The sequence below is a fragment of the Apium graveolens genome, chromosome 1 (genome assembly GCF_009905375.1).
Source record: "Apium graveolens cultivar Ventura chromosome 1, ASM990537v1, whole genome shotgun sequence".
Lineage (NCBI taxonomy): Eukaryota > Viridiplantae > Streptophyta > Magnoliopsida > Apiales > Apiaceae > Apium > Apium graveolens.
Genome location: NC_133647.1, coordinates 98,220,249 through 98,292,337, shown reverse-complemented (window position 1 = coordinate 98,292,337; position 72,089 = coordinate 98,220,249). Strand labels below are relative to the sequence as shown.

Here is a 72,089-nt window from a genome sequence, read left to right as displayed (position 1 = left end):
CAAGAAACAAAAGTCAATTTCCACATCAACTGCAGAAGCTGAATACATTGCTGCAGGAAGCTGTTGTGCACAGATTCTTTGGATGAAGAATCAGTTACTGGATTATGGGTTAACATATTCTAAAATCCCTATTTACTGTGATAATCAAAGTGCTATTGCTATGACAGGTAATCCAGTTCAACACTCAATGACAAAGTACATCAGCATAAGGTACCACTTCATAAGGGAACATGTGGATGAAGGTACAGTGGAATTGCATTTTGTTCCAACAGATTAACAACTAGCAGATATCTTCACAAAACCACAATGTGTAGCTACTTTTACAAGATTGGTAAATGAACTTGGAATGGTTTCAGGTTCTTTCTCTAAATTTGCTTAGCTTATGTTCTGATACATCAGACTTTATGATCAGTATTTACAGATATTACTATCTTTGTGTATTATGTGCTTAAATTGAAATTTTCTAAGTGCTGATTATTGTCTGATGTGAATTTCAAAACTCTGATAGTGATATGAATGTTTCTGTGACTATTCAATCCAATGAGGATCATTGTGCTAGATGTTGACCTAGTAGTATTTAATAAACTCATAATCCCATGTTTAAAGTAATTGTTTATGTGGAAATATTTTAACACAAGCAAATTCTGATATTGAGCTTGGTTAAAGTTTACTTTGTGTATCTGATTACTAAGTCAAAAACTAGAATAATGCTTCTTATCTGTTAAGTTCTGATGTTAGTAAATCTGATGGATGTACTAAGTGCTGATAAGCCTCACTTATCAAAAGAAAAGGAAAAAAAAAGAAATATCAGGTACTCCTTTGAGATCTAGAGAAAAGTATATGTGGAAAGGAAGACCCAAGTGCATTGCTAGTATTAAGTAATATGCATTAGAAAAGCAAAATAAAATTTTCTTGGTGACTTTTCACATTCTCTGATTACTGGAGAAATACTCTGATAATAGCATAAATTCTGATAAGCAGTTGTGACTCACTCACACTGAGAAGCCACTGTAAAAAGGAATTTCAAAAGATGCATAAAATGAGCACAAAACAGTTGAGGTGGACTCATACATGAACTCATTCTATAGTAGACTTCAGAATAATGACAAATTTTAAGCAAAGTTCTTAGTTATGCCTTATTTCTAAGATGTACTGAAGTGAATCAGACTTTACTATTTGTTTGATATTTAGCTTAATGCACACACATACACTCCATATGAATGATGAATATTACTGTGGTGATAAATGTTGTTTTAGATGAACAGTTTAAGTGTCAGTTGCATAAATTCTGAGGACAAGTTCTGATGGAAGTTCTGATGATTAAGTTCTGATGTACTCATATCACTATTTGTGTGAAGAATAACAGGAATAAACATTCACTTTTCGAGTAAAGGAGCCATATTCTGATGACTTTTAAATCCTGATAAGAATCAAGTTTTGATGCTGACGTGGCAGTATTTATTTACTTGGTTTATTTTTGGTCATTACTTGAACGGTCATATTTTTACAGAATATTGGTTTATGTGGGATAAAGCAGTAATAATCATTTGTTTAGTGGGAACAATTTTTTTAAAAAAACTGAACGTGCAATATAATTATTACTTATTACCGTGCCCATTAACTTTTGCCTTAACTGTTGCATGCCTCACAGGTGTAAAGGTCTGTTCCACTTCTTATTAACTGCTGTCACGTGGGGTGTTTAAGTAAAAGAGATAAAAGATTTTCAAATCTTTTATTTTCATTTTTATTCTACTCTCTCTCTTTTCTTATTATCTCTCACATTTTCTGACGGTTTTCTTTACAGACATTTTCTCAAACACCTTATAGGCACTCTAACTTCTCACTTATTTCTGATGACGCCCAAGGATTTAATTGTTGATGGAGCCAAGTTTGTCCCAAATATTTATGCTGCAATCCTGACCAAGGCTGAAGCTCCATCATATTTGCACTTTGTGCAAGATTTATTAGCTCATAGTGAGATTGGGTATGCTTTGACCCAACCTCAAACTATTTCCAGCCAACAAGTGCTGACATTTTGGAGAACTGAGTTTTTTGATGATGGTGGTGCTACTGGTACTCTAAGCATCATTTTCACATCAGGAGATGTCGAGCATGTGGTTACTCCTGGAGCTGTTCATAAAGCTCTCCACTTACCTGAAGGTTGCACATTCTCATCAGTGGAGGATCCTGTCTTACAGCAGCTCATGGCCAGTTTGGGCTATGAGAAAAGTTTGGGAAAACTGGGTCAACTAAAAAGAGCAAATATCAGAAAGGAATGGAGCTTTTTCTTTGATTGTATCACTAAGGCATTCGCTAATAAGTGCTCCAACTTTGATGCTATTCCCATCATGAGTCAACAAATCGGGTATGCCCTTATTCATCAAACTCATTTTGATTTTGCAAGTGCTGTGATAGGTTTCATAGGGGATAGGATGACAGAGGATAGAAATGTAGTATACTTTGCTAGATTCTGTCAGCTTATATATACATTTTGTTGTGTTGATGAACCCTAACCTACAAGTGATTTAATTCCACCCTTTAAGCTTGCAAAAAGGGCCTTTAATGATTTGTTAAATGATGACATTAAGAAACAAGTACAGAGACCCTTACAGATTCCTCAGTTAGTAAAACAGATTCTGGTAAATGCTGATCCACAAACATACACATCTGTTTACCCTGATGTTCAACCCACCAACACATCACAGCCAACTCTACAGCCATCAGAACATACCACAACTACACAAACACCTCAAACTTCTCAACCTCAACCTACTCAACCCTCCATCAGGACATATTTCAAACCATCACAGTCATCTCAACCTCAACCTTCAGCACATCCTGTGAAGCCTTCATCTTCAAAACCCAAGAGGACTAATATTTTTGTTCCTACTGGAAAAATTCTTGCTGAGCACCTTGCCAAAGCTGATGACATGCTGATAAATGGTGATTTCAAGGCACAACTGAGAGTTACTGCAATGAGTACTAGGCACCTTCAAGGTCAACACTCAATAACTCATGACAAGGTGAATAAAATTCAAGAATCCTTGATCCAGCAAGATATGAATATAAAATTGGAAAAGAACAGATTTTTCAAGCCAGCCTTTGACAGAATTGGGTATATTGGAAAAACTCAGGAGAAGCAACAAGCTCAGATTGATGAAATTCTAAAGAATCAAGCTTCTCATCAAACTCAACTCAATGAGATCCAATCCTCAGTGGAATTGCTTGTCTTTCTTCTTTTACCTGCTGATGCCAAAAAGGGGGAGAAAGTAATTAAGTCCAAATACAAATCTACTCAATCACTGAAAGGAAAGGATGATGAAAATGATGACCAGGGAAACTCTGGAATGGGTAGAGGTCATGGTCAAGGCAAAGGTGGCAAAGGTTCTTCATCAAAGACAACTGAAATTTCTACACAAAGAACAAGTTTTGATACTGGGAGAAGAATAAGTTCTGATACTAGTAAAAGGATAAGTTCTACTGAACATCTGGAACTTGATGAAGAAATTTGAAGGAGATTATTTCTTAAAGAAAATCCTGGAATGGACTTTGAAAGTCTAAAGGAAGAGGAAGCTAGATTAAAGCAGAAAAAGTCAACTCAAAATCTAAAGCTTCTGTTGTTGAAAAGAAACTTCCAAAACTTAAGGGTATTGTGATTAAGGAAAGGACAAATTCTGAGGCAACCAAAGCCAAATCACAAGTGGAGGTAGATCCAAGATCCAAGGGCAAAGAAAAAGTTGATGAACCTGTAAAGGTATATGTGCCAGTCATGGATGAAGAAATAATTGATGAAGAAGATGCTAGTCTTACTCTGATGAAAAAGAAGATTTCTCAAACAACCTCTGACATGGCTCAAGTTGTTTAGAGTCAAGATGTAGTAAGTTCTGATATGACAGTGAAGCAAGCAACCTCTGACATAGCTCAAGTTGGCTTGATATCAGAAGATAAGGAAAATGAAACCTCTGACATTGCTCATGTTAAACCTTCAAAGATGCTACTACCAAGATTCACCAAAGCTCAATAGACTCAACCTTTAAAGACTATATCAAGTGGTTTTGAAGCAAGAGTTGTTATAGGAAAGGAAGCAAGAGACAAATCTGGATTGGGTAATTCAAAAGAGAAGAGAGTAAGCAATACTACCAATGATCCAACTTTCTTAAGTGAACCAGGTGTAGGAGCAACTCCTGAGAGATTGAATCAACTTGAATCTGTACAAATGGTTTACCATTCTATTTTGAAAGAACATATCATGTTATATTTTATGACATATGGGAGGGTATTCCAGATCAGGAAGAATGCTATTCCACTAAAGTATTTTGAAAAATTGGAACATGTTCTATATCTACTTCAAGTGAAAAACAGATCAACAGATGGTGCTGCAGATTATTTAAGATCAAATATTCAAAGACAGAAGAAGCTTTACTCTGTAAAGTCTGACAGCCCATACTGTCCCAAGTACAGATCTCATAGTGGAGAAATTGTTGAAATGAAGCCTAATACTGCTAAAATCATCACTACATTTTATGGTATTAAGGGACTTGAATTCAATCTTGAGTCTGACAAAGCCTAATCAGACTAGATCAGGATATAGGGAAAGCTAAAATAAATGATCTCAGGGCTGCTATCTTTCAAACTGGTGAAGATACAGTTGAATTCAAGAATGCTAAAAGGAGGATGGTCAATGAACTTGAATATGCTGAGAGATGTTTGTTGAAGAACTATCTCAGGACAACTCTTGACATCAAAGAGATCAGAAATTGAAGCCAAAGATCTACAACTGCTTAAAGTTTGAAGTGTATGCAGACTGAAGCTATTATCAGACCTTGAGGATGGTAAAGCTATAAGGACTGTAAGTTGTAGTTATCTAGTCAAATTCTCATGCATTTGTACTTAATATTTTTGACATCATCAAATATCTGTTAAACTTGTATATTATGCTAATTTACAAGTTGGGGGAGATTGTTAGATATATTTGTGATGTCATGTCTAATATGATTTTTGTTTAGTTTTCAGATCTTACTTAACAGGATAAATCAGTACTTAGCTGGAAATCAGTACTTATACTGAAGTCAGGACTTAAGATATCAGAACTTAAGTTGTCAGAACTTAAGTTATCAGGAGATATTTATCAGGAGATAATATTAGGACTTAAGGAGATGTTCAGATAAGGAAGGCGGCTGATTGAAAGGAAAGAAGATCAAGACAAACGTAAGAAGAAATATGCATGGAGAAGAATTCTATAAGGAATAGAATACTTGGAAGAAAAGATAACTGATTGATATATATTAGGAAGCAGGATTGTATTCGATATCAATTAGAAGATTATCTTGTAACTGTGTAGTATATAAACACAGACATAGGGTTTACACTATATGTGTTATCATAATCGAGTTTATTAATTATTGTAACCCTAGCAGCTCTCGTGATAATTTGTTCATCACTGAGAGAGGACAGTTCTTTGTAACAGAGTTTATTGTGTTGAATAAAATCTATTTTCTATTACTTAAGTTCTTATATTCGATTTGATTGTAGTAAACACTGTATTCAACCCCCTTCTACAGTGTGTGTGACCTAACATGATGATTTGAAGATCAAGGGTAATCCCACATGGAGGCCATCCAAGGAAGCAATACAAGAAAGAAGACATGTAATAATTAACTTATATTTATTTTTCATCTCAGATTGACCTAGATCTTTCTCATTATCTTGATGAAGATCACATAGGATGAAGCAATAACCAACCATATTTATTTATTGCACTTTATATATATATGCACATATGATGAATGTATGTGTATAGTAGTTTATAAAGATGCATGCTTAATTAGATTAAGGATGTATGTATTATATACGACTCCCATGCCATGCTTGCTAAACAAGATAAAATCTGTAATGATTCAAATTTTTAAAATTAACAAACGATTATAAGATTCTCGTGTTTATGAAACACGGAATAAAATACAAATTTTCTTTGTTTTTGACATGGGGCGATTTTGTCAAAAGCGAGTTCATTGAACTTGTAAGGTTGTGGGTTTAAAGCGAGACCGTTGTGACTCCCCCACTACCTGGAAATTAAACCATTGACGAATATTGATTTGAAGTATTTTATTCAAGGAAAAATTAGGAATCTCTTTATGATGGGATCATGATCGTTTTAAAATTAACAAAACCCTAAAGTTTATATTAAGTTGATCAGATGCCTTCCAATGAGTCCAGTGCGTTAACCCCTGGATCGACCAGAAGTGGGTTCACCAAAGCGAAGTACTCCTATCTATCATGGGAGATGTGTTGAAGCTTATTGATACTTTTTGACTATTGGGTTTGACTTAACTAAGTTATCACAATAGGATTGTGAACTTAGAGGCATAGAGTTTGGCGATATTTATTAGATAAATATGAACAAATGTTGTTCCACCAAGCTATCCAAGAGTTATATAGTTGATATAATTGACAAATGTTGTCTACCTAAATAATCATGTTTTAGGACGAAACCAAAGCTGACCTAGCGCGTGGTGAAATATGGATCTTGGCTCACTAGAAAGGATATAAAGATATTTTATCCGAATTAATAGTTAGGGATATTGATTTGATAAAAATAGTGGAAGATATATATTGTGAATATATATATAATTAATCACTTGAACATAATTTAATGATCATCTGTAGACTAAGTCATTTTATGCACTTTAATATTGTAGATATCAAATGACAAATAACAAAAATAACTTCTCTATGTAATAGTCCTTGAGAAGGACAATCTGCATGAAATAATTTACTCGATTGACATGAGAACTTGAGAATTATCCTCAGATTCAAGGATGTCACTCAAACCCCTCTCTTATTTCTTCTAGCTGAGAATGAAACATGTGCAGAATAAAATGCTTACCAGAAGCAAATTAATTATGCAACTGATATTTCATGTCTCATGCTTGTAATTATGAGTGCTGAGCTTTAGAAGCAACTAGAGCATAATGATGCTTATGATATGATTGAGCACCTTCAAAAGATGTTTGAAGGATAGGCTCGTCAGAAAGATTTGACAAAAATAAGGCACCATACTTTTGCATTAATGGGAGAATCATATCCGGTTGGACCACATGTTCTAAAGGTGATAGGCATATGTACCTTGATATTTTGGGTTTCAAAAATGGTATAGAGACTCAGCTTAATTTGATCAAACGATCTTTGAACAACTTCTATTCTCAGTTTGTTAAGAACAAAAGGAATGAGATAAACAGAACACTCACTGAGTTGTTAAACATGTTTAGAACTTCTGGAAATAACACGATAAAGGCATGAATTACATCCATAGTGATGATGTACACATGGAATGCAAATGGGAAAGGAAAGTGGACAGGCAAGGTGAAGATTTGATCTTATTCGGTGCCAAACCAAAGTCCAATCCCAAAGGGCTTTTTAAGCCTAATAGTGGTGTTGCTAAAGGAGATGATTGTCATTTATGTGGAAATAACTGGATGAATGTGAAAGAGATGTGTCCTAAGTCCAATCATGTATGATGATTTAGGAATAACTTTTATGTAATCTGTTTTGATTTCATTGATATTAATAAAAAACTTGTTTTGGTTTTATTACGGGCTTTATCTATTTAAGTGTTTAAATAAGATATACCATAGTTTAGAGTAAAGCTTTTTATGGATTATGATGAGATCATAATAATGAGACCTAAAAGATGATAACTTTAAACTTAAATATTTCCTGGTCGTAGGATTACTAACTGGTAATTAGTAATCCACAAAGATCGGTACATACTATGCTTGCTTCATTATGAAGGATGTCTGTTCTCATAGACATTTGTGTGGTGCCACTATAGCTAGTATGTAGGTGCTTATTATAGAATAAGTTCACTGAACATGACTCACACAGCTGAACAACTGATGGATTTCACTCATGTGTCAGCAGTTGTTCACATAGTGATAGTTGCACACGTATCCTTAGACTTGAGGTCATCATAGTCATCTTGTGTACACTGAACTATGTTTTGGTTTAGTTCTTAGTCTCCAGGGACAATTATAAGGGCTCTACTGGGTATAGGAATTTGTACACGAAGATAATGCATGATCAATAAAGGATCTACCCCTTCCAGTGAAGGAAGAGAATGTTCAATGCTGATCCACTTATGCTAGTTCAGGAATCTCTGGCCAGAGTGAATGAAATTAGAAAGGAGTTTCTAATTTACATTAAATAGAACTAAGCATAGTGAATGGGAAAGCAAATGATTAAATAAGATAGGCTTGACACAAGTTCCATGCCTTGTATTTAATCGTGACATTGCAGGGTAGAAGGAATTGATTGTACGGTAACTACTCACTAAATAAGTTTTTGGTATTCTAAGCAGTGAATTCGTATTATCCGGATAGTAGCGATATGCTGAGAAGTATCCCTCACGATGTAGAATAAATATGATTAATTTATTAATTAATCATATTTAATGAATTAGAGAATTTACATAAATAATGATAAAATAGTTTTATTATTATTTATTTCTACTACCGGCTTAATATTGAACCTACATGGTCACACCATAAAAGAGAATGATTTAATGATGGAGGAATTAATTAATAATGGCTGGTAATTATTTATTTGTGAAATAAATAATTAATTAGCAGATTTAATAATTGATTAAATGAGATTTAATTAATTATAAATTAATTAAGAAAAGTTCTTAATATTATTAATTAAGAATTTAATTTTAGAAATTAAATCAAGTGAGAGAATTATTTTTCTAAAGTGTTTAGAAAAGGGATTAATGATTAAAAGGTGTTTTAATTATTAGTTAATTGGTTAATAAGAATAATCAATTAAAGGGTTAATAATAATAATATTTTATGGAAAATTTTCAGCTAAATATTTTGCCTATAAATATACTCTTATAAACCCTATTTGCCTCAACCCAAATAATTAACCCTAATTCTAGAGTAGAACAAGAGGGAGGCAACTAATTCTCTCAACCTCTTCCTCCTCCATCACATTGTACTCTTGGTGGATACCGGTGAAGTGCTTCACACTTGAGGAGCAGCTGCTAGGGATTTCCGTTCATCGTTCTTGGATCGCTATTAAAGACCTCCATCTTTCCATTAACGTAAACCTTCTTAAGGTAAACATACTGAACTACGAATTAAAAATTATTTTTCGCATGGATCCTGCGGAGGGTTTCGGTTTTTTTAAGATTTAAATTTATGTTTTCGTTGCGTTTATGTGCTAAAAACCCTTCAGAATGGAAGTTAAATTATCGAGCTTATTTGGAAGATCTAAAGAAGAAGACTAGCAATGGTCAAACTTCAGGTATAGGGTTAGAATTGGACCAAAAGTTGTTGCTCTAGTTGAAGGAACTCGATACCTAATGTTGCCCATAAGGCGAGATTGAGAACTTGATAAATTGTTATTACGTGCCTTCCTTTAGCGGATACATTAAGTCAATTTCTTGTCAGGACAAGAAAGGTTTTCATTTTAATTAAATAAACAATAGTTGGTTATTCTATTTCAATGATAAAACTTATAATGTTGCACAATTAGTTAACAATTTATATGTTCTAAGTTGACTCAAATCAAACATTACCTCTAGCATTGTCGTTAAGCCATATTAATGAGAAACGCATTTCTTAGTTACATATAGATGAACTTGGGTAAGTTTGATTTTGAATCATACGAAAGATGCGAACTTTGTCTCATTGGCAAAATAACTAAAGCTTCTTTTACCTGATCAGGTGAAAGGGCCACCGAACGATTATGACTTATACATAATGATGTATGTGATCGAATGCGTATGATGGCAAGGGGTGGCTTATACTACTTCATAACATTTACTGATGATTTCAATAGATATTGATATGTATTTCTTATGAAGAATAAATCTGATTCTTTTGAAATGTTCAAAGAATATAAGGCTAAAGTAGAAAAGCAAATAGAGGAAAGTATAAAAGTTCTACGATCAAATCGTGGAGGAGAATACTTAAGCCTCAATTTCAGTAGATATTGATATGTATTTCTTATGAAGAATAAATCTGATTCTTTTGAAATGTTCAAAGAATATAAGGTTAAAGTAAAAAAGCAAACAGAGGAAAATATAAAAGTTCTACGATCAGATCGTGGAGGAGAATACTTAAGCCTCAAGTTGCGTTGATGTACTAAAAACCCTTCAATGGCATCAGAGCAGCTTGCGAAAAGTTTTTAATTCGTTTATGTGTTTAACTGTTTTCGATATATGAGCATGTATGTGATTCGCCATGATTTGATGTTGATATAATATGCTTATATATGTATGGTTTTGAATATATGATATACATGTGAGTTGTATAATCATAAGATGATTATGTAATCTGTATATATACTGATATATACATGATTTATATTTATTCTAATTATGAGAATTATATTAGATACGAATTCTGAATTGGCTGCTGCAGATTTGCTGAAATCTGGGTCTAGTATCCGATTTACGCAAACGAATACCCTATTCCATAGGTAAACGAGCGTATGAACAAAACTGATAGTTTAAGCTATCAACGACTTGTCTGTAAGGCGTTTGACGTCGTTTACTGCCCGTAAACAGTGATTCTTGTTTTTCTGATTTGATTCTGATTTTTATGATTTTTGTCATATTTTTTTTTATGATTAGATCATGGATAATATGATATGTTAAGATCAGATTATGTGTTTTAACATGCTTTTATGTGTTGTATGAGCATAGTGGATGGTTATGGCCTTTCGACCTTAGTGTAATGGTTTTGGTTTTGGTTTAAATACGACTTGCATGTCGTCAATCTTTGTAATCATAAATCTCGAATATAACTCGAGTTATTCTTGTAAGTTCATTAGATTAGTTTTACTTTCAATCTATGTAATGTAATTGAAGACTCAAGAAGGTTATCCAATGGAGGTGATACAAAAAAGAAGACGAGGCATACAAGAAGTCTAAACAAAGAAGAAGACTTATGTAATAAGTAGTTGTATTTATTTCCATCACCATATTAGATTGACCTTGATCTTTATCATGAGCTTGATAAAGATCACATAGGATGGGGCCATAACCAAACACATTTACTTTATTGCACTTTACATTTACTTGTTTATTTAATTTTAAATATGAGATATATGCCTATGTTTACCATGCGATGATAGATTTAGGTGAACTTAAATCAATATAAGGCGTGCTCTAGAAAATCTAGAATAGGAATCATTTCTTGCCTTAACAATAATATTATGAATACAATCATGAGATTCTTGTGTTTATGAAACACATAATTAAATATGAATTTTCAATATTGAGAGAAAGGATGATTCTGTCAAAAGCAGATTTCTATCTGTAAGAAAGGGGTATTAAGTGACGCCTCTTGACAATGCTCCCCCCGATCTGGGAATCATCTGATTATCGATTATTGATTTGAAATATTTAATTTAAAAGGAAGAATCTCTTTATAATATGATTATGATTGTAATATATTATAATCCCTCTAAAATTAAATAATATCAAGTAGTAATTGGCCAATGACACAACGGGCTTGTGTTGGTCATAGCCTTCCAACATGGTAGAAATTGGTTCTTATTTTTAAATCATTGTCGTTTCGTGCTACAGCCGAGGGCTTTGATTTTGAAATAAGAAATACTTGTCTATTATATAGAGATGTGTACATTGAATTAGAATCTAAAGGTCATTACGTGCTACAGCCGTGGGCCGTTGGAGACTGATTCAATTGTACGAAATGTTGGGTAAGACTTGACTTATAATATTGAGTTTGTCGTGCTACAACCGTGACTCAATTATTCAAGAGGCTAAAGTTTTATTAGGGAATAACATAAGATGTAATTGACAAGAGTTGTCTGCCTATTGAACATGACATGACGTTTCGTGCTACAGCCGAGGTTGTGTGATGGAATGTAGGATCCCTATTCCCACTAGCATTATGAATGCTTAATTTTCACTTAGGGGTTGTATAAATTAGATAAACTAGTGGGAGCCACTTATGAATAAATACCCGATTCATATAGTGTCTTGAAATGAAATTGAATATTTGCTAAGTGTTGTTATGTGTTCATCATTTACAGATTTACTATATTCGTTATGTCTTCTGCACTATCACTCCAGAGTATACTAGATGCTCACAAGTTGACTGGTCCTAATTTTGCTGACTGGCTTCAAAACTTGAGAATTTTTCTCAGGGTTGAGAAGCTGGAATATGTGCTTGACTCACCTAAGCCTACTGAACCTGCTAACGATGCACATAATGATGAATATGTTGTGTATCGTAAGTGGATAGATGATGCAAATGTTGCTCAATGCATCATGCTAGCTTCCATGAACATTGAGCTACAGAAGTAACATGAGCATATGGATGCTCACACTATCCTTATGCATCTACAAGAGTTGTATGATGTGGCAGGGAGGACAGCTCGATATGAGATATCGAAGGAACTGTTCGGTTGTAGGATGTCTGAGGGATCATCTGTGAATGACCATGTACTTAAGATGATCAATTTGATTGAACGTCTTGGACAACTTGGTTTTGCCATGGATGGGGAGCTGAGCCAAGATTTGGTCTTGAAATCACTTCCGTGTTCGTTCTCGCAGTTTGTTGTGAACTTTCACATGAATAAGCTGGATGTTAGCCTACCTGAACTCCACAACATGTTGAAGACTGCGGAATCGAATTTTCCCCCTAAGAAGAGTTCTGTTCTTCTAATTGGTGAAGGTTCCAATCCTAAGAAAAGGAAGAAGAACCCTTCCAAGAAGAAGAAAGTAGGTGAGAAAAAGCCGGTTCCACCAAAACTTGAAGACCCCAAGAGTAAAGCTGTTTGCTTTCACTGTAACAAGGTGGGGCACTGGAAGAGGAACTGCAAGGTTTACCTTGCAGAATTGAAGAAGAAGAAGGGTAGTGAGACTACCGCTTCTGATTCAGGTATGGTAATGATCGAAGTTAATATGTCACTAAGTCAAATTTCTACTTGGGTATAAGATACCGCCTGTGGTTCTCATATTTGCAATTCATTGCAGGGACTAAGGAGAAGTAGGACTCTTGAAGAAGAGGAGGTGATTCTACGGATGGGAAATGGAGCAAGAGTTGCTGCTAAAGCTGTAGGATCATTTCATTTACATATGCCTACGGGCAAGACTATTATTCTAAATAATTGTTATTTTGTTCCCTCGATTGTGAGGAATATTATTTCTATTCCATGTTAGACTTGGCTGGATTTTCGTTTGTTATTCAGAATAATAAATGTTCAATTCTTAGAGATAACGTTCTTTATGGAAGTGGTATTTTAAACAATGGTCTGTATGTATGTGACGTAGAGCATAATTTACTATAAATTGAACATACGAATAAAAGGAAAAAGGATGATGAAAATCTCACTTTCTTGTGGCCCCGCGGACTTGGTCATATTAGTGAAAATAGAATGCGGACATTGCATAAGAAAGGGTTACTTGACCCCTTTGATTTTGAATCATATCCTACATGCGAGTCTTGTCTATTGGGTAAAATGACCAAATCTCCATTTAGTGGACATGGAGAGAGGGCTGCAGATTTGCTAGGATTGGTACACACAGATGTATGTGGACCAATGTCTACGCAAGCCATGGGTGGAATTTCATACTTCATTGCTTTCATAGATGATCGATCTAGATTCAGATATGTGTATTTGATGACACACAAGTCTGAAGCCTTTGAAAAGTTCAAAGAATATAAATATGAAGTGGAGAAACAAACCAAACATAGTATTATAACTCTTCGATCAGATCGAGGTGGTGAATACTTGAATGGAGAGTTTCTAGCTTATCTCAAAGAATATGGTATAGTCTCCCAGTGGACTCCTCCATATACTCCACAGTTGAATGGGGTATCTGAAAGGAGAAATCGAACTTTGTTAGATATGGTTCGGTCCATGATGAGCTATGCGAATCTTCCAGTATTCCTGTGGGGTTATGTATTGGAAACCTCTGCATATTTACTGAATAAGGTGCCTTCCAAATCTGTTCCTCAAACTCAATATGAGATATGGAAAGAAAGGAAACCGAGTCTTAAACACGTCAAGATTTGAGGATGTCCAGCTTATGTCAAGAAAGTTGACCCAGATAAGCTGGAATCTCGATCTGTAAAATGTAATTTTGTGGGATATCCTAAAGAGACTTTAGGGTATTACTTTTACACCGATCATCGGGTATTTGTCTCCAGACATGCTACCTTCTTGGAAAAGCAGTTTATCCTTGAAGGAAACAGAGGGAGCAAAATTGAACTTGATGAAGTTCAAGAAGCAAAAACTACTACGGATCAAGTGGAAACACCTATTCAGACTGAACAACCTTCTGTGGAACAGCCCATTCGTAGGTCAGGGAGAGTGTCTTGCCAACCTGAGAGGTATTATGGCCTTGTCATTGAGAATGACAATGAGTTGTCAATCATTGATGATGACGACGCTGTGACATATAATGAGGCTATGAGTAGTGTTGACTCAGAGAAATGGCATAGTGCCATGAAATCCGAAATGGAATCTATGTATACCAACCAAGTATGGACTCTGGTTGAGGCGCCTGAAGGTGTTAAGCCTATTGGGTGCAAGTGGGTATACAAAAGAAAGATTGGACCAGATGGGCAGGTGGAGACCTATAAGGCCAGGCTCGTGGCAAAAGGATTCAGACAAAAGCAAGGAATTGACTTTGATGAAACTTTTTTGCCTGTAGCCCTGTTAAAATCAATTCGGATTTTGCTTGCGATTGCTGCTTACTACGACTATGAGACCTGGCAAATGGACGTGAAAACGGCCTTCCTCAATGGGAAACTTGAAGAGGAAGTGTATATGACACAGCCAGAGGGTTTTCTTTCCAAGGGAAATGAACACCTAGTGTGTAAGCTGCTGCGAACCATATATAGTTTAAAGCAAGTTTCTCGTAGATGGAACATCCGTTTTGATGAGACAATCAAAGAGTTTGGTTTTATCAAAAACATAGATGAACCATGTGTCTACAAAAAGGTTAGTGGGAGCGCGGTAATATTTCTTGTATTGTATTGAAAGATGAGACGTCAAGAGAGTTGACACGCATAACAATGTAGCAGACCCACTCACAATGCCACTTTCTCAAAGTCACTTTGATCGTCATAAAGACAAGATGGGTATTAGATAACAGAGTGATTGGCTTTAGTACAAGTGGGAGATTGAAAGAGATGTGTCCTAAGTCCAATCATGTATGATGATTTAGAAATAACTTTTATGTAATCTGTTTTGATTTAATTGATATTAATAAAAGACTTGTTTTGGTTTTATTGCGGGCTTTATCTATTTAAGTGTTTAAATAAGATATACCATAGTTTAGAGTAAAGATTTTTATGGATTATGATGAGATCATAATAATGAGACCTAGAAGATGATAACTCTAAACTTAAATATTTCCTGGTCGTAGGATTACTAACTGGTAATTAGTAATCCGCAAAGATCGGTGCATACTATGCTTGCTTCATTATGAAGGATGTCTGTTCTCATAGACATTTGTGTGGTGACACTATAGCTAGTATGTAGGTGCTTATTATAGAATAAGTTCACTGAACATGACTCACAAGCTGAACAACTGATGGAGTTCACTCACGTGTCAGCAGTTGTTCACATAGTGATAGTTGTACAAGTATCCTTAGACTTGAGGTCATCATAGTCATCTTGTGTACACTGAACTATGCTTTGGTTTAGTTCTTAGTCTTCAGGGACAATTATAAGGGCTCTACTGGGTATAAGAATTTGTACACGAAGATAGTGTATGATCAATAAAGGATCTACCCCTTCCAGTGAAGGAAGAGAATGTTCAATGCTGATCCACTTATGCTAGTTCAGGAATCTTTGGCCAGAGTGAATGAAATTAGAAATGAGTTTCTAATTTACATTAAATAGAACTAAGCATAGTGAATGGGAAAACAAATGATTAAATAAGATAGGCTTGACACAAGTTCCATGCCTTGTATTTAATCGTGACATTGCAGGGTAGAAGGAATTGATTGTACGGTAACTACTCACTAAATAGGTTCTTGGTATTCTAAGCAGTGAATTCGTATTATCCGGATAGTCGCGATATGCTGAGAAGTATCCCTCACGATGTAGAATAAATATGATTAATTTATTAATTAATCATATTTAATGAATTAGAGAATTTATATAAATAATGATAAAATAGTTTTATTATTATTTATTACTACTACCGGCTTAATATTGAACCTACACGGTCACACCATAAAAGAGAATAATTTAATGGTGGAGGAATTAATTAATAATGGCTGATCATTATCTATTTGTGAAATAAATAATTAATTAGCAGCTTTAATAATTGATTAAATGAGATTTAATTAATTATAAATTAATTAAGAAAAGTTCTTAATATTATTAATTAAGAATTTAATTTTAGAAATTAAATCAAGTGAGAGAATTATTTTTCTAAAGTGTTTAGAAAAGGGATTAATGATTAAAAGGTGTTTTAATTATTAGTTAATTGGTTAATAAGAATAATCAATTAAAGGGTTAATAATAATAATATTTTATGGAAAATTTTCAGCTGAAAATTTTGCCTATAAATATACTATTATAAACTCTATTTGCCTCAACCCAAAAATTAACCCTAATTCTAGAGTAGAACATGAGGGAGGCAACTAATTCTCTCAACCTCTTCCTCCTCCATCACATTGTACTCTTGGTGGATACCGGTGGAGTGCTTCACACTTGAGGAGCAGCTGCTAGGGATTTCCGTTCATCATTCTTGGATCACTATTAAAGACCTCCATCTTTCCATTAACATAAAGTTTCTTAAGGTAAACATACTGAACTACGAATTAAATATTATTTTTCGCATGGATCTTGCGAAAAATTTTAGGGAAAATTTTCAGCTGAAAATTTTGCCTATAAATATACTATTATAAACCCTATTTGCCTCAACCCAAATAATTAACCCTAATTCTAGAGTAGAACAAGAGGGAGGCAACTAATTCTCTCAACCTCTTCCTCCTCCATCACATTGTACTCTTGGTGGATACCGGTGGAGTGCTTCACACTTGAGGAGCAGCTGCTAGGGATTTCCGTTCATCATTCTTGGATCGCTATTAAAGACCTCCATATTTCCATTAACGTAAAGTTTCTTAAGGTAAACATACTAAACTACGAATTAAATATTATTTTTCGCATGGATCCTGCGGAGGGTTTTGGTTTTTTTTTTAAGATTTAAATTTACATTTTCGTTGCGTTTATGTGCTAAAAACCCTTAAGAATGAAAGTTAAATTATCGAGCTTATTTGGAAGATCTAAAGAAGAAGACTAGCAATGGTCAAACTTCAGGTATAGGGTTAGAATTGGACCAAAAGTTGTTGCTCTAGTTGAAGGAACTTGATACCTAATGTTGCGCATAAGGCGAGATTGAGAACTTGATAAATTGTTATTACGTGCCTTCCTTTAGCGGATACATTAAGTCAATTTCTTGTCAGGACAAGAAAGGTTTTTATTTTAATTAAATAAACAATAGTTGGTTATTCTATTTCAATGATAAAACTTATAATGTTGCACAATTAATTAAAAATTTATATGTTCTAAGTTGACTCAAATCAAACATTACCTCTAGCATTGTCGTTAAGCCATATTAATGAGAAACGCATTTCTTAGTTACATATAGATGAATACTTGGGTAAGTTTGATTTTGAATCATACGAAAGATGCGAACTTTGTCTCATTGGCAAAATGACTAAAGCTTCTTTTACCTGATCAGGTGAAAGGGCCACCGAACGATTATGACTTATACATAATGATGTATGTGATTGAATGCGTATGATGGAAAGGGGTGGCTTATACTACTTCATAACATTTACTGATGATTTCAGTAGTTATTGATATATATTTCTTATGAAGAATAAATCTGATTCTTTTGGAATGTTCAAAGAATATAAGGCTAAAGTAGAAAAGCAAACAGAGGAAAGTATAAAAGTTTTACGATCAGATCGTGGAGGAGAATACTTAAGCCTCAATTTCAAGAGCTTTTTGAAGGAGTGTGATAGTATATCAAAACTTACTCCTTCTGGAACACCTCAAAGGAATAGAGATTCTGAGAGGAGAAATCGTACCTTGTTGGACATAGTGCGATCGATGATGAGTCAAGCGGATCTTCCATTCAGTTTCTAGGGTTATGCTCTAGAAACGGCTGCATATACACTTAACCAAGTTTCGACTAAAGCGGTTCAAAATACTCCGTATGAGATATAGAGTGATAAATGTCAAAGCATGTAATTTATGAAAATCTTGGGACGTGAAGCGTTTGTAAAATGTTTAGCCTTTGACAAGCTTGGACCAAAATTAGATAGATGCTATTTTGTGGGATACCCAAGTGAGACTAGGGTATAGTTTTTATAATCCTTCCAAGAATAAAGTGTTTGTTGCTCAGGCCGCTGTATTTCTTGTGGGAGAACTACTTTCTAAGAAAATCAGTGGGAAGATAATACATCTCGATGAAGATCGAGAACCACATGATAACATTGAACCAGAGTTGGAATAAGATCAGGATGTACATCAAAATGTTAAAAGTAATCATGTCCAAGAAACACAGGTTATTCGTAGATCTAGTAGGATTCACCATGAGCCCGAGAGAAATTATGAATTTCTTTTGACTCAAGATGGTGATGTGATGCTTACGGATAATGATAAGCCTCTCACCTACCAAGATGCTATGAACAGTTCAGACTCCAAGAGATGGCTAGAGACCATGAAATCCGAGATGGAATCCATGTATCAAAATAAAGTACTGATTTTAGTTGATCCACTCGAAGGGGTAAAACTTATAGGGTGCAAGTGGGTTTTCAAGATGAAAACTGATATGGATGGTAAAGTACAGACTTATAAGACACGACTAGTGGAAAAAGTTTCAAAGAAATTCATGGTATAAACAATGATGAGACTTTTTCATCGGTTACTTTGGTCAAGTCCATCAGGATTTTGTTAGCAATAGTTGCTTACTTTGACTATGAGATTTGGAAAATGGATGTCAAAACTGCTTTCTTATATGGGAGCCTTAAAGATGATGTATATATGATACAACCTGAGGGTTTTGTCGATCCAAAGTTTGCTAAGATAGTTTGTAAGTTTCTTCTATCTATTTATAGATTGAAGCAAGACTCAAGGAGAATGAATATTCATTTTGATGAAACGGTCAAAGAGTTTGGCTTTATTCAAAATGAAGATGAACTATATGTTTGCAAGAAGGTTAGTGGGAATCATGTGACATTCCTAGTATTATATGTAGATGACATATAACAAATAAGAAATGCCATACCTTCTCTACAGGCTGTTAAGACTTGATTGAGAAAATAGTTTCTCGGTGAAAGACTTAGGCGATGCTACCTATATATTAGGGATCAAGATCTATAGAGATAGATTGAAAAGATTAATCGACCTAGTCGGAGTACATACATTGATAAAGTATTACATCATTTTATGATGCAAGAGACAAATAAAGGATATGTTTCGATGTCTTATGGGATAGTGATCTCAAAAGATAATTGCCCCCTGAATTATTAGATGATAAGGGCCGTTTGAGAAAGTTCCAGATACGTCAGCAATTGGATCCATATTGTGTACAATGATATATATTTATCCTGATATTTCGTATGCTTTGAGCATGACGATCAGATACCAGACTAATCCAGGTGAGGGTCACTTGATAGTTTTCAAGAATATTCTTAAGTACTGAAAGAGGACTAAAGATTTATTTTTGGTGTATGGAGAAGATAGGGAATTGGTTGTAAAGGGTTACACTGATATTAGTTTCTGAACCTAATTTTTGGACAAACAAGGATGATTACGATTTTATATCTGTTTTGTGTTTTGTCTAAATATAATTGATGTTAGCTTGAATAGTTCACAGCAAGAACATTGATGATTCTATGGAAGCCGAATATATTGATATTTTTTGAAACAACCATGGAGACTATTTAGGCATGTTCTTAGGCAATATCGCCTTATTAATGAGATTAATGATTAAGGAGATATAAATGTAAAGTGCATAGTAATGATAGTGTTGCAGACCCACTGACTAAGGCTTTGTCGCAGCAGAAGCACGATGGTCATACTAGTTCCATGAGTATTAGATACATGAGTGATTGGCTCTAGTATAAGTGGGAGATTGTTAGTGTTTGTGCCCTAGAGACAACACTATGATGTTTTAGTTTAAGATATTAGGATTATTAATGTTTATGTTCTATCGATTATTCCCTTTATAATTTATTAATTCTTAATTTACTACGATATAAATCTTAGATTAATAAATATCCTTGGAATATGATATGCAATTCTATATCTTAAGTACGTGACTTAGAAATGAGATTATGATAATAGTATCAATATTCCTAAAGGTCCCTAGTCGAGTATTATTATTAAGGGACAATAATAATGCATTGAGACTAGTGTGTTTGTTGACTGATGATCACCTCTCATTGATCATAGGTATAGTGATACTAAAGTCAAAGACACAGGCAGATGTATATGTACATGGTGTTGGGCAGACCTGATGTGAGATTCTACATGTCTGTTGTGTCATAAGTAATTCTCACAGTGATAATGATGTAATGGTCCTTAGACCTGAAGTCATTATATTTCTATACGAGAATTAATATACATTGATTCCATTAAAAGTTATCCTTGACCGGGTAATGATAAAAGTGGACATTGGGTATATTATGAATCGTATGAAAAATATGAATGATCTAGATGAGATTTAACCCTCCTATTTTAGGAGTGATATTATTGGCCTCTTGTGTGAGCTAGACTACAAAATGCGTGGCCACGCTCAAATATTGCTTTGATATAATAGTCTACTCATTGATCAAGGAAACCTGGATTAAACATTGATGAGGATAACACATTACATGCCTCTAGTTTAATCTATAATATGTGGTTAAAAAGATTATATTATATTGTACATTATTCACAAAAGGTTTAATCGATCACCGGTTCAATTATTATTATTTAGGTAGCAATGATGTATTACTAGATGCCGCTCATTGTTTACGATTTTAAATTAGATTTAAAATTCGTTGTCAACGTAATAATAACCTATAAGGTCACACACTAAGAATGCTTGAAGGATTATTTAATTTCAATTGGAATTAAATTTTATTAAAGTAATTCGAATTATTTATAATATTAATTAAGTATGACTTAATTAATTAGATAAATATTGATATTCGAATTTACTAATATTAATTATGAAATTTATTTGTTAAATAATTAAGTGAGACTTAAATATAATACAAATAGGAATTTCGAAATAATAATAACTCCTAATTAGTTAAGAGTTATAATTTATTTTTCTACTCTCTATATAATATCTCTTGTGTGGCTGATTTTGAAAAAAAAAAGACTTTTACTAAAACCCTAGCCACCAAGGGAGAAAATGGAGAGAGCAATAAGAAACGAGTTTGTGCTAGTACACATTCAATCCTTGAGTTCAAGCATTCGTGTGGATACCGATAGAGCAGATCGCAAGAGCGGGATTCGTGGTGATTGAACAAGCTTTGGATCTCCATTAGTCAACCAATTGGTAAAACTTCTTAAGATACACAATCTGATCTACGAATTAAATATACGTTTTTCGCATGGATCCTGCGGTGGGTTTCGAAACATCTGATTTTTTTACATTTTTAATTACTGTTTCCGTTGCGTTTATGTGCTCGAAACCTAACAATAACCACGAGTTATTTTTAATGACTGACTTCATACACTTCTGCACCTTTGTCTATATATCGAGTGTGAATAGGCGATTCTTTGACATCTCCACATTCGCGATTAATTTTCGAACATGATTTCTGATGGTAAGAGAATTATCCTGCTCTGAATATTATATCCTTTCTCCACAAGTTGGCCAAGATTGATGATATTACTTTTCAAAGCAAGTATATAATAAACATCATTTATATACTTTTTCTCACCATTCTTTAATACAATTGTAATTGTACCTTTTCCTTTGACCGGAATTTTTGAAGAATCACTGAAAGTGACTTCCGTTGTGACAGTCTCGTTTATCTCCGTAAATAAATCTTTGTGGTCGGACATGTGATTGCTCGCATCGGAATCAAGATACCAAATATTCTTCTTACCTTCCTCGTCTCCTTTGTAAGTGAGGAACATAGCAGAACCAACATCTTTTTCTTTTTTTGCTGCTGCAAAATGACTCCTTTCTTCCACTTTTGGTGCTCTACACTCGTAACTGAAGTGATCAAATTTATTACAATTATAACATTGAAATTGAGATTTGTCACCTCATTGAAATCCACCTCTTCCTCGGCCTCTAAAATTTTGACCACGACAAGATGGTTGATAACCTTCAGAATTCTGGCCTATGTTGAAAGACTGCCTTCCACGTCCTCGTCCACCTCGGTAGCCACCTCCAAAGCCACCTCTGCCACGTACAGGACTGCTACTGCCAGAACTATCACCAATGGACACCTTACTTTACAATGCCTTTTCCAAGTGGCTTGCATCATCATACTGGTTCATTCGCTGCTCATGTGCTTGAAGTGAACCAACCAGCTCGTCAATCAAAATTGTTGACAAATCTTTTGACTCCTCAATAGAAGTAACCACGTAATCAAATTTTCTGGTCAGTGGATGGAGGAGTTTTTTCATGACCAGTACATCGTCGAGACTTTCACCATTTTTTTTCATCTTATTTGTCACGGCTTTCAAACGCGTAACAAATTCACCAATATTTTCTGAATTTTTCATCTTTAAATTTTCGAGCTCCCCGCGTAGCACCTGGAGCTGCACCTTTTTAACTTTTTCGACTCCTTGAAAAGATTTTTGCAAAATCTCCCACGCACTCTTTGATGTTTTTTCTCCGAAATATTTTCAAAGGTTGAGTCGTCAACACCTTGAATAATTGTATATAACGCCTTTTTATCTTTTTTCTGGGTCTCTTTCAAAATCATCTTCTCTGCATTTGTAAGGGCCGCTTCATCTACGAGCTCGTCATAACTAGTTTCAACAATTTTTCAATTGTCGTATTAACCGAGTAACACCTTCATTTGAATACTCCAGTTCCCGTATTTTATTGCCGTCAACTTTGGAATTTACAGTTGTATCATGCTCACCATTTTTCAGAAACGTGACCTTGACTCTGATAACACTTGTTGGAAACATAATTGGCTTCTATATACTTTAAAAGACAAAGTTGATGTGTGCTATATAACCAACTTTTAACCAACTTTTGTTTGATTAAATAAACAAACAAACAACTGAATATTTATTATAACACAGGAAGCTAAGCTTTTTATTACACAGGTTACAACCTTTTTTTTCACTCACATATATAGAGCTTCAGCTCTCTGTATTCTCTCTACCAGATTTTTTTCACCTTCTTTTTTCCTACAGCAAACAAACCCCTTATTTATAGGCTACAAAATACAAGTACACATCATGGCTTACATCGGAGAATAGTTATTACCATAGATTTTTACCAGCCTGCAATTCTGACTAGCTTAAAATGCAGCCTACCATATTTTACTCATCTATATAATTACTGCCAGCCTTCAAACTTATCTTGACATCCCAGCCTTATAATCTTGAATAGCTGTTATTGACATGCTCCATGTTTCAAGGGAGATTTTCACATCTCTTGTATGAATTCTTGATCATGCAGGTTGCACACCATATTTCCTGAAATGTACATTGTTGTGTGTTCATGTGATTTTTTCTGTTTACATTTATATGCCACCTTTTCTTATCACTTTATATAATCCAGTAACTTTGAAGTAATCACAGCTTTCTTTGACCGCATATATATATCAGCTACTTCTATTTTCTTCCTTATTGTTATCTGTGCAAATTATTCATAACAATTAATAACCTTTAGTAATAAGCGAAACCTCCTTTCAAGTGGTACTTGGTTTCATTTATTTTTGGTACCACCACATTTTGGTTTCACTTTTCATGATTCATGTTATAACTCTAACTCTAATTGTATTATTATTATCCTTTTTGATTCCTATATGACTTATAATTCTATATATATATATGTATATCTATATATATTATTTTTACCCGTTTTTCTTTATTAATAAATTTTTTAAGTGATACTTTGTTTTCACTTATTTTTTGGTTCTATCACCTTTTGTTTTTTTTGTTTTTATGATTCATGGTGTAACTCTAGGTGTAATATTTTTATCCTTTTTGATTCCTATATGACTTATAATTCTATATGTATTATTTTTACCCATTTTTCTTTATTAATAAACGAAACATATTCACTTATTTTTTAGTTTCACCACCTTTTGATTTCACATTTTATAATTCCAAGTGTATTATTTTTATACCTTTTTATTCGTATATGACTTATAATTGTATATGTATTATTTTTACTCATTTTTAAATTTTTTATAAGCCATAATTTTTTATTATTTTTATAGGTTTGAATCCTATTTTTAATTATATTTTAAAATAAATAAGTTCATAAATTGGCTCAACTAAATAGGTTCTGAGAAATATAAACCACGATCAAGTAAATAGGCCATGTGTTTAAATTGAAATTTTTTAATTTAGAATTTTTTAATATGTTGGTAGAATTCCATTTTAATAAAATGGTATGAATATTATATAAAATTGTATTTTGGTTTCACCACTAGAAAATAATAAAATTGTTCAAACCGTAATATGATTACAATTCTATTTTCGTAGAACCTTAAATTATTTCTTGACAAGGTACTTGGTTTCATCTTAGTACGATTACACCGTATTTTAGTTTCACCCATATAGCTCTCTTTCATGTAGAGTTCTATGTTGTTTTTTAACAAAATATAGATTGGGATTATATTATAATTACGATATTTCTATTTTTCATATAATTTTTTTTTATTTTTTATTAAAATAATAAAATGGAATCCTTTAAATAGTGTTAATATTAATTAATAAGGAAATCATCTTTTAAGGGATACTTTGGTTTCACCTCTTTTCGGTTTTACGAACTTTTGGTTTCACCCTTTTTTAAATCTTGTTATAGCTCTAAATATACCATTTTTATTCTTTTTTATTCATATATGACTTATAATTCCATATGTAATACTTTACCCGTTTTTTTGATTCTTATATACCACATATTTATATTGTTTTTATATAAACAAAATCGTATATACATTGTAATTTTTAGATTCATACCTACATAATGTTATTTTAGCACCAATTGCAAATTTATACATACATAATGAATATTTTATCAGAAAAAATTATGCAATCACAAACTATATAAAAATACAAATTCAGCTAACAATAAGAAATTTAATATGCAATTACTTAGTGATGCTGATTTAATTTTTTGTTAAATAATCCATCAATCGTGTCGCGACTAAAGTTTTGATGTAAAATATTAGTTATGTCTTTTTTTTGAATTAATGAAAACTACATATAATTTAAAAATGAAAATTGCAATAATCGTACAATTTTATTTATTATATATTTTAATAAAAAAATTAAAATAAATTTTTATAATCATTATTAAATATTAATATTTTGATCTCGGCCCGTGCTTGACACGGGTTATCTACTAGTTATTATTAACCCAGTTATTATTAATCTCGAAGGGTTTGAATTCTACCAGTTACTTCGTTACTTTTAAACATAACAGTTGTACAGTCAGTTGGTACGTGTATAGATTTTAAAATGAGAAGGTACAGTTTCTTTTTATCAGATTGTGCAGGTTTTCTACTTTGATGGTACAGGTTTAAAATTTAAAGGTAGATGGTACAGGTTTACTAATCAGATTATTGAGGGTTTGCAATCAAAACATTTAGTTCAAATATAATTAAATAAACTAGTTTGGAATTCAATTAAACATTTAATATTGCTGAAAATGCTGTAATATAAATGATATATAGGTTACTCGTAACAACGTGCTAGAAGACTTGATTAAAAGTATCAATATATAGGTATTGAATATTTTAGGGTTTGGGTAACAATGTGCCACAGACACATTGTTACCAGTAACCTATGTATCATTTACATTACAGCATTTCCAACTACAATATCCTGGACTGGTCCAAATAATGTAATAGATACCATATATTAGCATGTTGGGAAGCATTAACCGAACTTACATGTCACAGGCACAAGGCTTTAAGGAATGTAGCAATCCTTTTGTGACACTACAAGAAAAAGAAGTAAAAGCGATCGACTATAAATTATATCGAAATTGGTGGCTTTTAAGGTCAATTTTACCTGTCCTTAAAACATAATTAAAAGCGACCGCTCTCGGTGAAATTTAATGAGCGGTCGCTTTTGTTCGGTGGAATTTGAAAGCGGTGGCTTTTAGCCGGTGACTTTTATCAACAAAAGCAACAACCAATATTTAGCGGTCGATTTTATATTTTGAAGAATAGGCGGGAAAATTGCCGCCAGAACAAAGTCTAATTCTGGAAAACAAAAGCAACCGATCGGTCGCTTTTAAATTATTTATCAAAAAAATATTAAATAAGGCCACAACGGTCATTTTAATAAAAACGACCGTTGTTGGTTGAATTTATAAAAACGACCGATTTTCGTGGCTTTTATAAAAACGACCGCCTGCGGTGGAATTTATTCTTTCAGAATTTACAGCCCCTGCCTTATCCTTTCTTCTTCGTTTCTGTCCATACTTTCCTCTTCTTTCTATTTTATAAGTTTAATTACTTTTATTAGCTGATACTTTTAAGCAAACTATGTAGCAGTTAACTTAAACTTGATGTAGCAGCTGCTCTTTGGTACTTATTTGATAGTTTTTAATGGATTTGTGGGGAATGTAATTATGTCTTTTCATTTTTGGTTGTTCATTTTTTCTGTTTTGACGCAAGTTATTAAATGTGAATGGTTAGTTAAATTGATAAATGAATGATACAGGTTTCAATTTTAAAGAATTAAGAATATATGGCTCCAGGCCATTTTTGTGTTTGAAATTGACCATATAAAATCCACCGTCTTCAGTGACTTTAATAAGTAAGCGGGAAATTTAAAATTCAGTGAAAATCAAGAAGCGGGAAGTTTAAATTTTCACCAAAATGTTAAAGGAGCTGTGTGAAACTTTGACTTGAATTAAAAGCAACCGTCAAAACGGTCGCTTTTATATAAATTCCACCGCGAAAAACAATTTCGACCAGGTTAAAAGCCACCGATAGAAGGCGGTCAATTTTGTACTAAATTCCACCGATTTCAGTCGTTTATAGGTAAAAGCAACCGATTTTAAACCGCTTTTAGCCTTTTTTCTTGTAGTGTGATAAAGAAAATGAAATATACAACTTGAATGCAAATTCATATCATTCTATATCTCAAGAGCAATTGCTCATTATAGTTTCACTTTTTCTTCGCTTGGCAACCTTTTTTAGCAGATGGTGTAACACTGCTAACTTGTCTGGCATTATCTGTTGAAGGACAAAGTGTATCACTTCAAAGTGACTACATTTTAAAAGTAATACTCTGTTGATTTAATTTCCCTTGATTGTGCGAGTTGCATTGACTAGTTCTATTGATGATAAACCCTGTATTCACATGGGTCTACAGATTATTAGCCTTGACTTATGTTCTGATATACTAGTCGGAGATGAGATGCCATGAGAAGAGGCATATCAGGCCGGCAGAAGAAAAGATTGACTACAGTTAGTTTGAATGCATGTCTTCAGAATTAAAAGACGGAACTACCTTGGTGTACGCAATGCCTTCCAACGTCATGAATTAGTTCAGTCCATGCTACTTCATAGATGACCCGTGATCAATAACATAAATGATAACCTGTAGGGGAGATGATTGTTGGCCCCACAAAATCTCTATTTATGGATGAAATATCGAATGGCTTAGACAGCTCCACCGCATACCAGATAATTTCATGTCTCCAGCAAATGGCTCACATCACAGAAGCAACGATAACTGTGTCCCTTCTTCAGCCAGCACCAGAAGCCTTTGATATGTTCGATGACATTTTATACTGATGGAAGAAGGAAAAATTGTGTATCATGGATCACGTAGTCATTTTCTAAATTTTTTTGAGGAATGTGGGTTTAGGTGCCCTGAAAGGAAAGGAGTAGCTGACTTTCTGCAGGAGGTAACTTCAACTGGTCTATAGTTCACTATTTTCTTGTACTATGTTAATTGTGGAATTAATCGCACTTTTTACCATTTTCAAGGTTATTTCTATCAAAGATCAAACACAGTACTGGAACAGATCTGAACAAACTCACCATTATGTGTCTGTCGATGCATTTTCTAGAATGTTTAGAGATTCTACTTTTAGTAAGAAGCTTGGCGAGGAGTTATCTGAGGAATTTATCAAGTCAGAGAATCATAACAAATCTCTTTCATGCAATGTGTACTCTCTGTCAAAATGGACTCTATTTAAAGCCTGCATGTCAGATGAAGAGGAATACGTTCATATACAAAATTCAAAATTTTCCAGGTTATTTTCCTTAAGTTCTATTTTAGAGAGTTGAATTACAAAAGAAAATAAGTATAGAGAGGTTATGATAAATTGGAGAAAATGTCCAACATATCTTTTTGCAGCTTTTTAATAATTGCATCTATTACAATGACTGTATTTTTGCAAACTCGGATGGAAACCAGTATTTAGGTTCCTTAGACTTATACTCCTCTCTCATTATTCTATTACGGATGTCCAGAATTGTCGATGACTGTAGCACGACTTTCATTTTTTTACAAACAGAGAGATTTATGTTTCCACCCGGCTTGGCTTGTAATCAATACTACTGCTCTTGTATTGCATGGGTGCCTCGTAATCACTACTCTTTTATTGCACCTTCACCTTCTTCCTCATCATCATCAGCTTGTGCATGTATGTTACTGAGAGAGATAGATAATTTAATTTATATTTAGAGAACGAGGGAGGGGCTGCATCAATGGAAGGGGCTGCGTGTGTGTAATGGCCCTCAGTATCCTAATCCAGGGATAAAAATCCTAAATCTCACAAAAAATATGGCCATTTTTATTATTCCAAAATGATTTCTTATATATGTCTTTAACAAATGTAATTATAATTTACGTTTTGATTAATTTTCAAATATATTGAAAATATATTTTTTTTGTCTAAAAATACATATTAATGATGCATTTATCCCATAAACGCCATTTCTGAATATATGTACACTAGTTTAAACGTAAAATAAAATACTGGAAAATCAATATCTTAATTTTCTTACAAACAGAGAGATTTTTGCCTCTTCCAAGTTCCGGTAACTAAATTTTCTCTTAATTTTGTATGTTTTCCCGACAGTTACTTCTATTCTTTGTTATGCACTGTGTTAAAATATATATGTATATTTATTATTATATTATATATATTAAGGTATTTTCGCTATTTAATCTATATTAATTTTTTATATAAGTTTAGACATATATTATAAATTATGTGTTGATTGTAATAAAATTTTACGTTCGTATTATATCTCTAAAATTAACATGGTATCAGAGTTAGGTTTCGAGTCATCGTGAAAGTTTAGTTGAATTATTAAATAGATAGATTTACGTTATAACAACAAAAGTTTCTTGAAAATTTGCAGAAAATTTTCTGCCCAGATCAGCCAACTTGTTTTTACGCTTCTTGGAGTTTCAACTGTTGGATCATCCTGAAATTTTAACCACGTCTTCTTTGCCTCAGTATCTAAAATTTGAACGGTGGAGATTGTATGTGAAACCCCATAAATCAATTTTTTGATGGTTCCAACAGTTTCAGCAATATATCGACATGTATGTCTCATCATCAAGAGGTCTTTTGTTAACTTGTACTTCAAGTTTATTTTCTTCTATATGTATTATGGATTCAGGTGCATCTCATCACATGTCTCCTTATTGGTCATCTTTCGTTTCATTTTTTGATGATATATCTTTATCCATCATTTCGTTTTTTGATGATATATCTTTATCCATCATAACTGCTGATTACACTCTTATGTCGTTACAAGTTGTTGGGTCTGTAGTTACCCCAACGATATCTCTTTTTGATGTTTATTATATTCCGGATCTCAAGTTAAATCTTGTTTCAGTTAGTCAATTATGTGAATCTAGTTACTTGGTTTCTTTTTGTTCTACTACTTATTATGTTATGGATTCTAGATCTCAAAAGGTAATTGGGAAAGGCCGTAAGCAGGCCAACAACAAATATTTAAATTAAATAAATAGGGTGGGAGGACTCTGTTAGGGTTTATACTGAAATATTCGTTTGAAGTATATACTTTAATAATAATTATTTGAGAATCTTGAATGCATGTTTTCACATTATCTATATATTATATATTGTAGACAATCTAGTATCAAATGTGATAGCGGAAGATTAGATTGTCAAACTCCTTATATAATATAATAAAGGTTCACAGTCTAAGTGGTATTAGACAAACCACTAGAACGGCTGAAGTATTATTTAGAAATAGTTTATCTTGACTACTGAATAATACTTGTATACTTTGTTGTTAGATATATTTGAGATGTCATGTCTAAAATGATTTGTATTTAGTTTTCAGAACTTAACAACTTGACAAATCAGGACTTACTGGAATCAGGACTTACTGGAAGTCGGAACATAATATCAGAACTTAAGGTCATATCAGAACTTAAGTACGGGAGGAATTACAGTTAAGGAAGGAAGCTGATTTAAAGTAGAAGATCGAGACTAAAACAAAATAAGATATGCATGGAAAGAATTAGAAGACTGGAAGACTTGTATAAGATATCTGATTGATATATTTTAGGAGATAAAATTATATTCCATATCAATTAGAAGTTATCTTGTAACTGTGTAGTATATAAACACAGACATAGGTTTATATTATATGTGTTATCATTATCGAGATACATTATTCATTGTAACCTAGCAGCTCTTAGTGATATTTGTTCATCACTGAGAGAGAACAGTTCCATTGTAATAGAGTTTATTATATTGAATATATCTGTTTACTGTTACTTGTGTTCAAGATCGATTTGATTGTAATAACACTGTATTCAACCCTCTTCTACAGTGTTGTGTGACCTAACAATTGGTATTAGAGCTTATCTGTTAACACACATACAGTAAAGATCCAAACAATCATGTCTGAAGAAGCACAAACTCCAATCAAGCCCACCAAAACTGAAGAAACTAAAAATACTCAAATCCACAGTCGATATGAGACTATTAGGGTTCCCATACTGAGAGCTTCCGAGTATCCCATATGGAAAGTAAAGATGACTATGTTTCTGGAAGCTACAGATCCAGAATACCTTGATAGGATTAATAAAGGACCATATAAGCCTACCAAGCTCTCTGTTGCAGTTGCAGATCAACCAGCAAAGTCCATACCAAAGGAGAAAGGTGATTACACAGCTGAAGACATCTCATCTATTGCTAAGGATGCAAGGGTAAGGCATTTGCTGCATAGTGCCATTGATAATGTCATGTCAAATAGGGTAATTAATTGCAAGAGTGCAAAAGAGATATGGGATACTTTGGAGACAAGAGGCCAGGGAACTGATGCAATTAAAAAGAACAGGAGGACTATACTCACTCAAGAGTATGAGCACTTTGACTCAAAAGCTGGTGAGTCATTAACTGAATTATATGACAGGTTTGTCAAACTCTTGAATGATCTGTCACTGGTGGACAAGGAATATGATCTTGAAGACTCAAATCTGAAATTCCTTTTTAACTCTTCCTGAAAATTGGGATTTGAAGTCTACTACCATAAGAGATAACTATGCTCTTGATGAAACTACTCTTCATGAAATTTATGGTATGCTCAAGACTTATGAACTTGAGATGGATCAAAGGAGAAAGAGATATGGGAGAAAGTCAAGGATAGTTGCTCTTAAGACTGAGGAGGAATCTCCTAAAATTGCTGTCTCAAAGAAGGGCAAAGAAAAAGCTCTCATCATAAAGACTGATTCAGAGTCATCATATTCTGATGATGATGATTCAGAAACTGAAAGCTTACTTGAAATGGATGATGATGCAGAGATGATGAAATTGTGTGCTCTTATGGTGAAGGGTATGACAAAGATAGCCTACAGGAAATTTAGAAAGGGAAAGAAGTTTTCCAGGAAAGGTTTAAGTGCTGATAAGAAAGGGTTCAGAAAGTCTGAAGGCAAAAGTACAAAGTCTGACAGAGGAGATAACTCAAATGTCAAATGCTACAATTATGGTGAAAGAGGCCACATATCTCTTGACTGCAAGAAAGGAAAGAGTGACAAAGGCAAGGAACTTGTCAGAAAGAAGAAAAGCTGGACAGACTCTTCAGATTCTGAAGATGAGGTGAACTATGCCTTGATGGCAAATGCTGATGGCAGCCCTGCAACTGCTGAATTGAAGGTACCTCAAACAACTTATGCTTTTCATACTGATAATATTACTGAGTTGAGATTATATCTTAAAACCATGTTTATTAGTTACAGAGATCAAACTTTAACATGTGAAAGATTAACTTCTGAAAATCTTGCTTATAAGAAAAGGAATGACTATTTAGAAAAAGAGTTAGTTATGTTCCACCAAACTCAGAAGGAAAGAGATGATGCTTTTTATGTTAGAGATGAAGTGCTAAAATGAATGAATCTCTGAAAACTGAGTTAGGTAAGGAAAGAGAGATTATCAGGACTTGGACTAACTCTGGTAGAACAACTCAGAATTTATTAAGTAGTGGAAACTGGAAAGAGGGCTTAGGTTATGGAGATGATAAAAGTGAAAAAGGAACTGAACAAATTGAGCCAATTGTTGTTAAATAGACTGCTAAGCCAAAGGTGAATCCTGTTAAGTTTGTAGTTAAAATTGTAAGGTCTGATTCTGAAAAGATGAAAGAGTCTGTAGTAGAAGTTAAGGAAAAGTCAACTTCTGACAAATTAGAACAGGATAAATGTTAGGGCGAAAACACGCACTAATATTCACGCAAGTATACGCGTTCGCAAGTAATATAGAATACTTTCTAGTTCGTTCCCTCAGAGACTCAGACTAAACTATTGTCTAATTAAACTCACTCACCAATGTATGATTACTTCTCAATGTTAAGATAATAACACTTAAAATTGTTGATTAAATATTAACTATAATTAACTACTTAATTAACCACTTAACTATCACTTCAAATTATCAATAATAAAACACTCATGAGATCACAACTTCATTATTACTTCCTTCTATAGCCATTGTTATTACCTTTAGCATGTGACAGTGATGACATTAATCGAATAACACGAAACTGATAAAAGCGAACTTTCATTGTACTAATACCATTCTACCAAGCATCCACAATTAAGATAGAAGTTGAATAGTCATCAATTATGTTGAGTTCCTATATGTCTACAGAAATTGACAACACAACGATTTAAGCACAAATTATTCCCTTTGATTACATAGGGCAAATAAAACTGTTAGAGTTACCCACTAATCATGCACAACGTACATGAACCTATGCTAGCATGGCAAGTTCTAAATCTCAAGATCCACCGTCGCTTCACAAAAGATTAACACCCTATCTTATATGTTCGCGACGCACATAAGACGAATACGCACAACCAATACTAGATATCATGCAATCATCACACACTAAAGTATTAAACAATTAACTAAAAAATTCCATAATAAATCCGTTGTAACCCCATGATCACGATTAGCCCATAATAGAACTCATCGCCATCATGGGTTCATATGAAATCATGATAAACAAACACAAGAAAATAATAACTAAACTAATTATATTTAAACAGAGTACGTCACAAGAGTAAATAAGTCAAAGCAAGAAAACTAGCATCCAACGTTACAACGAAACAAGAATCACAAGAATATATGCTTCCTTTTCGTTGCGGTGTGCTAAATCGGTCTTCTTCCTTATCTCCTTCGCTCCTTGCGTAAAATACAATCTAAAACATAATCTCCTTAATACTCTCCATGAAAACGTCTCAAATCTACCTATATAATAGTCCCATAAAACTCAAATTACATAGAAGTTGGAAGCCACACAGAAGTAGAAGTCTAAAATAATTCAGCTTTTTCCCCGACCTTGCGCGGCCGCTCAGCATTTCTGCGCGGGCGCGCAGGCTGCTGCGCGGCCGCTCAGCATTGCTGCGCGAGCGCGCAGGACCCTACTGGAAAAATTCCAAGCTTGCTCCGTTTCTTCGCCGTAATCTGCCCATTCCTTTCCTCTCGCAATGGTGAACACATGCCAAGGCTTATTCTTGATGATTCCTCCCCCGAAATGCAACTAATACCCTGAAATGCATAAACACTAGAAAAACGCATCAAATACACAAAATACTTGATTTCAAGACACAAATTTAAGCCATTTTAAGCCGTTCTAAGTGGTATAAAATGCCACTTATCACACCCCCAAACTTAAATCGATGCTTGTCCTCAAGCGTCACAGACTCAAAACAAATAAAAATATGCATGAATGCAATCTATATGAAAATGCAACGATCCCCCTTACTACAATTAACCAACCAAATTGTCACATCTCAAAGAATGCAGTTAGACATCTAAAGGTCAATAAACTCATGCAACCGGACAAACAGCCAGAAACGTGGTGTGTGCAAATGCTTAACAGATATGCTTCGAAACTAGACCAATTACTATGACTAGACTATCCTCAAGGCAATCCTACGATTATACAAAGAATAAAAATTCTAGGCACAAAGTGATATACAACACTACAAGAACTCTGGAGCTTACTACGGAATTGTGCTTTTTATTTACAACTCAAATGCTTATTTGACCGTGCAATGAGTGAGGTCCACAAAAGACTTATACAATGGTATCCATGTAACGAGCGTTAGGTTAGCGGATCCCAGACTCTAAAAGCCTTAGGTCACTAGGCACAAAGTCCCCTAAGAACTTAATAACTCGAATACCAAAGAACCCACTCTTGATCAATTATGCAATTTTTTTTTGTTTTGTTTCATAACTTCTGAGCAAGTGCGTTTCGCTCCATCTTACTCAACTCTAGACTACTCGCAACATAAGCGAGCCGGCTACTAGCCATTTGACGCCTAACCACAACTAGCAACAACTTCCATATTTTTTTTTCTCCAAAAGAATTTTCTTTTTCATGTTTTTATCACTAAGAACCTATAATCGAATTCTAAGCATAATAAATAGATTGACCTTGAAAATAACCATATCATAACAACAATCTAGCCCTTACGCATTCTTTAAGACTCAGTGGATTTACAATTGTTTCTAGCATGCATATCAACCTACACAACTTAATATCACTTTAATGCTATCACTACACTCGCATCAATATCACAATTCAGTCGATAAATCATTGTAAAAGGGATCATAGTAAATGCATGAGCTACATGACATTCATAAAAAAAAACTATATGGTATAAATTATGCAACTAAATGAACTAACTATCATGAATATGCAACTAAATGACACACACACAATATTCCTTTAACTACCACCCCCAAACTAAAAATCTTCACTGTCCTCAGTGAAAGTAGTAGAAAGGAACACAGGGTATACCTACTCGGAGTCATCATCATCACCCTCAGCGGGTGGAGTATCAGGCGGCGGGTATGCAGAGTCCTCACCAAAAACTGGCCACTGGATATCAGCTCCAAGGCCTCGAAAAGCAGTCCCTAACGCAAGGGTGAGCTCCTGAGCAAACCTACTCTGCGTCTCATACATGGCATCCATCCGCCGTGAAAGCCTCCTATACTGGGCATCACCCATCCCAGCACCCTCCTGAGCTCTCGATGAACCAGCCTCACCACGCCCTGGCCTAGCCATAGTAGCACCTCGTGCTGGACGCCCTCCTGGAAGACGATAACCCAGCCCATGCTCCTCAGGCTCACCACCGGTCCACTCCTGCATCCCATTCAGAGTGCCAGAATCTATCGGAGCTGCTGGCAACTGCAACTGCTCATGAGCCGGCCAGTTCACTCCCACTGCTCGGCATAGCTTCGTAACCGTGGATGCATAAGGGATGTTCATATGCTTTGCTCCCCTCAAAAACTTCAGAATTCCTTGGTAGATAAACTCACCAAGGTCCACATAGTATTCCTCATTCAGAATTCCCCACAACAGCTGTGCTCTCTCAACTGTGACCTCGTGTGCATGTGAAGAAGGCAAAATATTAGCACATATAAATGCATTCTATGCACGGGCATACCTGTTCATGGCGATCGCCGGAAAGTGACGATACTCATTATTGGCTGGACTGCGGTTCCAAACTGTGCCCGGTCGACAGAGAGTCGCACAAATCAAATCCAAGTCAAAATCCTCAGCAGTCTTTTCATTCCAGTTCTCCTCCTCGGGCTTCCTCTCTCGCTGTCCAATCACACGGCGAATCGCCGCAGGATGATAATCAATCGTCAGCCCACGGACTACAGAAAACCCATTCTTTTCAGCCTTCGCATTCGCATAGAACTCGCGAACAACGCACATCGGTACTGCTTCGGGTGACTCACAAAAAGCTATCCACCCCTTCTCTGCAATCATGGGCAACAACTCACCATCCCTCCCTGATGGTAAAAAACCCATCTCCTTCAGAATCGGCTTCCCCAACAGCCTAGTGTACTCCTCCTCCGCAGCTCTGTCAGTTAACCGAGGCCTTGCAGCAGTGCCCCTCGAAGAATCAGCAGTAGGAACTGTGCTGCTGCTGTTAATAGTGCATGCTCTCTTGGGTGCCATTGATTCGTGAATAGAAGTGTGTAAGAACTGAATTTTGATGTTTGTGAGAGGGTTTAAGTGTAGGAAGTTTTGTGGGAGATATGTAGGATAGGTGTATGTATATATAGGGTGTGGATTACATTAGGGTTTGGGAATTAAGGGATAAAATCATGGCGTAGTGGGAACAATTCGTGGGTTTATGGGCTAAAACTGTTTTTGTGTTTTTATTTATTTTTTTTTTTCTGAACTGCAAAAAATTTCCTGGAACTCGACCCCTGCGCGGCCGCTCTGCATTTCTGCGCGGGCGCGCAGCAAGCTGCGCGGGCGCGCAGAGGGTCTCTGGAATTTTTTTTTTCAGCCCCTATTTTCTGATTTTTTTTGTGTTTTTGGATAGGTTATTAACTTCTAAGGGTTCCTGTAACAACAATTCATGGGTTGCCTCCCACGCAGCGCTTCTTTTTCGTCATTAGCTTGACGTTCCTTACCTTTCTCAAGTAGTCAACAAAATGGCACTAACCACCTCTCGGTTTGCCATGTCCCCATAGTAGTGCTTCAACCGCTGACCGTTAACCTTGAATGCTTGGTCCGAATCATTCTCAAAAATTTCCACCGCTCCATGTGGAAACACAGTTTTGACAATAAAAGGTCCAGACCACCTTGATTTCAACTTCCCAGGAAAAAGTCGGAGCCGAGAGTTGAATAAAAGAACTTGTTGCCCTGGCACAAATAACTTAGGATGTAGCTTCCTATCGTGCCACCTCTTCACCTTTTCCTTATACATTTTGTTATTCTCGTACGCTTGAAGTCGAAATTCATCAAGTTCATTAAGCTGAAGCATTCTTTTCTTACCAGCTGCATCTAAATCCAGGTTCAATTTCTTCAATGCCCAGTAGGCCTTATGCTCAAGCTCCGCTGGTAGATGACATCCCTTACCGTACACTAACTGAAACGGTGACATCCCTAGTGGAGTTTTGTATGCTGTTCTGTAAGCCCAAACAGCTTCATCGAGCTTTAAAGACCAATCCTTCATTGACGGACAAACAACCTTCTCTAGAATGCGCTTTATCTCTCTGTTAGACACTTCCGCTTGACCATTTGTTTGCGGATGATAGGCAGTAGCTACTCGATGATTCACATTATAACGCTGCATCATAGAAGTGAACTTACGGTTGCAAAAAATGCGATCCTTCATCACTTATGATTACCCGAGGTGTTCCAAACCTTGTGAAAATTTGCTTATGAAGAAAATTTAGTACTACCTTTGCATCATTTGTCGGTAAAGCTTTAACTTCGACCCATTTCGAGACATAATCGACTTCCAGCAAGATGTACTGATTATTGCAAGACGAGATAAAAGGCCCCATGAAATCGATTCCCCACACATCAAAGACCTCGACTTCAAGCATCACATTTAATGGCATCTCATCCTTCCTTGACAAATTTCCCACTATTTGGCAACGATCACACCTTAAAACAAACTGATGAGCATCCTTGAACAAAGTAGGCCAGAAAAAGCCTGCTTGCAGAATATGAGCTGCCGTCTTCTCACCTCCATAGTGTCCACCATAAACCGTGGAATGGCAGTCTCGTAATATCCCCTCCGTCTCACAGAACGGGATACATCTCCTGATGATCTGGTCAGCTCCCTGTCTAAACAAATATGGTTCATCCCACATATACCACTTCACCTCATGCAGAAACTTCTTCTTTTGCGCGGATGTCAAATTAAGAGGCATTATATTGCTGACAAGATAGTTTACAATATCTGCAAACCATGGTTCTTCCTCCTGAATTACAAACAACTGCTCATCCGGAAAAGATTCATTGATTAACGTCCTATCTTGTGAAGTAGAATCGGGATTCTCCAACCTAGAGAGATGGTCAGCTACTTGATTCTCGGTACCTTTTCTATCTTTGATCTCTAACTCAAATTCCTGAAGTAAAAGCACCCAACGAATGAGTCTCGGCTTCGAATCCTTCTTAGAAACCAGATAGCGAATAGCTGTATGATCAGTGAATACTGTTACTTTCGTACCAAGCAGATAAGATCGAAATTTCTCAAAGCCAAAGACTATAGCCAAAAGCTCCTTCTCAGTAGTGGTGTAGTTCAATTGGGCACCATTTAAAGTCTTACTCGCATAGTAGACCACATGGAAGAGATTTTTCTTGCGCTGTCCCAGAACTGTACCTATCGCATAATCACTCGCATCACACATCATCTCAAACGGTTCTGTCCAATCTGGTGCTGTAATAACTGGTGCTGTGATCAAACTCTTCTTGAGAGTCTCGAATGCTGCCAAACATTCATCATCAAATTTGAAAGGCACATCTTTCTCAAGCAAATTGCACAACGGCTTAGATATCTTTGAAAAGTCCTTGATGAATCGCCGATAAAAACCCGCATGACCAAGAAAACTACGGATTCCTTTCACAGAATTGGGTGGGGGAAGATTTTCAATGACTCCCACCTTGGCCTTGTCCACCTCCAGACCCTTGCTAGAGACCTTATGCCCAAGGATAATGCCTTCACGCACCATAAAATGACATTTCTCCCAATTAAGCACCAAATTAGTTTCCACGCATCTTTTGAGTACGGCGCGCAGATTATTCAAACATTCATCATATGAGTGTCCAAAGATGGAGAAGTCATCCATGAACACTTCGACGTAATTTCCAATCATGTCAGAGAATATAGCCATCATACATCTCTGAAAGGTGGCCGGGGCGCCACATAACCCAAACGAAACTCTACGAAAAGCAAATGTGCCAAATGGACAAGTGAAGGTAGTCTTTTCCTGATCCTCTGGTGCAATACAAATCTGATTATACCCGGAATAACCATCCAGAAGACAAAAATACTCATGTCCCGCCAATCTGTCAAGCATTTGATCAATGAATGGAAGAGGAAAGTGATCCTTCCTTGTGGCTTTGTTCAATTTCCTATAATCCATGCACACTCTCCATCCTGTAACTGTTCGAGTAGGGATGAGCTCATTCTTTTCATTTGCGACCACAGTGATACCTCCTTTCTTAGGTACACATTGTACGGGGCTCACCCACGAGCTGTCAGAAATAGGATAAATGATGCCTGCATCTAGCCATTTCAGAATTTCTTTCTTCACCACCTCCTTCATGATCGGGTTCAGTCTTCGCTGCTGTTCCACAGTTGGCTTACTACCTTCATCTAACAGAATTTTATGCATACAATATGAAGGACTTATCCCCTTGATGTCTGCTATGGTCCATCCTATAGCCGATTTGAATTCTCTCAAAATCCTTAAGAGCTTGTCTTCCTCACTACCTGAAAGGTCAGCTGAAATAATAACAGGTAACGTAGATGAATCACCTAAAAAAGCATACCTCAAGTGTTCAGGTAGTGGTTTGAGCTCCAAGGTAGGTGCTTCCTCTATTGATGGTTTGAGCTTCCCTTCAGCATTCTTAAGGTCAGAAGTACCAAGAGATTCAAATGGTATGTCCAGCTTTCGCTTCCAGGGAGAAGCGTTCAGATATTGTAATTGCTCGTTGCTATCTTCATCATCACTGTCAAATTCCCCCACTAAGGCCTTTTCCAATGCATCAGACATTAGCATGTGCTCGAGTTCCGAAGTAACCGCGGAATCAATCACATCCACTTTTAAGCACTCCTCATCTTCTGTAGGGAATTTCATTGCCTTGAATACGTTGAAGTTCACATCCTGATCTTGGACCCGTATAGTAAGTTCCCCTTTTTGCACATCTATCAAGGTACGGCCAGTAGCCAAGAAAGGCCTCCCCAAGATTATGGGAATCTTCTTATCTTCCTCAAAATCCAGAATAACAAAATCTGCTGGAAAGAAGAGCTTATCCACCTTGACGAGCACATCCTCAACTATGCCCCTTGGGTAAGTAATGGAACGGTCCGCCAATTGTAGTGACATGTATGTGGGTTTTGGATCAGGCAGATCCAGCTTCTTAAAGATCGACAAGGGCATCAGATTAATGCTTGCTCCCAAATCACAAAGGCACTTGTCAAAAGTTAGATTACCAATGGTGCAAGGAATGGTGAAGCTTCCTGGATCTTTCAGTTTTGGTGGTAACTTTTGTTGCACAACAGCGCTGCATTCTTCCGTGAGAGCAACGGTTTCAAGGTCATCCAGTTTCACCTTCCTTGAAAGAATAGTCTTCATAAACTTCGCATAACTAGGCATCTGTTCCAGAGCCTCAGCGAAAGGTATATTGATGTGAAGTTTCTTGAACACCTCCAGAAACTTCCCAAACTGTCTATCCAGCTTTTGTTGCTGCAATCTCTTAGGAAAAGGTGGTGGAGGATAGAGCTGTTTCTCCCCTGTATTAGCCTCAGGAAGAGCGTATTCAACAGTAGTCTTCCTTGGTTCCGCCGCTTTCTCCTTTTGCTTAGATTCTTCATCTCTAACTTTAGCTTTGACTTCTTTTGCCTTATCAGCATCAGCTACTTTTCCAGACCTTAAGGTAATAGCCTTGACTTGCTCTTTAGCTTCCTTCCTGCCTGGTACTTCCGTGTCACTGGAAAGAGTGCCAGGTTGACGATTGAGCACTGCATTGGCTAATTGACCGATTTGATTTTCCAAGGTCTTGATAGAAACCGCCTGACTCTTGCACAACAACTTAAGTTCCTCAAAATCAGCACTAGTAGGTGCAGCTGCACTTCCCTGTTGAGGATATGATTGCCTTGTAGCATACTGCTGTGGTTGCTGGAATCCAGGTGGGTTAAACTGTTTACTCAACCCTTGCTGATATGGTGGCTGAATAGCATTCTGATTATTCCCCCAGCTGAAATTTGGATGATTTCTGTTATTAGGATGATAGGTCGCTGGCACAGGCTGCTGTTGTCGCTGATAATTATTCATATACTGAACAGATTCGTTGACAAGAGAACACTGATCCGTAGCATGAGAACCTACACAAAGGTCACAAACCATAGCTATTTGATTAAATCCATACGTAGCCAGAGAATCAACCTTCATTGATAGCGCTTGGAGCTGGGCTGCAATAGCGGTGGCTGCATCAACTTCCAGAATACCTGCTACCTTGCCTGACGTCATCCTCTGAGTTGGGTTTTGATGCTCATTTGCAGCCATCGTCTCTATAAGATTATACGCCTCAGTATAGCTTTTAGCCCATAAGGCGCCTCCAGCTGCTGCATCGAGCATGGGCTGAGATTGGGCCCCCAAACCATTATAAAAACCAGTGATTACCATCCAATCCGACATTCCATGATGTGGACATTTTCTCAACATTTCCTTGTAGCGTTCTCAAGCTTCGCACATAGATTCTGTAGGTTGCTGCACAAACTGAGTAAGAGCACTCCTCATAGCAGCAGTCTTTGCCATTGGATAAAACTTCACCAGAAACTTTTGCGCAAGATCTTGCCACGTAGTGATGGACCCAGCTGGTTCAGAATATAACCAGTCTTTAGCCTTATCCCTCAGTGAGAATGGGAAAAGCCTCAACTTGATAGCCTCATCAGTCACGCCATTATACTTAAAAGTGCTGCAGATCTCGACAAAATTTCTTATGTGCATGTTGGGGTCTTCAGTTGCCGCTCCTCTAAAAGAAACAGAATTCTGCACCATCTGAATAGTGCCCGGCTTGATTTCAAAGGTGTTAGCTTGAATAGCCGGATGAAGGATGCTTGACTGAATATCATCGATTTTAGGCCGAGAAAAATCCATAAGAGCTGGATCAGCTTGAACAATACGATCTCCCATGTTTACTGGTTCTTTCTGCTCAGTTCCTGAATCCGAATCCTCAAAATCTAACTTCTCCGGAATATCAAGAACTTCGTCTATTTCCTCAGTTGTATCTAAAGTCCTCTTGCGAGCACGAGAACGAGTTTGCATAAACGCTTGCTAAAGTACCTGAAACACAACCGAAAAGAGTAAGTAACTACTACGTCCTAATCACTGAGTCCTAATGACCAATGATGGTAAGTACATAAACTAAACAAATACGCCGAGTCCCCGGCAGCGGCGCCAAAAACTTGTTAGGGCGAAAACACGCACTAATATTCACGCAAGTATACACGTTCGCAAGTAATATATAATACTTTCTAGTTCGTTCCCTCAGAGACTCAGACTAAATTATTGTCTAATTAAACTCACTCACCAATGTATGATTACTTCTCAATGTTAAGATAATAACACTTAAAATTGTTGATTAAATATTAACTATAATTAACTACTTAATTAACCACTTAACTATCACTTCAAATTATCAATAATAAAACACTCATGAGATCACAACTTCATTATTACTTCCTTCTATAGCCATTGTTATTACCTTTAGCATGTGACAGTGATGACATTAATCGAATAACACGAAACTGATAAAAGCCAACTTTCATTGTACTAATACCATTCTACCAAGCATCCACAATTAAGATAGAAGTTGAATAGTCATCAATTATGTTGAGTTCCTATATGTCTACAGAAATTGACAACACAACGATTTAAGCACAAATTATTCCCTTTGATTACATAGGGCAAATAAAACTGTTAGAGTTACCCACTAATCATGCACAACGTACATGAACCTATGCTAGCATGGCAAGTTCTAAATCTCAAGATCCACCGTCGCTTCACAAAAGATTAACACCCTATCTTATATGTTCGCGACGCACATAAGACGAATACGCACAACCAATACTAGATATCATGCAATCATCACACACTAAAGTATTAAACAATTAACTAAAGAATTCCATAATAAATCCGTTGTAACCCCATGATCACGATTAGCCCATAATAGAACTCATCGCCATCATGGGTTCATATGAAATCATGATAAACAAACACAAGAAAATAATAACTAAACTAATTATATTTAAACAGAGTACGTCACAAGAGTAAATAAGTCAAAGCAAGAAAACTAGCATCCAACGTTACAACGAAACAAGAATCACAAGAATATATGCTTCCTTTTCGTTGCGGTGTGCTAAATCGGTCTTCTTCCTTATCTCCTTCGCTCCTTGCGTAAAACACAATCTAAAACATAATCTCCTTAATACTCTCCATGAAAACGTCTCAAATCTACCTATATAATAGTCCCATAAAACTCAAATTACATAGAAGTTGGAAGCCACACAGAAGTAGAAGTCTAAAATAATTCAGCTTTTTCCCCGACCTTGCGCGGCCGCTCAGCATTTCTGCGCGGGCGCGCAGGCTGCTGCGCGGCCGCTCAGCATTGCTGCGCGGGCGCGCAGGACCCTACTGGAAAAATTCCAAGCTTGCTCCGTTTCTTCGCCGTAATCTGCCCATTCCTTTCCTCTCGCAATGGTGAACACATGCCAAGGCTTATTCTTGATGATTCCTCCCCCGAAATGCAACTAATACCCTGAAATGCATAAACACTAGAAAAACGCATCAAATACACAAAATACTTGATTTCAAGACACCAATTTAAGCCATTTTAAGCCGTTCTAAGTGGTATAAAATGCCACTTATCAATAAACCAGCTAAAGTTAATATAGGCTTAATGACAAAGAAGCAGCTTAAGCATAAGCTGAAAGAAATTAGGAATGTCAACAAGGTAAGGGCAGCTAGGAAAAATAGGAATGGCAAGGAAAGTGTGCATAAAAATAATAAGTATATGACTGTTCATAATGCTCCTTGAAAGAAATGTTATAACTGTGGAAACTCTAACCATCTTGCTTCTTTTTGCAGGAAGAATAAGAATATAAACTCTTTACCTCCTAAGTCAGGAATTAAGATGTTAGGTCACACACACTGTAGAGGGGGTGAATACAGTGTAAAGTACAATCAAATCAAACTTTAATATCTCAAGTAACAGAAAACAAACTTTATTAAAACAATAAACCCTGTTACAGTATGGAACTGTTACCTCTCAGTGATGAACAAATATCACGAGAGCTGCTAGGGTTACTACGAATAGTCTTCTCGAATATAATAACACTTATAGTGTAAACCCTATGTCTGTGTTTATATACTACACAGTTACAAGATAATCACTAATTGATATGAAATATAATTCTGTTTCCTAAAATATATCAATCAGATATCGTTTCTTCCAAGTATTCTATTCTTCATAGAATTCCTTCTTCATGCATATCTCTTCTTATGCTTATCTCGATCTTCTTTCCTTTAATCATCTATTGTCCTTATCTGAATGTACTTCAGCACTTAAGTTCTGATATCCATCTTCTGATGATTATCTCCTGATAATATAAGTACTGATATCCTTATGTCCTGACTTCCAGTAAGTACTGATTTATCCTGTTTAAGTAAGATCTGAAAACTAAACATAAATCATATTAGCCATGACATTATTAAATATATCCAACAATCTCCCCCAACTTGTAAATTAGCATAATATACAAGTTTAACAGATATTTGATGATGTCAAAAACATTAAGTACAAATGCATGAGAATTAGACTAGATAACTACAACTTATAGTCCTTAAAGCTTTAACAATATTTAACTTCTGATAACAGCTTCAGTCTGTACAAATATCAGAATTTAATCAGTTGTAGATCTTGACTTGGCTTCATCTTCTGATCTCTCTGATGTCAGGAGTTGTTCTGAGATAGTTCTTCAACAAACATCTCTCAGCATATCTAAGTTCATCAATCATTCTCCTTTTAGCATCTTTAAGCTCTGCATTATCTTCACCAATTTGAAAGATTGCAGCCCTGAGATCATTAATCTTTGCTTTTCTTATATCCTGATCCAGTCTGATCAAATAAGCTTTATCAGACTCAAGATTGAATTCCACAGCCCTGTAACCCAGAAAGGTAGTTATAATTTTAGCAGTGTTGGGCTTCATTTCAACTATATCACCCTTGTGATCTCTGTACTTTGGAACATATGTGCTGTCAGACTTAACATAATAAAGCCTTTTCTGTCTCTGAATCTGATTCGTCAAATAGTTTGCAGCACTTTCTGTCAATCTGTCATCCACTTGAAGTAAGAATATTACATGCTCCAATTCTTCAAAATACTTCAATGGAATGTCATTTTGCCTTATATGATAAACCCTACCATCTTTCATGAAGTACAACAAGATGTGTTCTTTCAAGTAGGTATGGTAAACCATTTGTATAGATTCCAGTTGATTCAATCTCTCAGGAGTTGTTCCAATACCTGGTTCACTCAAGGAAGTTGGATCATTGGTAGTGTTCTGTATTCTTCTTTCATCAGCACTTCCCAATCCAGTTTTATCTCTTGCTTCCTTTCCAGTAACTACTCTTGCTTCAAAACCACTTGCAGCAGTCTTCAAAGGTTGAGTCTGTTTTGCTTTAGTGAATCCTGGTAGGAGTGTCTTTGGTCTAACTTCTGATATCAAGTTAACTTGAGCTATATCAGAGGTTACTTGCTTCTTTGGAATATCAGAACTTACTGTCTCTTGACTCTAAACAACTTGAGCCATGTCAGAGGTTGTTTTAAGAACTTTTCTTGAAGTCAGAGCAAGATCATCCTTTTCATCAGTGATTTCTTCATTCTCAGGAGGCACATAAACCTTGATAGGTTCACCAACCTTTTCTTTACCCTTGGATCTTGGATCTATCTGCGGTTGTGATTTAGCCAATATTGCTTCAGTATTTGTCCTTTCTTTTATCACAATGCCTTTGATTTTTGGAAGTGTCTTTTTACCAGAAGCTTCAGATTTAGATGTGACTTTTTCTGATTTAAGTCTGGCTTCTTCTTCCATTAAACTCTCCAAGTCCATTCCTGGATTTTCCTGAAGAAATAACCGTCTTGACATTTCTTCATCAAGATCTAAAAGTTCATCAGAACTTATCCTTTTACCAGTAACAGAACTAATTCTTTTCCCAGTATCAGAACTTGTCCTGTGACTTGTGATTTCAGCATTTCTTGATGAGAAACCTCTACCTTGACTATGACCTCTACCCATTCCAGAGTTTCCTTGATCATCCTTTTCATCATCCTTTTCATCATCCTTCCCTTTCAGTGTCTTGCCAGTCTTGCATTTGGACTTAATTACTTTCTCCCCCTTTTTGGCATCAGCAGGTAGTAGAAGATATACAAGCAATTCCACCGAGGCTTGGATTTCAGTAAGTTGAGATTGCTGAGAAGCTTGATTTTTCAGAATATCATCAATCTGAGCTTGTTGTTTTTCTTGAGTCTTCTCAATATAAGCAATCCTGTCAAAGGTAGGTTTGAAGAACTTTTTCTTGTCAATTTTCTGAAGTTGGTCATGTTTGATGAATTCTTCCTGAATCTTGTGTAGCTCTGCATGAGTAGTTGAATGGAGACCTTGTAGATGTTTAGTACTCAATGCAGTGACTCTAAGCTGGGTTTTGAAATCATCAGAAATTAACATTTCATCATCTTTTGTCAAGTGCTCAGCAAGATGCTTTGCATTTGGAACACAGAAAACTGAGTTCCATTCCTTAGTCCACTCCTGTCCTGCAAGAGTTTCACTCCAAGGCACTGGTGCTGCTCTGGTAACAAACTTCTTAACAAGTTCAGATTTAAGAATAGTTTATTGAGGAGCATGTCCTGAAGGACCTGCTTCATTAGCACCTACATTTGGAGCAGCATCACCAGTATCTCCAGCATTTGCAGCATCAGAACTTACAGAATCAGTATCTTCTGATAAAACAACAGTGTGAGTAGCAATGGAGGCTTCAACATCCTCTAATTGCTGATCTGGTTCTACGTTCTAATCAACAGCCATATCCTGATGCTCACCTATATTCTGATCATCAGCATCGAGATGCAGAGAAGGTGTAGAAGAGAAGTCTGAATTTTGAGCAGCATCAGTAACAGGTGTTGTTGATGGATTAGTTGTTGTTGGAGCTTCTAAGAGAATTACTTCAGGCACAACCAAGTTCTGAACATCAATTTCAGTACTGGTGCCTGTATTAACAGGAGATACAGACTTTTGAACAGGAGACACAGATGATGTGTTGGCCTTTTCAGGAACAGCTTCCTGAGATGGAGTTGATGAAGAAGAAGTGACTTTAGCAAATTCCTTTTCTTATGAGATCAGAGATTCCTGATCTCCTTCCTTAGCTGCTGCTTCTTCATCATCTGAAACTGGCCTTTTTGCCCTCTGTTTCTTGTATCTCTTTGTAGATATGGATTCCTTGGGAGTTTCAGGAACAGTCATTCTTCTAAGCCTCTTGAGAAGCCTAGATCCCCCAATTTCAGAATCATTCTGAGAAGTCACTGTCTCAGCTTCTTGGACAACAGGTTCTGATGCAGAAACCTGTTCCTCACTGTCAGACTCATCTCTCAAAGCAATCCTCCTTCTCTTTTGAGGTGTTTAAGGAACAGTCTTTGTCCTCTTAGGTTTGGAAGATGAAGGCTTCACAGTAGGTGCTGAGGATGAGGGTTGAACTGTCTGTGAAGTGGAGAGATAGGATTTGATATATTGCCTAAGGGTTGGTTGAGTAGTATGGGTGGTAGGTGCTGATGATTGTTGTGGTGTGTGGGAGGTGTTTGTTGGTTGGACATCAGGATAAACAGATCTATAGGAATCATGATCAGCATTTACTAAGATCTGTTTCACAGACTGAGGAATCTGTAAAGGTCTAACCACTGGTTTCTTAGTGTCAGCATTTACCAGGTCATTAAAGTAACGTTTTGCAACTTTAAAAGGTGAAGTTAAGGTACTGGTTAGTCGAGGTTCATCAGTACAAAAAGTATATATAAGTTGACAGAATCTAGCAAAGTAAACAAAATTCCTATCCTCTGTCATCCTATCCCCAATAAAACCTATTATAGCCGTTGCAAAATCAAAATGAGTTTGGTTTATAATGGCATACCCGATGTGCTGACTCATTATGGGGATTGCATCAAAATTTGAACACTTGTTCCCAAAAGCTTTAGTGATGCAGTCGAAGAAGAAGCTCCATTCCCTTCTGATATGAGCCCGTTTCAACTGCCCAAGCTTTGCCAAACTCTGTTCATACCCCAAATTGGCCATTAACTCCTGAAGAGCTGATTCCTCTGGAATTGAAAAAGTACATCCTTCTGGGAGATGTAGAGCCTTGCGTATTGTACCAGGAGTGACTGCATATGAAGAATCACCCACTTCAAAAGCAATACTAGGAGTACCATTTGGACCACCATTATCAAAGTTTCCAGTCCTCCAAAATGTCAGAACTGGTTGGCTTGAGAAAACGGAAGGTTGGGTCAATGCATACCCGATTTCACTGTGTGCAAGAAGATCTTACACAAAATGCAATTCAGACGGAGCTTCAGCATTATCAAGAATTACAGCATAGTTATTTGGAACAAATTTAGCTCCATCAATGATCAAATCCTTAGGTGCCATGAAAATAATCGAGATGTAAAAGTGCCTGTTAGATGTTTGATAGAATGTCTATATGAAAAACCAACATTAGAAGAGAAAAGAGAGTAAAAGCAAATAGAGAGAAAAAGTATGAAAGGAAATAAAAGATTAAAAAAATCCTCTCTCTATTTTACTTGTACTTTTGAAAAAAAAAATGTAACTGTTGGACACCTGTCAGACATGCAGTAAAAACGAATAGTTAATGGGCACGAGAAAACAGTAATCATTACTTACCCACTTGCAGTTTTTCAAGGAAAAAAAACCGTTCCACTTACCCAGTTATTCCATTAATCAAGGTGAACCAGTTTTAATTCAAAATTGAAACTGTTCCCACTTATTTAATTATTTTTCACTACAACATCAATATTCTGAAAAAAAAATCGAGTGAAAATGACCATAATAAATCGGACGAGCAAGTACTGATAAAATAAAATCAGAACTTAAGTTAAAACAGAATTTATATGGTCATCAGAATATGAATATGTATCAGGATTTATCAATACATTACAAAATATCTCAGAGACAAGATCTTGAAATAAAAACAAATTTCATTAATATATCAAGAGAATACATTCATGAAATTTAAATTACATCAGAACTTGTACAAGATTTCCCTAAGCTGCTAAATCTAACGTCAACAGCCTTAGTCCTAGCTCAAGAAGCAGGGCAAGGCTGATGATGAAAAAAATAGGAAGAAGAAAATAAATTATTTCTTCTTCCTACTCTCGACTAACAGAATAGCGAGTCGAATGATTCGCTCTTGCTGGCGGAGAGCTTCCAGCCTTTCCTCCTCCAATCGCTCCAGATGGCGATGGTAGTCCATGTAGAAGAACAGGAGGTGGGTGAGTACCTCCTGGGGAACGGAGTCCCATATCTCATCAGGAATGGCAATGACGTGCCATTCCTGCTGCCAATCGGCACAGCTCAGCTCCATGTTGAATGTTTCATAGTTCAAAAACATATTGTAATTGACCATGGTGTTTTTGATAGAAAAAGTATGAAGGTGAATTTGTGATAAAAGAGTTGATGGGAAGGCTGATGTGAAGTGGTTGTTTATATAGGCAAGAGAATGCCAGGAGACGCAAAGAAATTTAATGCTGACAGGTGGAATTAATTCTACCTCGTCTCCCCAGACTTGGAAAAAGAAAAACATTCATTGGAAAGAGAAAACATGGTTTAATGCGCACAAGAAGTAAGTAAAAGTTGACTGTTCATGTACGAGTACCACTATCCCTAACTATAGTGACTATTAATCTTCCACTTCAACAGTATTCTGGTTTAAACTGAGACTGTTGTCAAATTTTATCCAAAAATAAGTCAAGTAAAGAATCAGACTGCAATATCAAAATTTAGACTTATATCAAAACTTAACAGTCATCAGAACATAATTTCTTAACTCGAAAAAGGAATGCCTATTTTAGTAAAACCTCACACAAATTCTGATTTATATTCTTCAGAACTTAATCATCAGAACATGCAATCAGAACTTGTCCTCAGAATTTGTGCATTGTGACACAATGACTATTCATCTAAAACAACATAGATCCCCACAGTGATTTTCATCATTCATATGGAGTGGTTAGTGTGTGCATTAAGCTAAATATCAGACAAAGAGAAAAGTCTGATTCACTTCAGTACATCTTAGAAATAAGGCATAACTAAAACTTTACTAAAAACCTGTCAATATTCTGAAACCTACTATTGAATGAATTCATGCTTGAGTCCACCTCAACTATTTTGTGCTAATTTTGTGCATCTTTTTAAATTCTATTTTACAGTGGCTTCTCAGTGTAAGTGAGTCACGACTGCTTATCAGAATTTATGCTATTATCAGAGTATTTCTCCAGTAATCATAGAGTGTGAAAAGTCACCAAGAAAATATTTTATTTGCTTTTCTGATGCATATTACTTAATACCAGCAATGTACTTGGGTCTTCCCTTCCACATTTTTACTCTAGATCTCAAAGGAGTACCTGATTTTTAATCCTTGTTTCTCTTTCTTTTTCTTTTGATAAGTGAGGTTTATCAGCACTTAGTACATTCAACAGATTTACTAGCATCAGAACTTAACAGATGAGTAGCATTATTCTAGTTTGTGACTTAGTAATAAGATAGACAAAGTAAACTCAACTAAGCTCAATTATCAGAATTTGCTTGTGTCAATAGATTTCCATAGAAATAATTACTTCTTACATGGGATCCCTTGTTTATTGAAGACTACTAGGTCAGCATCTAGCACAGTTATCCTCATAGGATTGAATAGTTACCTAAACAGACATATCACTATCAGAGTTTAGAAACATTGATCAGACAACAGTCAGTACTTAAACATATTTTTCAATTAAGAACAGAATACACAAAGAGATTAAATTCTGTAAATACTGATCATAAAGTCTGATGCAACAGAACAAAACTAAGCAGATTTAGAGAAAGAACCTGAAACCATTCCAAGTTCATTTACCAATCTTGTAAAAGTAGCTTCACACAATGGTTTTGTGAAGATATCTGCTAGTTGTTAATCTGTTGGAACAAAGTGCAATTCCACTGTACCTTCATCTACTTGTTCCCTGATGAAGTGGTACCTGATACTGATGTGCTTTGTCATAGAGTGTTGAACTGGATTACCTGTCATAGAAATAGCACTTTGATTATCACAGTAAATAGGGATTTTGAAATATGTTAACCCATAATCCAGTAACTGATTCTTCATCCAAAGAATCTGTGCATAACAGCTTCCTGCAGCAATATATTCTGCTTCTGCAGTTGATGTGGAAATTGACTTTTGTTTCTTGCTAAACCAAGAAACCAATCTGCCTCCAAGAAATTGACAGCTTCCACTTGTGCTTTTCCTGTCAATTTTGCAGCCTGCAAAATCTGCATCTGAGTAACCTATTAGTTTAAAATCTGATTCTCTGGGATACCACAATCCCAGATCAGCTGTTCCCATAAGATACTTGAAAATTCTTTTCACAGCTGTTAAGTGAGGTTCTCTTGGATCTGCTTGAAATCTTGCACAAAGACAGGTAGCATACATGATATCAGGTCTACTAGCAGTTAGATAGAGTAGAGAGCCAATCATACTTCTGTAATCAGTAATATCTACTAATTTACCAGTATCCTTATCCAGTTTTGTTGCAGTGGCCATGAGAGTGGATGCACTTGAACAATCTTGCATTCCAAATTTCTTCAGCAAGTTTCTGGTGTACTTAGTTTGACAAATAAAAGTGCCTTCTTCATTTTTCTTGACTTGAAGGCCCAGAAAATAGCTAAGTTCCCCCATCATACTCATCTGATACCTTGACTGCATCAGTTTGGCAAACTTCTTGCAAAGTCTGTCATTTGTAGACCCAAAAATGATATCATCAACATAAATCTGGACCAGAAGTAAGTCCTTTCCATGTTTGAGGTAGAACAGTGTTTTGTCTATTGTTCCTCTGTTGAATCCACTTTCCAGAAGAAACTGAGCTAAAGTCTCATACCATGCTCTGGGAGCTTGCTTAAGTCCATAAAGTGCTTTATCAAGCCTGTAGACATAATCTGGATGTTTGGAATCTACAAAGCCTGGAGGTTGTTCAACATATTCTTCCTCCTCCAATTCTCCATTGAGAAAAGCACTTTTCACATCCATTTGAAATACAGTAAACTTTTTGTGAGCAGTATAAGCCAAAAATATCCTTATGGCTTCTAACCTAGCAACTGGTGCAAATGTTTCATCATAATCAATTCCCTCATGTTGAGAATATCATTTTGCAACCAGCCTTGCCTTATTCCTTGTAATTATGCCATCACTGTCAGTTTTGTTTCTGAATACCCACTTTGTACCAACAACAGATCTATTCTTTGGTCTTAGCACTAGGGTCCAGACTTTGTTTCTTTCAAATTCATTTAACTCTTCCTGCATTACTTGCACCCAATCAGCATCTTGAAGAGCTTCTTCGACTTTCTTTGGCTCAGTCTGAGAGAGAAAATAATTGTAAAGACGTTCGTTTGAAGTACCTGTTCTAGTTCTGACACCTGCATCAGGATTTCCAATTATCAAATCAGGTGTTTGTGATTTAGTCCACTTCCTTGCAGATGGAAGGTTTTCTCTAGAATTGGATGCTCCCCCATGATCCATGCTATCTTCATTTTCATTTTCTGATGCTCCCCCTGAAACTATGCTCTCCGAGTTGGATTCTTCAGAATTTAGATTTTCAGAACTATCAGAACTTGGCTTATCAGAACTTGACGAGCCAGATGTATGTTCTGATGCTTCTTGAGATGTGATATATTCTTGAGTATGCTCCCCCTGCATAAGTGCATCTTCCTTTGGCGTAGTCACCACAGTTTCAATAACATCAGAGTTTAATCCATCAGAGTTTACAGTATCAGGACTTAGACTGTCAGGATTTTCAGTATCAGAATTTGAGTCTTCATTTTCAAATCTCAGCTGATCATGATCAATAAAATCTTCAATACCAGTAATCTTCTTGTCATCAAAAGAGACATTGATAGATTCCATGACCACTCTTGTTCTCAAATTATAGACTCTGAAGGCTTTTGTGGAAAGTGGGTATCCAACAAAGATTCCTTCATCAGCTTTTAGATCAAACTTGGATAGCTGTTCAGGATGAGTCTTGAGAACAAAACACTTGCATCCAAATATATGAAAGTACTTCAGATTTGGCTTCTTTTTCTTCACCATTTCATATGGTGTTTTTTCTTGCTTGTTAACGAGTGTTGCATTTTGAGTAAAACAAGCAGTCTGCATAGCTTCAGCCCAGAAATAGGTTGGAAGCTTTGCTTCTTCAAGCATTGTATATGCAGCTTTAATGAGGGTTCAATTCTTCCTTTCAACAACTCCATTTTGCTGTGGAGTTCCAGGAGCAGAAAAAACCTGCTTAATTCCATGGTTTTTGCAGAACTCTTCCATTATCAAATTCTTGAACTCAGTGTCATTATCACTCCTTATAGTTTTCACAGAATCTTTGACCAATTTATCCAGATGTTTGACATGATCAATCAAGATAGATGCAGTTTCACTTTTTGTGTGCAAGAAATACACCCATGTGTATCTGGTGAACTCATCCACTATGACCAATGCATATTTCTTCTTTGCAATAGACATGACATTCACTGGACCAAATAGATCAACATGTACTAGATGATAAGGCTCAAGAATTGATGATTCAGTCTTGCTCTTGAATGAAGATTTTCTTTGTTTGGCCTTCTGACAAGAATCACAAAGGCCATCAGGAGCAAATACTGACTTTGGCAGTCCTCTCACAAGATCTTTCTTGACTAGTTCATTTATATTATTGAAATTTAAATGAGAGAGTTTCTTGTGCCAATTCCAGCTTTCTTCAATTGATGCTCTACTCATCAGATATATTGTAGATTTGCTTATAACTTCACAGTATTCTTCAAAGAAATCAACATGATAACCTCTGTCACAGATTTGACTTATACTCAGCAGATTGTGTTTAAGTCCTGAGACCAGAGCTACTTCTTTAATGATGACATTCCCAAGATTGATATTGCCATATCCCAATGTTTTTCCAATGTTGCCATCTCCATAAGAAACATTTGGGCCAGCTTTCTCCACAAAGTCTGATAGCAGGGCCTTATTTCCAGTCATATGTCCTGAACATCCACTGTCCAGAACTAGGATATTTTTCCTGTTGCCCTGCAATCACAAAGACCACTAATGATTAGTTTTAAGGACCCAGACTTGCTTGGATCCTTTGGCCTTATCAAGTTTGTTAACATTTGCAGCGGGTTTAACATCAGAGTTTATGTTAACAATTTTCTTATCAGAACTTACACTATCAGACTTTGAATCAGAATTTACACTAGAAGGAACAATGGAAACTTTCTTCAAAGAAGGTTTTATTTGATAATAATCATAGTACAAACTATGATATTCCTTACAAGTATAAATGGAATGCCATAAACTACCACAATGAAAACAAGGATTTTTTGGTTTGTATCTAACATACTGACTCTTAACTCCTGACTTTGAAGGTAAGGAGTTTATGTTCTTATTCTTCCTGCAACAAGAAGCCAGATGGTTAGAACTTCCATAGTTATGACACGTTTTCCTAAGAGCTTTAGGAAGAGGCTTGTAATTATTGCTTTTATTCACACCTTCCTTTCCATTCCTATTTTTCCTAGGTGATTTTACCTTGTTCGCATTCTTAACATCTTGCAATCAGGAGATATATGGTCTTTCTCACCACAGTTATAGCATTTGACATTGGTATAATCTCCTCTATCAGACTTTCCTCCTCTGCCCTCAGATCTTCTGAAATTCTTTTTATCAGAACTTGTGCCTTTCCTGGAAAACTTCTTTCCCTTCCTGAACTTCCTGTATGCAATCTTTGTGATCCCTTTCACCATAAGAGCACACAGCTTCATCATCTTCTCATCAGCATCAGTCTCAGGCAAGCTTTCAGAATCTGAGTCATCATCACTTTCAGAACTTGATGACTCAGTATCAGACTTTGTAAAAAGAGCTTTACCCTTGTCTTTCTATGAGGTAGCTGCCTTGGGGGATTCTTTTTCATCCTTAAGAGCAACTGTCCTTGACTTTCCTCCTTTCTTCTTGCTTCTTTGTTCCATCTCAAGTTCATGAGTCTTGAGCATTCCATAAATTTCATCAAGAGTTGTTTCATCAAGATTGTAGTTGTCTCTTATTGTTGTTGCCTTCAAATCCCAGCATTCAGGAAGAGCTAACAGGAATTTAAGGTTTGAATCTTCAAGATCATACTCCTTATCAACCAATGACAAATCATTCAAGAGTTTGACAAATCTATCATATAAATCAGTCAATGACTCATTAGCCTTTGAGTCAAAGTGTTCATACTCTTGAGTGAGTATTGTCTTCCTGTTCTTCTTAATTGTATCGGTTCCCTGACACCTTGTTTGCAGAGCATCCCATATCTCCTTAGCAGTCTTGCAGTTAATTACCCTGTTTGACATTACATTATCAATGGCACTATGCAGTAAGTGTCGTACCTTAGCATCCTTAGCAATTGATGCTATATCTTCAGCAGTATAATCACTCTTCTCCTTTGGTACGGTCTTTGCTGCTTCACCTGCAACTGCAAAAGCGAGCTTGGTTGGTTTGTGAGGCCCTTCCTTGATTCTATCAAGATATTCTGGATCTGTTGCTTCCAGGAACATGGTCATCCTCACCTTCCATATGGGATATTCAGATGGTCTCAGTATGGGAACTCTGATGGTCTCATACAGACTTTGAATTTGTGTCTTTGGTGGTTCTTCAGTTTTGGTAGGCTTAGTTGGAGTTTCTGTGTCAGACATGATTGTGTTTGGATCTTTAACTGTATGTGCGTTAACATATAGGCTCTGATACCACTTGTTAGGTCACACACTGTAGAGGGGGTGAATACAGTGTAAAGTACAATCAAATCAAACTTTAATATCTCAAGTAACAGAAAACAAACTTTATTAAAACAATAAACTCTGTTACAGTATGGAACTGTTACCTCTCAGTGATGAACAAATATCACGAGAGCTGCTAGGGTTACTATGAATAATCTTCTCGAATATAATAACACTTATAGTGTAAACCCTATGTCTATATTTATATACTACACAGTTACAAGATAATCACTAATTGATATGGAATATAATTCTGCTTCCTAAAATATATCAATCAGATATCTTTTCTTCCAAGTATTCTATTCTTCATAGAATTCCTTCTTCATGCATATCTCTTCTTATGCTTATCTCGATCTTCTTTCCTTTAATCAGCTATTGTCATTATCTGAATGTACTTCAGCACTTAAGTTCTGATATCCATCTTCTGATGATTATCTCCTGATAATATAAGTACTGATATCCTTAAGTCCCGACTTCCAGTAAGTACTGATTTATCCTGTTTAAGTAAGATCTGAAAACTAAACATAAATTATATTAGCCATGACATTATCAAATATATCCAACATAAGATTCAGTCTGTTAGGTTTAAGCCACAAAATCCTTGTTTTTATTGTGGTAGTTTATGGCATTCCATTTATACTTGTAAGGAATATCATAGTTTATACTATGATTATTATCAAATAAAACTTTCTTTGAAGAAAGTTACTTTAATTCCTTCTAGTGTAAAGGCTGATGCAAAGTCTGATATAAGTTCTGAAAAACAACATGTTAGCATAAACTCTGATATTAAATCCGCTACAAATGCTAACAAACTTAAAAGGCCAAAGAATCCAAGCAAGTCTTGGTCCTTAAAACTAACCATTAGTGGTCTTTGTGATTGCAGGGCAACAGGAAAGATATCCTAGTGCTGGACAGTGGATGTTCAGGACATATGACTGGAAATAAAGCCCATCTATCAGACTTTGTGGAGAAAGCTGGCCCAGGAGTTTCTTATGGAGATGGCAACATGGGAAAAACTCTGGAATATGGAAATATCAATCTTGGCAATGTCATCATTGAAACAGTAGCTCTTTTCTCAGGACTTAAACACAATCTGCTGAGTGTGAATTAAATCTGTGACAGAGGTTATCATGTGGATTTCTTTGAAGAACACTATGAAATTGAAAGCACTTCTACAGGCAAAGTGGTTCTAAAAGGTTATAGGCATGGTAACATTTATGAAGCCAGACTTTCAACAAGTTCTGATGGTTCTGCAATCTGTCTGTTGAGTAGAGCATCAATTGAAGAAAGCTGGAATTGGCATAAAAGACTCTCTCATTTAAATTTTAACAACATAAATGAGCTTGTAAAGAAAGATCTTGTGAGAGGATTGTCAAAATCAGTATTTTCTCCTGATGGCCTTTGTGATTCATGTCAAAAGGTAAAACAAAGAAAATCTTCTTTCAAGAGCAAAACTGAATCCTCAATTCTTGAGCCTTATCACCTACTTCATGTTGATCTATTTGGTCCAGTCAATGTCATGTCTATTGCAAAGAAGAAATATGCTATGGTTATAGTGGATGAGTTCACAAGATACACTTGGGTGTATTTCTTGCACAAGAAGAATGAAACTGCATCTACTCTAACTGATCATGTCAGACAGCTGGATAAGTTGGTCAAAGATTCTGTTAAAATTATAAGAAGTGTTAATGGCACTGAGTTCAAGAATTCAGTCATAGAAGAGTTCTGCAAAAAGCAAGCAATCAAACAGGAATTTTCTGCACCTGGAACTCCACAACAAAATGGAGTTGTAGAAAGAAAGAACGGGACTCTCATTGAAGCTGCAAGAACTATGCTTGATGAAGCAAATCTACCAACCTACTTTTGGGTTGAAGCCGTGCAGACTGCTTGTTTTACACAGAATTCTACACTCATAAACAAGCATGGAAAAACACCATATGAGATGGTGAAGAAAAAGAAGCCAAATCTGAAATATTTTCATGTATTTAGATGTAATTGTTTTGTTCTTAAGACTCATCCTGAACAGCTATAAAAATTTGATCTAAAAGCTGATGAAGGAATTTTTGTTAGATATCCACTTTCCACAAAAGCCTTCAGAGTCTACAATTTAAGAATAAGGGTTGTCATGGAATCTATCAATGTATCTTTTGATGATAAGAAGATTACTGGACTTGAAGATTTTAATGATCACGATTAGCTGAGATTTGAAAATGAAGAATTAAATGTTGATTCTGTAAATTATGATGACTTAAACTCTGATCCTGTAAGTTCTGACGGGTTAAGTTCCGATGTCATTGAAACTGTGGTAACAACTCCAAAGGAAAATGCACCTGTCCAGGGGGAGCAAGCTGAAGATCCTACCACAACTCAAGACTCTCAAGAAGCATCAGAACCTGTCTCTGGCTCTTCAAGTTCTGATTCATCAAGTTCTGATGAGCCAAATTCTGATAATTTTGGAAACTCTGATACTTCAAGTCCTGAAGGAAGCAACTCAAATTTTGAAGTCTCAGAGAGCATAACTACAGGGGAGCTTAAGAAAATGCTGATGGAGACATCATGGATCATGGAGGAGGATCCAGTTCTAAAAATCAACTTCCATCTACAAGGAAGTGGACCATATCACATACACCTGACTTAATTATTGGAGATCCTGAAGCAGGTGTCAGAACTAGAACTGCAACATCAAATGAATGTCTCTATCATTCTTTCCTAGCTCAGACTGAACCAAAGAAAGTGGAAGAAGCTCTTCAAGATGCTGATTGGGTACAAGCAATGCAGGAAGAGTTAAATGAATTTGAAAGAAACAAAGTCTGGACCCTAGTGCCAAGACCAAAGAACAGATCAGTTGTTGGCACAAAATGGGTGTTCAGAAACAAAACTGACAGTGATGGCATAATTACAAGGAACAAAGCCAGGCTGGTTGCTAAGGGTTACTCTCAACATGAGGGTATTGATTATGATGAAACATTTGCACTAGTTGCTAGATTGGAATCTATAAGAATCTTTTTGGCTTATGCTGCTCACAAAAAGTTTAAAGTCTTTCAAATGAATGTAAAAAGTGCTTTTCTCAATGGAGAATTGGAAGAAGAGGTGTATGTTGAACAACTTCCAGGCTTTGTAGATTCAAAATTTCCAAATCATGTCTACAGGCTTGACAAATCACTTTATGGCCTTAAGCAAGCTCCAAGAGCATGGTATGAGACTTTAGCTCAATTCCTTCTAGAAAGTGGATTTCACAGAGGTACAATTGATAAAACACTGTTCTACCTCAACCATGGAAATGACTTACTATTGGTACATATATATGTTGATGATATCATATTTGGTTCTATAAATGCCAAATTCTGTGAAAGGTTTACAATGCTAATGTAGTCAAGATATCAAATGAGTATGATGGAGAACTTAGTTATTTTCTGGGCCTTCAAGTCAAGAAAAATGAAGAAGGTACTTTTATCTGTCAATCCAAGTACACCAGAAATTTACTCAAGAAATTTTGAATGTAAGACAGTTCAACATCATCCACTCCCTTGGCAACTGCAACCAAATTAGATAAAGATACTGGTTCATCAGTAAATATTACTAACTACAGAGGTATGATTGGCTCTTTACTCCATTTAACTGCAAGTAGACCTGATATCATGTATGCTACCTGTCTTTATACAAGATTTCAGGCTGATCCAAGAGAACCTCATCTAATAGCTGTGAAAAGAATTTTCAAGTACCTTAAGGGTACAGCTGATCTAGGATTGTGGTATCCTAGAGAATCAGATTTTAAGCTAATAGGTTACTCAGATGCAGATTTTGCAGGATGCAAAATAGACAGGAAAAACACTAGTGGAAGCTACCAATTTCTTGGAGGTAGATTAGTTTCTTGGTTTAGCAAGAAATAGAAGTCAATTTCCACATCAACTGCAGAAGCAGAATATATTGCTGCAGGAAGCTGTTGTGCACAGATTCTTTGGATGAAGAATCAGTTACTGGATTATGGGTTAGAATTTTCTAAAATCCCTATTTACTGTGATAGTCAAAGTGCTATTTCTATGACAGGTAATCCAGTTCAACACTCAATGACAAAGCACATCAGCATTAGGTATCATTTCATACGGGAACATATGATGGAAGGTAAAGTTGAATTGCATTTTGTTCCAACAGATCAACAACTAGCAGATATCTTCACAAAATCACTATATGAAGCTACTTTTATAAGATTGGTAAATGAACTTGGTATGGTTTCAGGTTCTTTCTCTAAATCTGCTTAGTTTTTGCTCTCATGCATCAGACTTTATGATTAGTGTTTACAGATTCTCTTATCTTTATGTAATTTGTTCTTAAATTGAAATTCATTAAATGCTGATTGTTATCTGATGTGGATCTTCATACTCTGATAGTGATTTGAATGTTCTGTGACTATTCAATCCAATGAGGATACATGTGCTAGATGCTGACCTAAGTAGTCTTTAACATACTAGAAATCCCATGTTTGAATTAGTTGTTTATATGGAAACTCATTAACACAAGCAAATTCTGATTTTGAGCTTAGTCAAATTTACTTTGTATATCTTATTACTAAGTCACAAACTAGATTCTTTCTTCTTATCTGTCAAATTCTGATGTCAGTAAACCTTAAGGATGAACCATATGCTTGATAAGCCTCACTTATTAAAAGAAAAGCAAAGAAAAGAAAAATTAAAGTCAGGTACTCCTTTGAGATCTAGAGAAAATAATGTGGAAGGGAAGAACCAAGTGCATTGCTGGTATTAAGTCATATGCATTAGAAAAGCAAATAAATTTTTCTTGGTGACTTTTCACATTCTCTGATTACTGGAGAAATACTCTGATAATAGCATAAATTCTGATAAGCAGTTGTGACTCACTTACACTGAGAAGCCACTGTAAAAAGGAATTTCAAAAGATGCATAAAATGAGCGCAAACAGTTGAGGTGGACTCTTGCATAAATTTGTTCTATAGTAGACTTCATGATTGCTGACATATTTTAAGCACTTTTCTTAGTTATTCCTTATTTCTAAGATGTACTGAAGTTTATCAGACTTTAATCTTTATCTGATATACTACTAAATGCACACACTCTCACTCCATATGAATGATGAAAATTATTATGGTGATTAAGTTGTTTTTGAAAAATAGTTAAGTGTTATTTGCATATATTCCGAGGACAAGTTCTGATGGAAGTTCTGATGAATAAACTCTGAAGAATCAAGTTCGTATTTGTATGAAGAATCACAGAAAAAGATATTCACTTTTTGAGTTGATAAGCCATATTCTGATGACTGTTAAAATCTGATAATTGTCAAGTTCTGATATTAAATCCTGATAGAAACTCTGATGCTTACGTGGCATTATTCTTTACTTGACTTATTTGTGGTAAATACTGAAACGGTCATATTTAATCTGAAAAAAATTTAGGTGAGACAAAAACAGTCATAATCATTTGGGTTAGTGGTAAACGTGTTTGTCCTGAAAAACTGCATGTGCACAGTAATTATTGCTTATTTTCCGTGCCCATTAACTCCTGCTTTAAGTTTTTACTGACTGTTCACATGTTGCCAGGTGTAAATTGTCTGCCATGCATCATAAATATAACTGTTGAGTGGAGAGAGTATATATATGGGAGTTAAAATATTTTCTAATCTTTTACCTACTTTTCTATTCTTAATCTCTCTTATTCTCTCTCTAATACACTCTGAAGCTTTTTCTTACAGGACTTTTATCAAACACCTTGCAAACACTCTCTTTCTTACTTAATCTCTTATAGAGATGAAACCAAAAGACATTATTTTCAATGGAGCGAAGTTTGTCCCTAACAATTACTTGGCCATTCTTAGAAAGGATGAAGCTCCATCAGAACTTCACTTTATTCAGGACTTCCTTGCTCACTCCGATATTGGGTATGCTTTGACCCAACCTGAAATAATCTCTGGAACTCAAGTGCTGGAGTTTTGGAGAAGTGGCGCATATGATGATGGTGGTGCTCATGGGTCCTCAAGTATCATCTTTTCAACAGGGGAGGATGAGCATGCAGTGACTGTGGCTACAGTACGCCAAGCACTGCAGTTGCCTGAGAACTGCACTTATACAACTCTTGAGGAGCCAGTTCTTCAATAGCTAATGGCCAGTCTGGGGTATGAATAGACATTGGCAAAGCTGGGTCAATTGAAGAGATCCAACATAAGGAGGGAATGGAGTTTCTTCTTTGACTGCATCGCAAAGGCTTTTGCAAACAAATGTTCTAATTTTGATGCAATCCCAATTCTCAGTCAACAAATCGGGTATGCTCTTATTAATCAAACTGATTTTGATTATTGTTGTGTATATGTTGTGTACTTGATGATTTCATGAACAAAACACCTTTGTAGATTTTACTTAGTGAAAATGTAGCACTCGACAGATAAGGATTATAGTCCCGACGGATAACTCATTTTAGTCCCGACGGATGATGACTTATTATCCATCGAGTGAGTAGCTTATGTAACAATAAGTCTGTAGCACATTTCTGCATACACATTGTTTATAATCTATAGTAGTACTTAAGTCATGTTGACTTTAACTAGATATGCAGAATAGGTTGATTAATTGTACATAGATGATGTCTTGTAATTCTGCATAAATGAAATGGAGTCAAGTGCCTGATTGCTACCCGACGGATAAACAACAATGAATTCGACGGATGATCAACAACCCGACGGATGATCATTAACTCGACGGATGATCATAAACCCGGGGATAAAGAATTCAAATATCTGTTGACAGTGACAACACAGTCACATGCGTCGAGTGTATGCAAATGGAATGTGGTAGCCTATTCAACTGGATTTTCGAGAACAAAGAAGCATTGCCATTTCCATGCTATTATGAAGATATTCAAAGATGCTGGAATAGAGTAATGAAGTAGCATTGTATTAGACTTGAAAGTTTTTGTTTTATTATCCTGTCTTATTACTTTGTAATCTTGGTGATATATAAACCAAGAAGCAACAATATAATAGAAACTAAGGAACTAAACAACCAAGAGAGAAACATTTATAAGATGTATTCTTAGCATTTCTCTCATTCTTAGTTGTTATCATTTTGTAAGCAGTTGTGAGCTTTTTGCACACAGAGTTCTCTCGATATATATTATATATCTCTGGTGGAATCATTCAAATCCACCAGAAAGTTTTTAAAGACTCCTTTTTTAATTACTTGTATTTTGATTCATTTCAAGTAACTATTCTGCATTCTTCTAATCAAATCACATTTATATATATATTTGAGTTAGAACATTTTTATTCAAGAAAAAGTTTCAAGAATTCCATTCAACCCCCCTTCTGTAATTCTTGTTACATTGTTAAGGGACTAACAATTGGTATCAGAGCAAGCTCTTGAAGAACAAAGAGTTTAAAGATCAAAACAATACAGTAAGATGAACAAGAAGGATGTTGGAGTCAAGATTCCTTTTCTGGATAAAGTTAATTACCATCATTGGAAGGTAAAGGTACATCTTCATTTGCTTTCTCAAGATGAGGCCTATGTGGACTGCATAGTAAGAGGCCCTCATGTTCCAATGAGAGATGTAACTGGAAATGAGCCATATGTCCCCAAGCCAAGGCATGAATGGTCCGATCCTAATATTGAACAAGTTAGGAAGGATAAAAAGGCCATAAATATCCTGTTTAATGGAGTTGATGGTGATATGTTTGACAACATTATCAACTGCAAAACTGCCAAGAATGTTTGGGATACAATACAGATCATCTGTGATGGCACTGAGCAAGTTAGAAAAAACAAGATGCAGCTACTGATTCAGCAATATGAGAATTTTCATAATGAAGAAAGTGAGTCTCTCACTGATATTTTTAGTAGGTTTCAAAAACTGCTAAATGCTCTAAAGTTGCATGGAAGGGTCTATTAGACAAAAGACTCCAATCTAAAATTCCTTAGATCTCTTCCAAAGGAATGGAAACCAATGACAGTCTCTTTGAGAAACTCACAAGATTATAAGGAGTTTACTTTGGAGAGACTGTATGGCATCCTAAAAACTTATGAGCTTGAAATAGAGCAAGATGAGAGGATGGAAAGAGGAAAGAAGAAAGGAGGGTCCATTGCACTAGTTGCTGAGTTAGAGAAAGAGAAGGAGATGAAGATGAAAGCTGTTGAGTCAACTTCAAGGGTCTGTGAAAGCAAGGGCAAGGGGCTTGCAGTAGAAAATGAAGATTCTTTGAGCCAAGATGACATGGAAGACATCGATGAACATTTAGTATTTCTTTCCAGAAGATTTTCCAAGCTCAAGTTCAAAAAGAACTTTTGAGCAGCCAAGCCAAATAGAAACATGGTGGATAAATCAAAATTCAAATGTTTCAAATATGGCTTGGCAGGGCACTTTGCCAGTGAGTGTAGAAAGTCAGATTCCAGTAAGAAAAAGTTTGAGCCTGTGGATTATAAGAAAAAATACTTTAAGCTGCTCAAACAAAAGGAAAAGGCTTTCATTACACAAGAAAACGACTGGGCAGCAGATGGTCTGGATGAAGATGAAGATGTCAGCTATGTCAATCTAGCCCTAATGGCCAAGTCTGATGAAACAGAAACAAGTTCTTCAAGTAATCAGGTAATTACTACAAACCTTGCACATTTATCTAAAGCTGAGTGTAATGATGCTATAAATGACATGTCTACAGAGTTATATCATTTGCGTGTTACACTTAAATCTCTTACTAAAGAAAATGTTAAAATCAAAGAAAATAATTTGTTTTTGAGTGAGAGAAATAATGTGCTAGAGTCTCAGTTCATTGATTTTGAAAAATTAAGAATTGAGTGTAAGATTGCCAATGAGGAATTAACTGAGTCCTTGAAGAAAGAAGAAATTTTGAAGAAGCAGCTCGAGCGTGAACATGAGGTGATTAAGGCATGGAAAACATCTAGAGATGTCCATGCTCAAATCACCAAAGTTCAAGGAATCGAGTCCTTCTGTGATGCAGCCTGGAAAAAGAACAAGGAGAAAATAGAACCAAATTTGGTGGATAGAGTGCTAACAGATGTAGACTTGACGGAAGATGAGGATCATCCGTCAGATAACAATAAGGGTTATCCGTCAACTGATGAAAATCCTCATCTGTCGGCTGTAAGCAAGCCTATCAGTAAAGCCAAACTTGTTAAGTTGAATAAAAAGTATGTATCTGTTTCCAAGAACCTTATTTCAGGAGAATCGAGTCAAGTTAAGATAGGGAAAAAGGCTAATGTTGGTCACATGACTATCAAACAGTTAAGTGACAGACTTGAAAAGATTGAGGTGAAAACAGAGGCTAAAAAGAAAAATAATAGAAATGGTAAAGTAGGGATTAACAAACACAATAACCACACACCTGATAAATATGCTCCCAGAAAAATCTGTGTCAAGTGTGGTAGTGTAAATCATTTGTCTGTTAATTGTAAATCTGCCATGCCTACTTCCATGTCTGTGCCACCTCACTTTCCTAACATGAATGCCATGCCTCCCATGCCTATGAATGCTATGTCTACACAGAATATGAATGCACAGTTTGATAATATGTCATTTGCACCTAATCCTTATTATGCTGCATTTAGTATGCCACAAATGCCATTTAACATGCCTTACTGGAATAACATGTTCACTAATAGCATGCCTTTCCCTGTTGATTATAATATACATGATAATTCTGTTGCAATGAATGGTTTCAAATGCCCAACTCAAATGACTAAGGATGAATCTGATATCCCCAAGTCAAATGAGGTAAAGCCTAAGAAACAGAAAAAGAAAGCTAACAAGGCAGGACCCAAGGAAACTTGGGTACCAAAATCAACTTGATTTGATTTTGATGTGTGCAGGAAAACAGAAAGAATCTTTGGTACTTGGATAGTGGTTATTCAAGACACATGATTGGTGATTCTACCCTGCTCACAGAGTTCAAGGAGAGAGCTGGCCCAAGTATTACTTTTGGAGATGACAACAAGGGTTATACTGTGGGATATGGCTTGATTTCAAAGGACAATGCCATCATTGAGGAAGTTGCCTTAGTGGATGGTCTCAAACACAACCTGTTGAGTATCAGCCAGCTTTGTGATAAAGACAACTCTATAACCTTCAACTCAGAAGCCTGTGTTGTGACTAACAAAAGAAGCAACAAAATGGTTCTCACTGGTGTGAGAAAAGGAAATGTAACATCTTCAAGAGGCCTAAAGAGAAAGGCATTGTGATCAAGGAAAAGTCACAATCTGAAGCATCTAAAGCCAAAACAAGATCACAATCTGAGATTGATCTTAAATGGAAAGGAAAGGAAAAGGTTGATGAACCTACAATTCATGATGATGATACTCTTGCTGAAGATGAAGATGTTCAACCTCTGAAAAGAAAGAAGATTTCTGAAGAATTAAAGACAACCTCTGACAAGGCTCAAGTTGTTCAGAGTGAAGAACAACAAGAAACAACAAGTTTTGATAAAGTCATCAAGTCAACCTCTGACAGTGCTCAAGTTGATTTAGACAAAATGGAAGTAGCTGATAAAAAGAAACTTCTGTGGAAAAATGTTAAACCATCAGATTCAAAGAAAATCCAATTACTGTCTACATTCATGTCTATTGGGTTAAATGCTAGAGAACCAAGAGACAGGGCTGGACTAGGTTCTGATGAAGCTGAAATCAAAACAGGACTTGAAGTTGCTACAAGAGATCCATTTTTATTGACTGACAGACCTCTTGAAGATGTTGCACGGAAGCAACTTGATAAAGTTATATATGTTCAAGTGGTACTGGATACTCATGATAAGCACAACATCAAAGAAAATATGATTTTATTTCTTGAAGATGGAAGGACATATCAGATGTCAGAATCAGATATACTAAACAAAACTCTGAAAGAACTTCAATTCTTTCATTACCTTTTAAAGGTAAAGTCTAATTTTACCAGGAGATGGTCAAACTTCATATTGAAGACCATCAGAGATAAAGCAAGAATTTCTGGTTCAAGATTTACAGAATTTATTCCTAATATTGTTGAAGATGATGGAAGTGAAATTCTAATGAAGAATAATTATGCTAAGCTTGAGGTAATACTGAAAGAGAAATGTCTATGCTATAATGAAGACTCTTCTCATCCTAGGGTAATAAGACTGGATAATGGTTTAGAAAGAAACCATATCTCTGTAATAAGGACTGCAATTCAGATTGGGAGTCAAAATGAAGAGATGAAGCAAGTCAAGACTACACTCTCTCAGGTCCTGAGGATTAAAGAAGAAAAGCTGATATCACACTTTGTTAAGAATCATTATGGATTCAGATTGACTCAGTGAGATTGGTAAAAGCTACAAGGACTATAAGTTGTAGTTAGTTACTCAGTTAAATTCTCTGTGCATTTGAACTTAAATGTTTTTGACATCATCAAATCTATTAACTTGTTTATTTTGCATAATTTACAAGTTGGGGGAGATTGTTAGATATATTTGAGATGTCATGTCTAAAATGATTTGTGTTTAGTTTTTAAAACTTAATAACAGGATAAATCAGGACTTACTGGAAGTCAGAACATAATATCAGAACTTAAGGTCATATCAGAACTTAAGTACGGGAGGACTTACAGTTAAGGACGAAAGCTGATTTAAAGTAGAATATCGAGACTAAAACAAAAGAAGATATGTATGGAAAGGATTAGAAGACTGGAAGACTTGTATAAGATATCTGATTGATATATTTTAGGAGACAGAATTATATTCCATATCAATTAGAAGTTATCTTGTAACTGTGTAGTATATAAAAACAGATATAGGTTTACACTATATGTGTTATCATTATCGAGATACATTATTCATTATAACCTAGCAGCTTTTAGTGATATTTGTTCATCACTGAGAGAGAACAATTCCATTGTAACAGAGTTTATTATATTAAATATATTTATTTACTGTTACTTGTGTTCAAGATCAATTTGATTGTAATAACACTGTATTGAACCCCTTCTACAGTGTTGTGTGACCTAACATTTGTGTATATTGAACGGAATCAAAATAGTAGAATAATTGTTTCTTTTATTCTGACAATATAGAAGAACTAAGATTCTATGATATTATTATTGCTTAGGTTCTTAATCCATATGTAGTAATTGACACTTGTATTAAATGCACATGCCTTGATTCATACATTCAGTAATTTATTTTAAATTATGAATTTATGTATTGGGCAATGACATTATATACAGAGTGGGATATTAACTATAAAAGGAAACCGTGTCCGAAAAATATATTCGGGTGATGATGTCCTCTTGAAAGCTCATAAAGATAATTATGCTTTAGTCCTGCAGGCAGATTTGTTCTTGTATAATTATAAGGTTGAGTGGATGATCAAGGATAAAAGATATTGATTAAATTAGTTGTCAGAAATTAATTTATTTAATGGACATACGATATCTTAAACATTGGGAATTTATAAGCAATTAATATGGGAGCCGAATTAAATAATTAATTTACGGAATTAGGAAAGGTAGTGCAAATATTAATTCTTTAGTGTATTGAACTAATATTTAATGACATTGGGCTTGACCCAGAATGTCATTGGAAGGCCTGACCTAATGGTCCATGATCCCTACTGTAGCCTATAAATATTCTCATTCTTCCAAAGCTAGGTTTTACACAAAAAACGAAATCATATCTTAGGGTTTGAGAGAGGTAGCTATTTTTCTCAAGGAGCCGGCTAGGGTTTTGGAATTTCGGAGCTTTAAGGAGAGGTACACCTTGGGAGATCGAAGCTCACACTTCGTCCGAGGAGAATCAGGGAATACAGTAGAAGACGTGGATTTGAATCGCTTGCGTCGTAGCGATTAAGGTTAATGTTCTATTCGTACTCTTTTAATTAATATCATAGAACGCAGGGCCAAGATTCGATAGTTCCTACAATTGGTATCAAGAGCCTGGTTCTAGGTTCTGCGTTTTATGATATGTTATCCATGTCATGATTATATATGCATGTATATAGTGGTATGCTTGTATTAATTCTGTGATGCAGGTTATTATTCACTATTATGTCCATGTTTTAATTATGTGTTTGGATCCCACATGGTTTAATCGTGGTTATTTTGTTATGATTGGATTCCACGTGGTTTATCATGGTTTTGTTGTAAATCATGAGGGTTGATTATGATAGTTTTGTTTTTTCCTATTCTGATCTTGTTATCTTGTAAATCAATTTGTAATTGTTTTAGATTATGATCTGATGTAATAGAATAGGCTGGTTCATCTGTATTATTTAGTATGTAATTGTTTGATCAACGGAGCTATAAGAAACAGAGATTTTCTGCTGTTACATTCTGTTTTCGGGGTGCTTCGCTGTTTTGGCTGCATATTTTGCATACGATATCCGATTTGGGCATACAATACTTTTTCGGAAATGGAAGAATGAGACGATCAGGCATCAAATGGTTGAAAGACCTTTGACCCATTATTTCAAGGCGTTTTGAGGCTGTTTAGACCTCCAACCGGGCTCTCGAAGATTTCCAGAATTTTTCGAAGGATGAATTCGAAGCTATTTTTTTGGGGCCATAATAGTGGATATGTTTTATTATGTTTGACATAATTTTTGCTTCTCTTGATTATTGCTACTATATGTTTCTTGTATGTGTTGTTATGCCATGTGATACTAACCCTTAGCATGCTAGAATGACATGGACATAGGGATGTTTTTATTAATGCTTTAATCATGATAGTATACCGCTATGTTATGTGTTCTTTGTGTTGTTATAATACCAAGTGGGAGAGGGAATTAACATGAAATTAAATCCCATGGTCTCCATTATTGTTTGTATGTAATTTAACATAAAGACGGATGTAAATTATATATACGTCACCCATCGTGGCATGTAATTTATGGTGTCTAGAATGTTATAGAAATTACTAGAACAAACTTCTTAAATTAATATATTTTAGAAACACGGAATAAATACGAATTTTCTTTATTTCTGATATGGGGCGATTTTGTCAAAAACGGGTTCATCGAACTTGTAAGGCTGTGGGTGTTAAGTGAGACCGATGTAACTCCTCCACTACTTGGAATCAAACCATTGATGAATATTGAATTAAAGTATTCTATTCAAGGAAAAATTATGAATATTGGAAGGTATACAAGCCACCCATCGTGGCGTACCAAGTTCCATAAATTTCGAATAATTTAAGATTTGATGATGGTATACACTTAACTATAAAAAATAATATAGACCACCCCAACGTGGCGTATTGTTTAGTAATAGGACCGAAGTAACATTTAAACAAATTTAGGTGGTATACATGTCACACATCGTGGCGTACCACAAACTTATGGTGTTTAAATGTTAGTGCATTTAATTTTAATAATTATTAGAGGAATCAATAGGTCTTAATATTTAATGCACCCTTATTTATGTGTAATGTGATATTTTTTTTCATGCATAATTCTCAGGATAAAATGGGCTTTAATTCACTATTCACCATACTTAAGGATAACAAACTTACCGGACCTAACTATATTGAATGGAAACGAAATTTGGACATTGTGTTGACTGCTGAGGAGTACAAGTTTTGCACTTATGAACCCAAGCCTGATCAGCCTGCTGCTGATTCTCCTGAAGATGATAAAGAGTATTATAAACGGTGGATTAAGGCTGATGAGATGTCGCAATATTACATTCTGGCAGCAATGTCGGGTGTTTTGCAGCATTGTAATAACTCCCAAAATTTTGAACTTTTTGTAACCCTTGTGAATAGTGTTTTAGCTGAATGAGAAAACTTTTCATGCCACACTATGTAGGGGTTCTGATATGGATATTCTGAGATTTTATTAGTACTTTATATGGGATATAAGTGTATGTAAAGATCGTCAGAATCCAAATCCGAACACTTTGATTTTTCCCGGAAATCCAATAGATACGGAAAGAATTGAGTATAAGGTAACAGGATAAAAGGATTTAAATTAAAGGATTATAATAGAGGATCATAAAAAGGAATATAATGTATTGAGAAAGGTTAAGGGAACCTAAGTAATAAGATCCCGGGTATGATCCCTCAAACGATAAACGAAAACGAAAGTTAAGCGAACTGTACAACAGATCAGCGGTCATTAGGCAAACAATTAGGAAGTTAATCAAAGGGATTAGAGAGGATGATGTCACCCAACCAATGAGAAGAGGACAAGGAGGGGAGGATGACATCATGAGGATGACACAAGCATGACATGGGAAGGAAGGAGATGTGGTGGCTTTTTAACCACACAAAATCAAGGGCAACTAGGTAATTTACTAAAACAAACACAAAAATCAAACCAACCAAGCCAAGCAAATCATTTTTCATCAAAATCAAAAAGAAACCAAGGCATTGTTCTTCATGCTCTCGGCCAAAACAGAACCAGCACACTAAAACTGCTGTATCTCCTTCATTTCTCACTCAAATATTGTGTTCTATAGCTCATTGGAAAGGTATTGAGATGGCCTACAACTCTTGTTCACAAGTCTCGTCCAAATAATCATGGTAAGACCCTCATTTTTACAGTTCTTTAAATCGGACTTTTAGAAACTTCAAAGCCTAACTTTGTGTTCTTGATTTCTTTGGAAAGATCAAGCTTGTAGGAGGCTCCCTAAGGCTTCCTAGCAACTTAACACCTCCCAAGGAAGGTATAAACTTCAAACCCTAGCCTTTACTTTATTTGTTAGTAAGCATAATGGTTGGTTTTGTGAAATGAGAAGCATGGATTGTGATTATTAGTAGTTTGGTTTGATTTGGAAGTGTTTTGGTAATTGAAGCTTGATTATAGTTCATAGGTCTT

The 72,089-nt window shown here is 35.7% G+C and overlaps 1 protein-coding gene and 1 non-coding gene across 2 annotated transcripts; one reads left to right on the top strand and one right to left on the bottom strand.

The window, feature by feature from the left end:
- Positions 1-21,804: 21,804 nt before the first annotated feature.
- LOC141691093 (uncharacterized) lies at positions 21,805-22,743 on the bottom strand. The gene is made up of 2 exons (XM_074495861.1): positions 22,475-22,743; positions 21,805-22,225 (listed from the first exon to the last, which is right to left on the bottom strand). The coding sequence occupies exons 1-2, from the start codon at positions 22,741-22,743 to the stop codon at positions 21,805-21,807; spliced, it is 690 nt and encodes a 229-aa protein (XP_074351962.1).
- Positions 22,744-41,843: 19,100 nt separating this feature from the next.
- On the top strand, positions 41,844-41,950 carry LOC141679748 (small nucleolar RNA R71). Its single transcript, XR_012558174.1, has one exon. It is a non-coding gene; the product is annotated as a small nucleolar RNA R71 (small nucleolar RNA).
- The last annotated feature ends 30,139 nt before the right edge of the window (positions 41,951-72,089 follow it).

Coding starts and splice junctions, on each gene's coding strand:
- LOC141691093 (XM_074495861.1), bottom strand. CDS start 22,743: ATGAAAAATTCAGAAAATATTGGTGAATTTGTTACGCGTTTGAAAGCC. Junction 22,226..22,474: donor AGCCACTTGGAAAAGGCATT/GTAAAGTAAGGT, acceptor TGATCACTTCAG/TTACGAGTGTAGAGCACCAA.